Source organism: Notolabrus celidotus, chromosome 7 (genome assembly GCF_009762535.1).
Source record: "Notolabrus celidotus isolate fNotCel1 chromosome 7, fNotCel1.pri, whole genome shotgun sequence".
NCBI classification, from domain to species: domain Eukaryota; kingdom Metazoa; phylum Chordata; class Actinopteri; order Labriformes; family Labridae; genus Notolabrus; species Notolabrus celidotus.
The window spans coordinates 13,374,302-13,436,320 of record NC_048278.1 but is presented as its reverse complement, the minus strand read 5'-3'; the positions used below and the strand labels follow the sequence as shown (position 1 = coordinate 13,436,320).

The following is a 62,019-nucleotide window of genomic DNA, read 5'->3' as shown; positions in this document are numbered from 1 at the left end:
TGCAAACAGCCCTCATCCAAATAATAACTTAGCTTTATGTTTATGTAGACTTTCAAAATAAGAGCTTTTCCAAAATATACAGTATCAATGCAAAAAAGTGAATAAGATACAATACAAGACTAGAGTATCTTAAGTTGAAAACAACAACACCAAACCCCATACAGACGTGTGAGCATAAAATGACAGAAATAAATGAAAATAAACTAACAGACATAAAAATGCAGAATCAGACATACAGACTTTCAAACCATTAAACCATGCAGTGTTGTGATTCACATTACCAGCGCTAAAATTACTTATTTTCTGCAGGCTTGACTTAGAAACCCTCTTTAACTTGCTTGCTGTAGTTTTCTTCTCCTGGCTGTGTTATAATGTTATGATATTCATCAGTATCACCAGACTTTTGCACTAATTTTAGCACAAATTTTATGCAGCAGTTGTCTTCTCATACATCACCATTCACCACAGTTGTTTAGTCACAACCAAATGTCGACATGGTACTGAAGCAGAGCAGTTATGATAACTTCTTAAAGCCCTGAAAACATGTGGCTACAGCAGTTTTTGGCAGCATTTTATGCATACAGTTCCTACAAAAAATAGTGAATTCAGTTAGTTTGAACAAAAGTGTCATTGACATCCAGTCTAGTATCAGCAGTTTAACTCCAACACCTCTACACCACGAGGGGCCGAGGTCTTCTTTTCACTGTGCACGTGCATAAACTGCAGCATCACTGCCGCCCACTTGAATCATGGAGTCCCTGATGTCTCTCAGCGACCTGCAGTGCTCAACATTAACCACCAGAGTGCAGTCTGTTCCCAGACATCTACTGGAACTGCTTTCATGTCCTCTTAGGTCTCTTTAGGTCAACACTGCACTAAGGCGTGAACACATATAGTGAAAATAATGTGAATAACTGTGACAGAGACTGAGTCACACTGTTACACAACACTGTTGATTTGATATGTGTGTGTTTTTGACCACAGTTGAATAAAATAACAGATAAAATTAACAGATGGAGCGTCAGACTGTATTTACATGCCCTCATTAACAGCACACACTCTTACTTCTTTTAATGTGTGACCGAGTAAGTGAGTGTATGCTGTCTTTATGGCTCCCTTTCACGTGAGCACACTGGAACTTTGACCCTATAGATAGGTTTCCTGCTTTGCTGGCCTGTCTCATGTTTTGGTCCACTGGTCTCCCAGGCGACCAATTCCCCTGACAGGTCTGTAACCTGAGCCACCAGTCAGGTAGGGCAGGTAACCGTGACGATGTGAGGGCTTAAGGCGGCAGGTGTGTGTGCGTGGAGGCTGGGCCAACAGACAAGAAGACAGGAGGAGAGACAAAACGAGAGCAAACTTTGAACAGAGAAAATGACAAATGCTGGAAAGTTCTGACACCAATGAAAGACTGCGGGAGGTAAAAACGAGGAAGGGAAGAAAACTGGGTGAAGTAATGGAGTCTGAAGTCATGGAGGCTGAAGTAGACGAAGAGGACGGGACATTTACAAACATTTCCTTAGCAGATGACACAGGTAAGACCATAAAGGTCTCTTTTTCAGTTAGTCCCTTTCTCACCTTTACTTGTTATGGGCTCCATACAAACATCAGTTTCTTGTTACTTGCAGCTGTACAGCCAACCTGTTACTTGTTCACTTTTGTTCTATTTCATGTTTAAATGTCTATTTGTGTGTATGTGTTCAAGTTGGCACCTCTTGGCCAGGTCATGTTTGTAAATGAGAACTGGTTCTTAAACATTTTTTACCTGGTAAAATAAAGGTAAAATAAAAAATAAAATAAAAAACCTTAGTATTATTCAAACATCCTTTTTGAAACAGTTAATCTTTTCCTTTCTAACTCCCGTCATAGATTTCAGTTTTACGTCTCCAGTGTTGACTTAGAGACACTGCCAAAGACAACCTCCCTCCCCTGTAAATGTATCATGGCCTCAGGTGTAAACAGACCATTTCTCTCTTCTGCCATAACATATATATTTATATTTAATCAAACTTCTCATTTGGTTTCTGTGTTAAATAACAGTGCACATGACAGACGGTTAGAGCACTTGTTATAGGTATGTGATTGAACAAAGGGCTACAAGGAGAACAAATATAGCTTGTAAAACCAGAGTGGTTAAGTTTGTGTGTTGTGTCGTGACAGGGCTGAGGTGTGGCTCTAAAAGCTGCATTGCTTTGTTTTTGGTATTGCATTTTGACTTTCGTCAAGGCACACACAGGAATAGTCCTGTAACTGAATTTGGATTGAAGGAAAAGACCTTTAAATGCTGAGAACTTGGGCCACTGGATGACACTTTCCTTTCCCAGGATAAATCCTAAATTATGACCATATGAATGAATAGGATCAATCTGCATATGAAGCCTACGTTCAATTTAATATGTTAATACAGGCTGCAAGAACACCAAACAAACTGACACACAGTATAGGCTACTAACTTTAACATCAGCCAGAAACCTCTCAATGCAAGATGGACAGAGAGCTGCACAAAGGCAAAAACACACATAAAGGTCTGATGCAACAGCACTGGTCAGGTTTCCCTGCCAACTGCTGCTCTGAGTCTCAGTCTCTGAGAATGACTGGGCAATTCGGCATCTGTTAGCACTGCAGCAAGTTTGTTGAGTTGTGACTCCGTTATTACAGGCAGTGGTCTGTATGTACTTCCCCTGAGGCGAGCAGCCTGTCTGCTGGGCCAGCATGTCGATGTGACGGACGGTTGACAACACTGGACTGTGACTGGACGGTTCACGGCAGAGGGAAGTGACGGATCAGGAAGTGAGTCAGAAGAGATGGACGTAGGTGGCAGGATTTTTTGAAGAGTCGAATGTAGTGAGGGAAAATGAATGCAAAAAGAATCAAAATGGTAAATTGGATGATGGTGATTGTGGCAGGAGAAGAAGCGTAGAGGAGAAGAGGAGGGAGGATTACAAGGTCATAGTTAAACTTGTGCAGGAGGGCGCTGCTTGGTGCATCTGGAAAGATACAGCTGACTAAATCTATCACTAGGGAATTCAGTTGAGAAATGGTTCACTGTTAGATATTTGCAAGAATGGAGGACAATAAGTACAGGCAGTCAGCATGAATAAAATTCACTGCAAGAATGTTCAATGTTCTCTCTAAGTGAGAAGAAGCTGGTAATAAGGGTTATTATGGGAATCCCCAGGGGTCTCATGCAAACCAAGACTTGGGGGGACTTTTTTTGTGATAAAATAATCCAAATGATTTTGTTATGAGTTATTTACATAATAGGGAAATGCTCTTATGGTTAAACCAAAATACGATTTTAATACCATTACCATTATACTATTATTTCATGAAGTTTTTAAGAATATTAATCTATATCTCTACTGCTTGTTCTTACTTTTTTAAAGTAATTTACCTGGGTCCTTTCCCCATCAGTTAAATCATGTTTATTTTTTGAAACTTAGTGTTATATCACTAAAAGTAAACCACCTCTTACGTTATCAGCCTATGGGCTTTCTGCTATTTATTTAAAGAAGGAAGATACTTTCCAGTGTCTAAACCTGCAATTGTCAGGTAGAGTTTATTGTGTTGCTAACCATCCCCTGTGATATTAGGCTAGTAAGAATTGTCAGCCCTTTTACTGTCATAAGATTCACGCAGCTCTTTACTCTCCTTATGATCATACACAGGGCGCTACGTCATTTAGTGAGAACGACTTGAATAAGGGACGAATACAATCTTTAACCAGTGCATACATTTAACTCATAATATTTCATTTTAGAACCTTTTTTATTTCTATTTTTTTACAAAAACGAGTTGAAGCTTTGGAGCATCAAACACTGAAGACACAGTGCTACACTCACACCTGTCGCTTGCGTGTCTGTCATTGAGATCTGTGTCTGTGTTTACCTGCTGCACAGAGACGATCACGTGCAGTCTTTTGGATGAAACCAACTACAGAGAGAGGGGTGGATGCTTTTTTGACGTTGGATATAAGGCACAAGTAAAAGACTTGCTTTGACTTGAAATACTATTGTTGATCGGAGGATTTTATATGAAATCATTGTATTAATATTAAATGAAGGGCATTTGAAAATAAATGTAAAAAGTAAAACAAATCTGGTGAGGCACGTACCCCATTTGCTTGAATGGGCATGACGCGCCTGGGAATCCCTGAAATTGTAACAGAGGGTGATATCGAAATAAATGTAAAAAATGTAAATACAAGGGAAGTTGAACGTCTGAAAACAAGTGACAAAGCATGAAATGTCGCAGTATGTCGCTTCTGATTACATCCGATGATTAATTACAGCCTGGAAAAAATCTTTATCTGATTATATGTTACTATGAGGCCATATTCTCCATTCACGCCGCCACCAATCCATAGAATAGAATGTACTTTATTAATCCCTGAAGGGAAATCCAGGTGTCTGGCAGATACAATTATAAAAATCACATAAAACAAGTAATTCAAGTGTCTGTCAGCTCATCTCCCATTGGCTAGAGTTATGAAGCCTAATGGCTGCAGGAATGAATGATTTCCTGTATCTCTCAGTCCTGTAGCGCAGAGAGATGAGCCGTCCACTTCCGCTGTTTCTCTGGTCCACAAAGAAGTTGTCAAGTGGATGATCTGTGTAATTTAGAATGGCCTCTAGCTCCTTCTGTGTGCATCTCTCCACCACAGCCCCCAGTGAGTCCAACCTGGTTCCAATCACAGTGCCAGCTCTTTTCACTAGTTTAGGCGTTTTTTGACTGCAGGAACTTTACCCTGGAACTAGGGACTTTACTCCTGAGCTACGTGCGTTTCGACCGGAGGAACCAGGGTTTAAATTTAGTTCAGAGTAATCCCCCCTGAAAAGCCCCTGCTTGGGGGTTAGTACTTTTCAAAGGTCCTGGGACTTTCAGCTGAACGTAACGGTGTTTGTGGAGTTTACACAGTTGTTGAAACCCAGAGGGAGTTCCTGGGAATGCATACTAGTTTAGTTTTGTATTAAGATCTCAAAATATTATTCAATATCTTTTTTTCTCTCCATACCTCACTTGCCTGATTTGCACAATCTACCCGGGACTTCAGCTCGCGGTCGAAACCTAGACAACAATGGGGGCACAGGAACCTTTTAGTTCCGGGGAAAGTAGTTCTGGGGGCTAAAAGACCCTGTAACTCTTGGTCGAAATGCACCTTTAGTCGCCTCGCATCCTTGTGTGTTATACTATCCCAGCAGACTGCAGCATAAAGTAACACACTTGCTACTACAGACTAATCAAACATATGCAGGATCTTTCTGCAGATTTCTAAGGACCTGAGCCTCCTTAAGAAAAAGAGGCGACTCTGCCCCTTCTTGTAGAAGACCAAGAATAATGTAGAAGTTCATTCATTCAAGAAGAAACAAGGAAAAGCACCATGGCTCTTATGTGGAATGGGGATTATTGGGGAAATTATATAGTGGGATTGTTACATTTTTAAATGACACTGGTTAAGTGGAAAAAAAAAAAATCTCTTTATATTTTTATTACTGCCAAATCTCCTGTTCGACACAGTCCAGTGAGTGTGGGTAATGCACCTCGAAGAAGAAGAAGAAGAAGAAGAAGAAGAAGAAGAAGAAGAAGAAGAAGAAGAAGAAGAAGAAGAAGAAGAAGAAGAAGAAGAAGAAGAAGAAGAAGAAGAAGAAGAAGAAGAAGAAGAAGAAGAAGAAGAAGAAGAAGAAGAATAGCTCCCTCTGTCGGTGGTTGCGGTTGACATACAGTGACGTCATGGTGACGTTGGTGGGTGAAGCAACCAGACATCCTTTCTAACATCAGCACAGAGGCTCTGCTCTGTTTACAGTGTAACTCCGCTAAACGGAGGAGACATTTCTTGCTTTAGGTGAGTTTAAACGCACAGACACGCTTACCTAGGTAATGTAAGTTACCGATATCTGAGTGAAGCTAAATCTCAACCTGTTATTAATCTGAAGCTAAAGCTAGCTGGCAGCAGCAGTTAGCTTGCAGCCGATAGCAACAATCTGGACGATGCCCGTCAGCACTATATTACACGTATTGTCCAGAAAGCCTCTTTAAACCCAAGCAGAAGAAGAGGAATGCGTTTAGGATGATGCGGAGAGACACTTAAATTGCATTTTCTGTTGGAACTGTTCGCTTATGTTGCAGCTACGTTGGTGTAGCTAGCTAAATACGTAGCATAGTTCTCTATGTAGCTGACGTACAAGCGTGTATTATCGGACACTGCTAATGTCAGCGTTTTATGCAGATGCAGAATAGATACTTACATACTTATAGGGTTGACTCAGTGCTGATATCTAATTCTGCTAATCTAATAATACCACTGCTCTGATAGGGTGATTGTATGTGCTGGCTTGACGCACAGAGCTGCTTCACTTGCTCGTCCATTTGTCGCTTTAATGTCAAAACGTAAAATGGTGAAAACAGACGGAAACAGTAACTCAAAGATGAATTCCCAGATCTTTCGAAGTGTTTGACTCCCGAATAAGCCATTTCAAATATAGTTATTCAGACAACAGGCTGCTTTTCCTTTTCATCTTAGGGTAAAGCTGGGTGCGGTACCTGCTCCTACCAAGCTGTCCTCATCCTCAGCAGGCAGGGAGAACTAATCAGAGGTCTGTTTACGAAGAAGTGAACCCGTCACTTAAAGGCTTAACAACGCTAACTCAAAGTCATCTGGGTTTTGGAAATACAGCACAAATCAGTGATACTTCAGTCGTCTTCAGCTGACACAGGATGTTCACTTTAGGGGCTGCTTACTAAGCTACCTCAAAGCATCCATGTAATTGAAGTGATGTTGTTCTATGTCAGCAAAGTCTACCAGCATGATCGTCTTTAATGTATTGTGAGCTCCTAATGAGTGTCCCATATAAAACTCATAATGTTTTTTTTCAAAGTAACATTCTGTTATGACTGGTCTGACTACGTAATGGAGCTCATCGTGTCTCTTCCTCCTCTTCCACAGTGGACGGTGGATCTGCAGCCCTGTACACTAAACAAGAGAAGGAGCTTTTCATCATGAACTGCGACATAGTTGGTATGTCTGCTCTCATGCATCAGTGTGTAACTATGTCTGTGGGTGCACTGCAAAATAATAGTTGTGATAGTGTGTAAATAACTATGTTTGTGTCTGTTTAAGAAGACATGGAGAACCAGGTGGAGATGGAGGAGAAGACAAGGCTAATAAATCAAGTTTTGGAACTTCAACACACACTTGAAGGTAAGTTAGGGCTTGAGACACACCCCAACAGGTGCAAAGGTGTGTGGGCCTGTTCATTACTGCTAACAGGTTTTATTGATTATTATTGTTGTTAACTCCTGGGATGCTATGGTTGAGGAACTCCTCTTAAACATAGATCGACGTACAATATCTGTCCCAGAAGAGTTTGATCTTTAACATTAGGTCTAGGGATGCACCGAAAATTTTTCGGCAGATACATTTATCACCAAAACAACACGGCCAAAACAGAATGTTGTGATGATGCAAGCAAAAACCACCACCAGTACACGCTTGTCTGGATAAAGGCCCACATGTCTGCATCCGTTATTCTTTTAATTACAGCACTGAAGCATCTTCTAAGCAAAGAGGTTGAGACGGACCACAGAGTGAAAACAATGAAAAGTTCACTCTTAAGAGTCTGTCAGCACACGTTTCACTGACATCTATTCGGATTCTCTGCACTTCATCCCGACTGTACTTGATCCACATTATAAAGATCATTTCTTGGATGTGGGAATAAAGCAGCGCGTATTAGAAATGATCCAGGCCAAGATGGATGCAGAGAGCCCGCTTGCCTGGATTTTACTGAGGTTAGTACACAGTAGGGAGTTTTGGTTTCGGCTAAGAATTTTCATTTCAGTGCATCCCTAGTTAGGTCCTGTGTATTCATCTTGTCAGTCTATTGCCTCCTTATGCTGTAGCTGTGAGGATAAGTGAAATATGGCTCCTTCTACTCTTTCTTCTTCTACCACGGCTATACATCCAAGGCAGACACTTTCAGTTTAGAATTGTTACTGTTGCTGTCCAGCCAAGTATTGATGATGTGCCTAAATACTGCAAATCATTAGCAATACATTTTTCTTCCTCTTAAACAAACCAGATTGAAAACTCTCCAAGCATTCTCCTTGATTTTTCCTCAGCATTTTGCAGTCATGTATTTTACACTCTTGTGAGAGAACACCTGAAGCTTTTCTCTGTGCTTCAGTCCTTTACTAATCAACAATAACTCTACCTCTGTTATCATTTTTCTGTCTTGATCATTTACAAACACCAATAGCACAAGTAGGGGTTTGCCCAGCTGATTGCTCGTTTTTTCTAGCTTGAGTTTGGCATCTGTAGTATAAAAATAAGAATAACAATAGAGTCCTTTCTAACTAGAAATAGTGCTTGAAAAATGTTTTGCAAAGGGGCTGACATTGTGGACACTACAGAGATTATCTAGCTGGATGACATTAAATAGAAATAATGGTATGTTTACATTCACTGTGTCTCCTCTAATTACACAAAAGTCCCCTTCTTTTAACTTCAAAAAGGCAACAAGACCTCAAAATATTTGAGTTTGACGTCATTAGCAAGACAATTCAACAAGGATAAGACAGATCTTAAGTTTCTCTTTCTTAACCTTTCAGATCTGTCAGCGCGAGTCGACGCAGTAAAGGAGGAAAACCTGAAGCTTAAGTCAGAGAACCAGGTCTTGGGTCAGTACATCGAGAACCTCATGTCGGCCTCCAGCGTCTTCCAGACCACCGACACCAAGGGCAAACGGAAGTGAGGTTCCCTCTGTGACGTCCTCCGCCTGCGACTGAAAGCGGTAAATCTACCATGAAGACGAAGAGAGTGTTTAGTGTTGCCCACAGACCTGGGCACCACAGCTCCCTTATCTAAGTCAAAACTAACTATTTGATAATAACTACAAGCTGACCCTTCTACCTACCATGCAGGCTCAGAAATCAATGCATTTAATGTTAGTTTGGCCCAGGTCTGTTTTGCAGCAGCTACCCTCCACGATTAGGACGAGGTAGACATCACCCCTCAATCACTATCACAAAAACCCAACTGGTGTGTGAAGTGGTTGAGGGTCATTTGTACCTCAAGTTTCTTCTAATGGTCCATCTTAAAGTAGTTTCTGTAGAATAATCCCTCACCCTGTTTAACCTGCTTGGTTTTCTCTTTGGTGGCAAGTTGTCCCAGCCTTCTGACAGTGTTCCTGTGTCAAACTGACCTGTTAGGGCCTAAACTACCCTGGAACTATAACAAATGTTTGTACACAAACCTTAATTTCAACTGTGTTTTATGTTATTTATTTAAAAAAAAAAATTTTCTACGTCAGCTGGATCTGAGTGCTTTGGCAGGTCTGGGATGTCATCGTGTCTGTGTAGCCTGGCTGTACTCCTCCATTTAGAAAAGCTAACAGACTGAACAGTATTACTAAAAACGCTAAAGGTATTAAGATCACGTTTGCTAAAAAAAAGAAGATACATCACCGTAATGGAGATGTTTGACAGTGTTGTATGTCTCGTGAAATGTCATCAGATCAATTATCAGTAAACTGAAGAAAGTGTAAAGATACTGTAATAGAAATGCTGAAATGTGAAATAAAAGAAATAATCAGGTAGAGGTTGGCAGCAATCAAACCAGATAACATTAAAAAATTAGCTCAACCAGTATGCCTGATGAAACCACGTCAATCTGAAGAGACTGGTTCTGTTAACATACGATTATCCTGTCAAGCCTTAATGATGTTGTGCACTCTTAATTAGATAGTTTACCTCTAGTTTAAATAAACACTATTCTCAAAAAGTAAAGGAATATATTTATTTCGATTGCACATCTGGTCTTCTTTAAAGATTTCTCATTACCTGTTGCAGATAAAGTCTTCACAGCAGGCATGGATTGCTTTCAGCATCCATGATCGTTAAGAAGTGTTGTAAGTGCTGCTAGTGTAAGCAAAAGCATAGAGAAACTAAAAGCTGTGTTATTAGCACACACAAGTTTTGGTCTTAGCTAACATTAATTTGTTTTTTTAAAGTGACAATGGCACCATGTGCTATGTGACCCCCTCTCTGATTCTTCGATGACTGAATACTGAGGCCCAAACTGAACTGCAAGAGGACAAAGGGAATGTAGGGTCATAAACTCTGCGACAAACCCGGCATGCAAGACACATAAAGAAGTAAAGAGGCCTTGAGTGCTATTGATCCACTCAGCCAGGCCTGGAATCCATCACCTGATGGAGGATGGGTCTGACCGGAAACTGGGCTTGATGTTGTCTGTGTGCAGCAAAATGGGAGTGTGTCCTCTTACAATGCTGCTGCCTCAGATAAAAACAGGACTGAGGATGGAAGTACAACATGAAAAAAACAATGTGGTCTAATAAAGTTTATTTTCCCTTTAAATTGAAGATTCCTGTTCAATGTGTGTTGAAAGTAGTGAATCCTGTGTGAACATCATGTGGCTGTGGTGCTGCCAGAAAAGGAGGAACTGGATGTATTATGAGGCTACAAACTCTGTATATGCTGTAATTTATTGAGGTAATTTTAATATTTTTAACAGTTGTATAATAGTTTCATTTGTTTCTTCCTGGCATGCTGAATATGCCCCATCTACACACACCCTGGTACCAATTGTTCTGTGTGTAGACACACTTAACCTTTGCCTATAAACATTTTTGTTTTAATAAAACCCTAAAAGCACTCCTGTCTCTTAGTGTTCTGTCACCAACACTACCTGTCAGAGAACAGAAGTAGAAGTAAAAGAAGCCCCAACACGGTTGAGGCAGATGTCTGTCTTAACATGAGTCTGGTTCTGCTCGAGGTTTCTGCCTGTTAAAAGGAAGTTCTTCCTTGCCAATGTAATTTGCTAGTTGCTGCAAAGTGCTCTGCTCATGGATTAACAAGGAAAAGGAAAATAATACACATGCATAACCCCACTTTTTAAAACTCTGCACTGGTTACTTATTTCTTTTAGAACTGCTTTTAAAGTTATTTTACTTGTTTTTAAATCTCTTAACAGTTTTGCTCATCCATACATCACTGATCTCCTCTCATTTTATGTTGCACCACGATCACTGAGGTCCACGAATGCTTCCCTTTGAAAAGTTTTTATGCACCAAAACAGTGGAACTCTGCCTCTGGACATTAACACGGCAAGCTCTCTGGGTGTTTTTAAAAGTTAACTTACCTTTTTAATCTGGCTTTTAACTTGGAGTAATTTCATTTTAGCCCTGGACTGCATTATTATTTTTATGTCCATTTTTTAGCATAATTTTTTATTTTATTTTATTTTTTTCTATCTTCTTCTTTTTTAAGTTTTTATTTTTCTAGTATTTATTTTATTTTATTTTAATTGATTTTTGTTTCCAAGTCTTTCATATCACATTCCTCCATCTTGTTTTAGTCTTGTATAATTTTATCTGTTGCTGTTGTTTTCTATCTCTGTTCGTTTGTGAGCACTTTGGGCTTTGATTATATGAAAGGTGCTATACAAATAAAAATGAGTTGAGTTGAGATTAGGATGAGATAGGACTGCATCATGCCTGTGAGATAGGACTGGATCTCATCCTGTCTTGATTGTTGGGTCTGTGTTAATAACATGTATGGAGCAGCAGACCTGCTATGTTTGTAAAGTGTCTTGAGATAACATTGGTGGTGATTTCGCTCTATTTAAATAACGATTGATTGGTTGATTGATTGAAATGAGTGTTATTAAATCAGACTTTATACATTTTTTGTATTAAATAGTTTTATTTTTAATAGCAATGTACAATTTGCAAACAAATGTAAACAGGGATATCTGCCATCATCTGGCAAAATCAAGAACTACAAAAGCTTGAGACAATAATATAAAAACAAATAAATTAGCGTCAATAACTCTCCCAGGCAACAGTCCACAATCCTGAACTGTATTGATCTAGATACTTATTATTTATATAGAGAAAGCACTGCTATGTACGGGCTGAATGGTACCTGTCACCAGGTTTCATGTGCAGCTGTTTGCTAAAGAAATCTCAATGTCTCATTGACATCTGATGGCCAAGGCTTTTAAAATGACCTGTTTTAGCTGCAAGCACTTCCAATGTCAGTATTTTGATCATGAACTTTACTCCGGTAAAGCAATTCAAACAGACAGGCTCAGAATCAAAACATCAGTGGTATTTCATATTTCACTCAAAAACACTGCATTTTTAAATCTGTAACTGGCATAAAATGAAACAAAAACATTACAATAAATATGTTTATCAGTGCTAACTCTCAATTTTAAAACTGCTATAACTTAGTAAAAGACAAAGAAGTAACTGGTGCTCTTTACAAACTACCTAAAATCTAAACAGATGATCAATTTCTTTAAAGAGGTAACATTTTAAACCTAAACTGAGGTGATTCATCAGCTGAAATGTCCCGCATGATCTCAAACAGCTGTTCTTCACACCTTCCCTTCACCTTCTCCAACAAACGAAAACAACTCAGAACAAGGAAGGAACTTTGTTGAACTGTCCTTGAACATGTTCTCAAACAAAGGACATGAGAATAAAGTTGTACGTCAGAGATGTGGCCCCTAAGATGCACTGTAAACTGGTATGAACGACTAGAGGCAACAGCAGGGCAGCTGCTGCCCTCACTCTCAGAGGACACACTCTGAGATCTGTGGTGATATTTTTTCAGAGGGAAGACTGACAGCATAGAGAAGGAAAACAGGAACCGAGGTGCAGGAGGGAGGGCTTCTTAAGCAGGCATTTTGACAAGGATGGCATTGAGAGGAGAAGAGGGGTAAAAGACTAGAAGCTTAAGACAGACAGGGGAAACAGCAAAATGCACAAAATCTCAATAGAATTTATCTGATAGTTCAACAAGCAGACAAGATGAGAGAAGGGGTATGATAGGACGTGGTTTGGGTGACTGCAGACCTGCGACGGGTGTAGCCAAAGGGATGGAGAGGATTTGGATGGGGCAGCTGGGGAGACTGCAGGCTACCAGGTGGTTTTGGAGGAAATTCATGCTGCTTCACACACCAGGGGCAGCAGCAGTCGAGAGGGCCCTTTCATCCAACCTCCTCCGTACCAGGGGAGCAAGGAGACTGTAGGCGAGGGGGGGTTCACCTCTTCAGTCTTTCCGTACTCTCCTTTTTCTCACGGATTGTTTGTGGCTCTCCTCTGCTACGTCTCCTACCTCCTTCGGCTGCTTGATGGAATTATAATTTAAAAAGAAGCAAGGAAGGTTATCACATGGATGAGACATTGGGAATCAATCTAGACATATGCAAGGCTTTTTAGAAATACAGAGCAAACAATAAGTATCCCTGAAGGTAAAAGCACTGAAGCTGAAACCTGAACCCTTCTGTTGAGACTACAGGAAGCAGTCTAAATAGAAGATAGGAGGGAATGAGATTGTCTGTCTGCGCGCCACAAGGCTTACCATCACTGTGGGGATATAATGAAGAAATAAACTGATACTTCACATTTATGATGTGCTTTATACAATACAACCATACAAAAGTCAAAAGTGTAACTTTACATGCATTCTAACAGATTTGTTTGTTTTATTGATTTCAAATGTTCATGGTCTTGCTGTGTTAAAATCACCAACAATGACACACACGGATACTCTCAAAAATAAAAGTCATATATCAGTTTAAGTGTGCTTAATGCATCAGTGTATTTCAGGTTCTACATACTTTTTAAAGCAAGAACTACATTTGAAAATACTCAGACCTCTAAGATCTAAGTGTCCTCTTTGGCAACACCCCTGACCATTAGTGGTAACTGTAGGTGTTTCATGACCACATGCATCAAAACAATGTTATAATTAATGCTTTTCACTGTTTCATTTGGAAGTCAAAACATCTTCTCTTATTTTTTGTTAGTTTTTGAAATCTTTTAATATTTTTGCATTCATTTTTCATCGTTTGTTTGATCAAGTTTACTAACAATTCAGCTGAGAACATCAAAATAAAAAATAACTGGAATAATTGCCTGATAAGAATAAAAAAACTTCCTGTGATCGTCACGATGAAAAGAGACCAATCCGATCCAACCCATTGGGAAAAGTAACACAAAAAGATGGGTTGGTGTACGCTGTTTGTTATTCAGGTTAGTATCCATGTAAACACCTGATCTTATTGCTTTTCCCTGGTTGAGGCGGAATTATTCTTACTGCATGTGTCTGCCCCACAAATTGGGTTTACAATGTTAACATGTTAATGGCTCACCGCCAAATGCATCTGCTGTTGCCGTAGTCACTAAAGCTGTTGAGAGCAGGAGATATGTAGCTGTACTTGTGATTACCTCTTTATGTTGTTTGTCATAATGTCAAAACACTCATCAGATTAATGCTTTATACTCATACTACTGTCACAAGTGGAAGAATAATAAAGTGGTTTAAGATGTACAAAGAAGGAAATACATGGAATTAAAACTTGTTCCTCTGGGGGAAAATAAAAACACATTTTAACTACTGCACCATTCACATTGCTGCAAGATTGGTGTATGTTTGAAGCCCTACGATGGTGGACGCCATATTGGATTATGCTGACTCATCTCAAAGGTTTGTAAAAGGCTCCTCTCCTACAACTTACTATCCACTGATGTCAGAGTTGACTGGAAGTTTGAAGTGGAGTTGAAACTAACTTGTGGGAAGCTGCTGCAAAATGTCAAGAAACTCAACTTCTGCATGTGCCACTGTCATACGATCCAATGTTTTGTTAAGGACTTACTCTTTCAAAGCATGTTTGTCACAAATTTATCCCAACTGTACACCAAATGCGCAAATATATTTGTAACTCTCCCTTTATATCATCCAAGCAGATAGATGATTAAAACTTCACCTCTTGTTTAGTGCTTGTAAATAAATAAATGAGCTCCATTTCTAAAGCTGCTTTTTGCAACAGGTTGTAATCATGTACATTTAAATATGTACATGTGCATCTTTATCAGATCATTTTTATTTTGCTTCCAAGCAAACAGTGGAGATATAATCTCATCAAAATGATTTGAGGAAATATTACAATAAATTGCAATAAATCTGCAAAATGTTGTTATGCCTGCATAATGACAATAAAGAAACTTGAATCTTGAAATCTTGACTATCAATAATAAAAATTACTAATGAGACCAACCTCTTCCTCTAATGTCCTCTCAGGAGCTTTGCTTTCCTCTTCTCCGTTCTCCACCTCTTGTTCCTCAGCATCCACCTCTAGATTGTCACCTCCTGCATCGGCTTCCTCTTCTTCTTCCTCTTCTTCTTCTTCTTCTTCCTCCTCCTCCTCCTCCTCCTCATCTTCATCTTCCTCCTCCTCATCTTCTTCTTCCTCGACTTCTTCTGTTGCTTTCAAAGTAGGGAGAAGGAAAGTGAAGGTGATCAGTAAAGAAACATGACTGAAACAATGCAGCAGTACAATAGTCAAATAGCAGCGTGTGTGTGATGTCCAGCTTGACGATCTAACCTGCAGCTGCTGCTCCCTCTGTTGCCTCGCCTGCTTTGTCTTCCTCGTTTGCAGCAACCTCCTCTTGTTCTTCATCTTCCTCTTCCTCTTCTTCTACTCTAGCACGGGGTGGATCCATTTTCTTGTACATGAATTCATCTTCTGATTTCTGGGACACAAAAAGGACAATCATCAGCTTCAGATAGCTTTCTGGTGTGCTTCTCTGGGATCATACAGTAAATGAGCCTTTAAGGTGCACATTACCTTTGGCCAGCAGAAGAGCACACCCAATCCTACAGGCAGGCCAACTGTCAGAATGTAGATCACCCAGAGCCATGGTCGCTCCTCTGCTGCCAACATCAGCTGGGCAAAAATCCCAGGCTGTAAGAAAAAAAGGATTACAAGTTATGAGCAACTGTGTGTTCACATCCCCCTGGCAAACACAGACATGTATGTGGTTAGTAGTACGTTTACAGCGACAACAATGTTTCTGTTGTGAAGCATAAAGCGTCACACTGACCTCGTTAGCGCTAGCCACCAGTTTCTTCAGCCCCCAGCTGTCAGAGGCCCAGCGGTCGGCCACCTCCTTGTCAGATGTGATAATAAAGTTGTCAAAGTAGATATCAGAGGTCATTGACCACAGCTCCAAGCCAAGAGCCTTGAATGGTGTCATCCTGAACGGCTGCAGGTCCTCAAAGTAATCCGGGTTATTGATCTTACCAGGCTTCCAGACTCCCTTGAGAGAAACAATCAGAAGAAGAGTTCATCATGTGGGTTTACACAGAGAAAAGGGTCAGAGGTGCTGAATGTGATACATAGTGTTAAGTGTCATTTGGCCGAGTGCTCTTGTGTGTGCTCTTTTCAGGTTGTGCTTCAATATTGTTTTCCAGAGAACCAACAACATTTAATTCGTACATCCTCCAATCCAAGTCTGAGGACACTGCCTCCAGTGGTTCCTGAGATACCCTGAGTGGGACTTGAATAATCGCCAAAAAGGGTTTGTCAGGAGAAATATTCACAAATAACCTGACCCCTTGAGTAATAAAGACCAGCACTTATTTGCACGTCATTTCTCTCTGAAAGACATAAATTAAGAATTGTGACATCAGTACTTTTAGAGGGGGATTAGAGTAGTTGACTTTTGACCAATAAATCTTAATTTAACCCTATTTAGCCCTAACAGGGCTGCACAATTAACCAAATACTAATTTTAGCCTTCTGACAATCAAATAAACATGATTGTCAGAGATATGATGCTTGCTTTGTCTGCAGCTTTTAAAAATAAGAACTCCTTAAACTGACAGTCACTCTCCCATGAGCGGATCGAGAGGTTGTGGCTCACAGACTGCCGGCTTGGCTATTCTCAGGGGTCCCCTTACAGACAGGATTTCGGATCCTAAACATTGATCATGTTTAATATTTACAGTTTCAAATCTAGGTGGCCCTGGTAGATTCTTTAACAGATTGCCATGTAGTGTGTACCCTAATTAAAATGAACAACTAAATGTGGTTTATAATCATGATCTCAATATCAGATAAAATAACCGTGCAGGGACAAATCCTTGGGTACAACATTGAAGGTCAACTTGAACACTTAAAGCCTTCATCCAAGGAGGTATAAGAAAAAAACAAATAAATAAAAAAACTGGGACAGTAAGCAGAAGAGTAGTCGGATTCAGTTAGCAGTGTGTTGTGTCTGACCCATGCGGTAAAGTTAAGCACCTTCAGCCTCATAGCACCTGGCTTCGTTAAAATAACAGTTACCTGATAGTTAGAATTGTCCACCAGAGGGGCTTTCCACTTGCCCTTGTACTGAGGGTTGTTGATCATAGGACGCTTCCACTCTCCACACCCGGGAGCCGTTTCACAGGCTTGGTTAGGAATCTGTGGGGCTTCCCACTCACCATCCATCTCTTCATCCCTGCACACAGAGAAGAGATTTAAAGGCCTAGTAGTTTTTTTTCTTTAAAAATACTGTACAATAACTCAAAGGCTGGTTGTCTGTTTGTTTTGGAGTTAAATGTGTTCATTTACCAGTCCTCTGGTTTCTCAGCATTAGGGTCGGGGACAAACTCTGGTTCGTCATCCAGCCAGCCCTCCGGCTTCAGTGCGTCAGGGTCGTCAATCTTTGCTGGAGCTTCTTCATCCCTGAGGCACAAACACACAAACACAAGTCCATGTTTGTTTTTTGTTATTATTAATAAGGTCACTGAGGCCCTAACATTTAAACATGTCCAATCTGCAAACAAATCTGCACTGTCCACTAGGATGGGGGATGTAGTCACCAGTCATCTGGCTTGACTGCCTCAGGGTCTGGAATCTTTGCCCTCTCGTCCCAGTCATCTGGCTTGGAGTCACTGGGATCATCTATTTCTTTTGGAGGGTTGACTGGAGGCACCACGTCATGCAGCATGCTGCCGCGGCTCACACTGGACTGGTCGATGAACATCTCATAGCTGTTGTCTGGGTTGAGAACTGACAACAACAAACATGATAGATGTCCATGTGAGCAAAAAGAGAAATCCACTCTTCAGAAAAAGCACAGGAATGTATGTAGAGAAATGTAGTATAGAGTTCTTAGGCTTCAGTATGGTACGTGAGGCATTTTAGACACTTCAAAGCTAATACATATTCTTTCCAGACCCAGAGTATAGAGGTGAGTCTTTTTGTCAGTGTAGAACTTCTTGAGGTCTACGTCAGCCCTCTTTGCATGCTTCTCCTCCAGGTCTTTGTTCAGGGGGTTCTGATGGCGGAAGATGAAGTGCAGCTTGTAATCCTCGCCGCACTTGTCCGGTCCAAACATGATGGTATATGGTGTACGGTCGTGGAATTGCTCCTTCAATGCATAGAAAATTAGAGTTTAAGTTGAATGGTAAATATGCTTTGTTTTTAAGTTTAAATCCAAATTGTTCTCACTTAATGTGCAGGACACAAATACAATGTTACTGTGCATGTCTAAACTATAGACATAAGGTAGAATAAAAACAAGAATACCAACCAGAGTGAGATCATCAGTGTCTGAAAGGAGTTTGATATATGCTCCACCACAGTCGATTCCCTCCTGGAAATTCACCTCATACCTGGAACCAGAGCAACAGCACATGTCGTGTGCTTAGTTTACATGAAAAGAACAACGGCTCTTGGGTGACTTGATTATTTATATAGTCAACACAAAAATGCCAATTTTCAAAAGGCAGTGCTAATTCATACCAGGCGACGCTACCAACATGAATTTGAGTTATTTCAGTGAGTGATCACAAACTTGAACAAGAAACTTGAATGAAACCATGTCATACAAGTCCATCAACTTAGAGCAGTCCTGAGATTGCATCACAAAAAGTCCATCAGACCTCTATGAGAAGTTCTTCTTTTAAAATCAGACATGAGTGAGCATGATTTATTTTCATTATGATATGGTAATCCAAGCATCCTTTCAATTAAAGAACTGAATCTGATTATTGAGAGATGATAAATACTGCTGACTGAGCCAGATTGGAGCAATCATGTGACTTGCTCCAGGAGTCGAATGAATAGCTTTGACTAAACCCAGGTAGTCATTTGCTATTTGAAAATCCTGGCATCACCGTGAATCTGATCTGACCAAGCTCAATGATGAGGTCATAAAAGGATCACTGGTGTGTGTGTGTATGAGTGTAGGTCTGTACTCACTGCAGGACCAAAGGATCATCCTCAAAGACGAAGGGTTTGTTCAACATGGTCGAAATTGCATGGTGTTTTGCTCGGGACTTCAGAACAAGGCCGAGGTCTCCTGGAACTTTGTTTTCCTTCAGCTGTTCCACAGCCCACTTCCCTTCAGAGGAAAGGAGTGGAAAAGAAATTTAACAGTTATTTTCATTCATATTAATGACTCTTAATGCAATTGGTTATGAGATTATTTGTCTATAACAGCTTCACTTTTAGGGTGTTGGGTTACACAGTCTCTGCTTGAGACACCATTAGTTTATTCAACAGAATATAAACACTGTTTCAGAGTCCCGAGCTGAGACATCCATCCATCCATCCATCCATCCAGTGGGTAGAGTAGGTCGTTTATCAATCAGAAGGTTGGCTGTTCGATCCCAGCTCCTGCAGTCACATGCTGAAGTGTCCTTGGGTAAGACACTGAACCCCAAATTGCTCCCACTGTTGTTCAGTGGTGTGTGAATGTGTATGAATGAGATTAGCTGAGACTGATGGTCCCTACCATATAGCAGTATCAGCAGTATCTACCATCAGTGAGCGAATGGGTGAATGTGACAAGTAATGTAAAAGCACTTTGAGTGGTCAAAAAGACTAAAAAAGCGCTATATAAGTACAAATCCATTTACCATTTACCGCTTAACCAGGGTGGGGTTGCAGAGGTAGCAGTCAAAGCAAATTCTATCAGGCATCCCCCTCCCTTGCAACGTTGTCCAGCTCCTCCAGACCAGGTGGGATAGTCACTGCAGAAAGCTCTGGGTCTACCCCGGGCCTCCTCCTAGTTGGATGTACCCAGTACAACTCCAAAGGGAGGCTTCAAGGAGGCATTCTTATCAAATGCGCAAACCCCCTCAACTGTGCATTCCTGTCAATTGTTGTAAGCTGCTGTAACAAAAGAATGTCCCCCAATGGGGATCAATAGAAGTATAATATCTTATCTTATCTGACTACTTTTTGGCTCTACTGCAAGCTCTCTCCAGATGTCCAGGCTCCTGACCTTCCTCCAAAGGTCGAGCCAGCCGACCTTTGAGGAAACTAATTCAGGGTGACCTTATTCTTTCGGTCAGAAGCCACAGCTCATGACCTAAGGTGAGGGTTGGAACGTAGATCGACTGGTAAATCGAAAGCTTTGCCTTCCAGCTCAACTCACCATGACGAATATTTACAATTTAAGACCCACAGCTGTAAATTGTCTTATTTGCTCTGAAAGGAGGTGGAAATATGGATACCTCATCGTACTTAATACAATGACCTATTCATTTAATTTTAATATTTTTTGCTATTTTTGGCACTTGAACGCATCATCTTTTTTATATTCCTTAGCCTTTTTTAACATTAATGATATTTTTTAACTTCTTTTTTATTCCTTAGCTTTGATTGTTTTAACATATATTTAATTGCAATAAGTGTATCTTTACAGCCTAGTCCACATTTGTTTTTCTATACACACCATGTTGTGTCATTTTCTCTCTCTTTTTGAGCTGCTTTGTAAATCCCTTTGAACTGCACTTGATTTGTATGACAGGTGCTATACAACAGAAGCTTAACTGATTGTGATAGAATGGAATAAAAAAACATACCATCATATTTGGCAACCTCATCATCTGCATCTCCCTTAACCGTCTTTGAAAGCTGCCATCTGTGGAGATCAGAATCACAGGACTCTTTAGCTTTACAAAGAAACAATGAACACACTAACATTGAAGAACCAGTGATGTGTAAGGTTCCCTGGTCACTCAGTACCAGCAAAGGCTCATGTGTCCCAGCATGCATTAAACATTCATGCTGTAACACACTGTTTTTAGCTGAGCTTGGTGGCATGTAGTTAGTCTATACCTGTCCAATGATCCATCATCAAACGTCTCTGCCATGTAGACTTCTCCAGTTGGAACAGGGGTCTTGTATGTTACCTAGGGTACAAAAACAGAGTTACAAGCTGATACAGTCTACCTGACATTTTCCTAATTGTTTGTTTGCTTGCATCCCCCACCAGCTGCTACAAAGTGACAGACACTCTTTCTGGGGTTCATGTCAACAAAGTGAAAATACCAAGTGGCAAACGCCGGTCTCAAAATATGAAGCACATGTGGAAGTGTTATAAACTGCAGCTCATCGAGCATCCGCTTGAGGCTGGCGGCAGAAACACTGGAAACCACATACACACCAATTCAAAAAAGACGATCTTTGCAGCATTAATAAACATTTTCACAGCCTGGTTCAAAAAATGGTTTAGGTCCAAGTAGCTAATTTCTCTATTGGCCCACACTGCATGGGGGTGAATTTTTTTCTAACGGGACAGTTCAGAAGATATTAAGATTATGAGTTTTTGCCCATTTAAGGACATGACTGACTTGACTGACAGGCGGGAACACTAAAGCTGTTCGCTAGGAGGCTCAAAGCCCGCCTCTTTACCTCACACTAGTTCGACAGCAGTTTGGTTGAGCTCAGCATTTCCAATAAGGCTTCCGCCGACGGTTGGCTTCAAAAAAGCAGTCAGGAACAGACGACTAACGTCACAGATACTATGTCCATTATTTATACAGTCTATAATAAAAACATGCTTTTACAAATACTCATACACCATTTACCACACCCCAACCCCAAAATCTATTACTAACACCACTAAACAGAACACGTACAAACAATGATTTAAAATCAATTCCACATGCAACCATTTCTTGACCTTTGGGTTTAAGCCACTCGTTGAATTACAGAAGTTAATAAATTTGAACAGAATATATTGGCTCTCTGCAATGGCTGTGCCCATGTAAAGGTGTGTGGTGTCTATCAGGGAAAAGCTGCAACTGAAAAAAAGACCACTGAATATTAAATAGAGGGAGTACATAAACATAAACCCAATAATGTGGAACTCTGTAAATTCAAATGGCTGATCGCAGTAGGACAACTGCAAATATGGAACAACCTGAGACCAATAAATCCAAGAAGAAGAAACAAACAGCATCCTATGGTTCCCTTTGTACCCATTTATAAATCATAGACTGTATAAAATATGGGCGTAGTATCTGTGACATCACCCATCTGTTTCTGAAGCGCTGTTTTGAGGCCAATCGTTGGTGGCAGCCATATTGCTGCTGTCGAGCGATTGTGACGTTAAGAGGCGGGCTTTGAGCCTTGTAACCAACAACAACAGTTTTCCCACCTGTCAATCAAGTCAGCTGTGCCTCTCATTGGAAGACTCGTAATCTCAATATCTTCGAAATTGCCAGGTTAGAAAAAAATTCATCCCTCCATACAGTGTGTGCCGATTGAGAAATGAGCTATCCAGACTACACTCGTTTTTTGTACCAGGCTGTAAACATGTTTATTTCTGCTGTAAAGATCGTCTTTTTTGAATGGGTGTGTATGGGGTTTCTGGTATTTCCAGATCCAGCTTCAAGCAGCTTCCGAATTGGACTCATAATTTAGGCCGGAGGTTGACGCTTGATTTGAATGTTATATTTTGGATAGTCAAAATGTCTTGTGTCAGCAGTCTCAACAGATTAATTTTCTGAGTAACAGATATGTGTGGCCTCATTGACCTGTGACTGACCTGGAAGGAGACATTTCCATCTGTTCCATCATTCTCTTTCAGAATGTCCTCGCTGTCTGTCGTGTCAAAGTTGTCATCATCCATCACTGTGGCCTCTTCTTCTTCTTCTTCTTCCTCTTCCCCCATCAGAACATCTAACTCCTCCTCGTCCAAGCCTATATCGTCATCAACATCAAAGAGATCGGTCTCCAACTGACTCTCCTGGGCAGCCAAAGCTGCCAGAGCCAGAGAGAACAGGAGCAGCAGCCTCATCCAGCCCCGGTCCAACTTCATCTCTATAGGGTACAAACAGAGAGAGAGAGAGAGTGTGTGGTGACAGCAGAAGGGGCAAAAGAGGGTTAAATAAGGGTGTCAGAGATGAGTGTGGTGTGAGGAGGGTGTGGTGTGGGAGAGTGGGGGAGGAGGGGAGAGGCAGGTGGGCATGAGGTAAATGTTATTTGTGGAGAGCAGCTGGATGTTTGCGTGGGGGTCATTCATATAAATAGCAAACACAAGTGCATAAAAAGATGGAGGAATGAGAGCGTGAGAGAGGAATATCAAGAGAGATTGAGGTCACATCATTGCACAGTGCTTACTAATGTGTTCTCATATCACAACCTTCTCACATAGTTTTCACACGGCTCCTTTAAGTCTGCCCCTCCTTTGCTGTTATGCATTCTAACCAGCTATATAACAAAGACAGACTTCCTCTACGCCAATACCAGAAGTATCTGTGAAATGAACCTGTAACATGCAACTATCTGTTGTATTAGCAGTCATTTCTTTGATACCCCTTCCAGTCCTAATTTAAAGTGACAAAGCTTTCCAATACAATCCTTCGCTGAGCTCTCATCTTCCCTTCAAACCTTGAAAAGGCTCAGCTGCACAATGGTACAATCCAGAGATATATTACACCAAACAACAGCTTTATTGACATTCTATTGATTGAGCCACACCTGCTCACTTCAGTTGTGAGTAGCAACATTAGGAAAGCATCACAGCAGAGAGCCCAGTGGCACACTTTCCCTAATTCCAAATTAACTTTACCTCCCACACTGCTGCTGTTCTATTTCCTAAGGTGAGAGCACAGAGGGATCAGAAACATTCTGATCAGCATAAGGGAGAGGGAAGCACTGTTAGAGGCTATCTTACCTTGAAGCATCAATATGTTACTTGGTTATTTTCATGTCAGATGTAAATGCAAACAAAGCAACTCTTTGGAATAATTATTGGGCACAGCTCAATAAATTGATAGTGATAACGTAGTTAAAAATGTGTAGGCCTAAATGTTAAATAAATCAAAAGATGGTTGCTGTAGCTAAAAAAAAGATTATCTCTGAAAAAAAGGAAGATTATAAAATGTTAAACAAAACCAGCACAGTATCTGGTGCTTCCCACTGCAAATTCGAAACACTATTTTTGTACACAAGTGTTGGGGTAACGTCCCTCACCAGCCACAGAGCACACAACCTCCTCGGCTTCATATCAATGTGACACACCAGCTTGTGAACGAGTGGAACAAAAATCTGTTGTTAAAAATTCACTGTACGGGACTGTGGAGCTGACATGGCTGCTATAACCCAAACTCTCATAAATGAATGGTCCTGGCTGCAGCACCTGCTCCGCTAGCTAACAAGCCGGTGTTCCGCTTTGTAGAGTGACCATGTCAACCGGCGACTTTCAGCCGGACGCATCCGTAGTTGTTGTAGTAAAAACAGCAATTAAAAACGCATAACTATAGTATATACTTTAGCATTTTCTTAAAAAAACAAAGTAGCAGGCATTCGCGACAACTATTTTGTATCAACAGCCGTTGTAACAACCACAACCAATGACGCATTCGGCTAACAGTCGCCAGATAGCAGGGTCGCTCGTTGAACCACAACACTGCTAGCTGTACAGCGCGCTAATCATTAACGGCAAACCTTAGCATAACAAAAGATGAACTCGCACACCAATGTTCTTTTTCTAGGAGCATACAAATGAAACGCGATCTGGCATTAAGTTCACAGTCGTCAGAATATCATTTCAAACCAAACTGTGGTCAAAAATATTTGTATGGACCACAGAAATAAATGGATAACAGGGGTTAGCTTGCTAAATTAGCAGTGATGTCGCACAGGCAGGGATGGGGGAATGAATGAGCGCAGGCATACAAACCTTGTGCCTTCTTGTAATTGCAGAAAAAAATGTCTTCCACTGAAACTGCTTCTCGGCCTTGAAACAAATAAAACGTGGAAGTATCTTTTCAGTTTGGCCCACTGAGTGTAGAAAACAAGGCCAAACGGGGACGGTAGGGAGTCCTCGACGTTGGTCTGAAGACGCTTGAGCGTTGATGATGACAGCTTGGCTAGCTTGGATAACGGTTCTGCGCGGTTCATGAGCGCGAGCGAGTCCATGCTAGAGATGTGACGTTCGCGAACGAGTCGGTCTTTTGAACGGCTCTTTTAAGCAAACGATGAGAACCGATTCGCAGCTGCGAGCCGTTCATTTGGGAGCCGTTTTTATATGCAGATTGCCCACGCTGCCGTCCACGAGTCTTTTGTACACACTTCTTGTCGACACTTTTTTATTGTTTACATTGTTTTGATGTGGATTCGAGTCAAGGAGCTGAGCTCCTGTTTGTAAAGTCGTTCGGGTGTAGAAATACCAGGTGGGGTAGTACAATTTAGCATTCAAATTTTTAAAATGTCCCAATTTTTGTTGTATATATATTTTTTATATACATATATATTTATTCTTATTTATTATTTTTAAATTTTTTTCTGTATTGTTAAAAGTTCTTGTGTGGAAAATTTTACAGTCAGTTGTTTTGCATGGAAGTTATCTGTAGCCTGCGTAGTTTTTATAGTGCCACTAAGTTTTTCAGGTGAGGGAAAATTTTAAATAGTGATCTTTCTGTTGAAACATGGGGATATGGCACCATCTTATCGAATGTTTACAATGCCAAATTAAATTATAATCAATATTTCAGAATAATTCCCACCAAACTCTATTGGTGGGATGTGTAAGTTTGAATCCTTCTGATCCAAATCTTATCTTATAACTGCTACCAGTGATTGTTTCCTTGATAAAAACGAGTTACCCCTGGTTGACTTCTAAAAAAACAAATAAATATAACAGTGAGCCAAAGAGCCAGTCTTTTGAACGGCTCTTTGAAAGGAACTTCTTCTCAAGATCCGGTTCCCTTCAAAGAGCCATGAATCCCATTTCTAGTCAATACTGAGCATGCGCATTTTAAATGAACTGTGTGCGTGAATGAGGCCTTCACGTACCACCGACGGTTTTAAACAGTCTATGTTGAATGTTCTATGGTTGAAACCGAAACCTATGGTTGAAACATATAACTGGATGGGAGCAGAGATGGTGCTGTGAATTATTATATGTTTTCCATTATCTCATCAATGTCCCTTTTCTTTTCCACACATCACGAAACAACTGGTATCTACAACAACAGCAGAATAGAACTCAAAATGCTCATTTAGCTTCAAGACGCTTCCTTTACTTCTAGTCGTCCGATTTTCGTGCTTTTTTATTACATTAGAAATACACGGAGGTGTAACAGGAGCATGGAATATTAAACAATATTTGCAGAAATAGATTTAAAAATCGGCATACTGAAAACGGACCATAAAACTTTCCATCACTTGACCTTTTTTTTTTCATGAGCCCCAGAGGACTGTAAAAATACAGCCCTTTGACAACTGACAAAGCTAAGTTATTTGTTCTGTCAACAATTTAACGTGTTATATGCGGTTATATGCTTTCATACGCCATAGCTCTGGATCTCTACTACAGTTTTTTACTGTCAACATTTATTTACGAGTTAATAATGAGACCCTAAATGCATCAAAAAACTTGCTGTTGAGCAGACTTTCAAAGTAAAAGCCTACCTTTAGTACTGAATAAAAAAAGAGCCGGCAGCACATTACATGCACTGATATCGAGAGTGATATACTTCCGGTTTCTCAATAATAGCTTTTTCAGTCATTAGCCATCAAACCTGGCAAAATAAAGACAAGCTCCCAGCTCCTCACCATTCAATTGGGTACGTCACAAGTACTTCCGGGGCACAGATCAGAAAACATCGATGGTGACCGCATGTTTGTTGAAGCTGTGGAAACGCAGTTGAATATTAATATTTAAATACAATAATAGCCACTAAAACACCTGCAGAATGAAGGACACTCCACTGTCTAACTGTGAGCGGGATTTCCTGCTTAAAGCCATCGAGGAGAAAAAGGTGAGCAGATTTTTCAACAGTGTCCACATTGTGTTGTTGCAGAAAATAATGTGAGTTAGTTTTGGCATTTGAGCAGAACGGCTTTTAATCACTGGGACATGGACAGTTGGTAACCCATCCATTCACACATTTGGACTTCATGCTTATTGATTTAGAGGCTCAAATGTCTTCACGAGACGTTGTTTTGGACTTTTTGGTACATACCAATGTGGTCCCAAAAAAGTACAGCTTTTTTATGTGTCATCTGTCCTTTCTTTGCAGCGCCTGGATGGACGACAGACTTATGACTACAGAAAGATGAAGATCACATTTGGGACAGACTATGGGTGCTGTTTTGTAGATCTGGGGAAAACCAGGTGAATACATTGTCAGATATTTAAAGTATGTGCTTTTTATCAAGTGACCCTAATGGTGTTTAATCTTCCTCATAAATACTGCTCTTAACGTGACTTCACAGTTTGAAATGCAAGATTATTTTTTTGTTCTTTCCCAAATATGACTCAGCATTAATTTGGCATTTCTAAAATGTTCTGGATTTTATGAAACATTCTAAAATTAAGTTCTATCAGACAAACAATTGTCTCTTTTGTCCATGAGGTTGGAGACCCTTAGGGGTGGAGAGCCTCTGATATCAAGCAGTGATGAAGTTGTGCATAATCTCTGCCATCAGTCCAACCAAAATTTAACACTAATATTTATTTATTAGAAGTTGAATACTATATTTTTTCTGACCATGAAATCTATATATGTTGTGCTTCGCAGGGTCATGGCACAGGTGTCGTGTGAGCTGGTTACTCCTAAAGACAGCCGACCAAATGAGGGAATCATGTTCTTCAACATTGAGCTGTCACCTATGGCCTCACCAGCCTTTGAACAGGGCAGGTGAGGACAAGTAATCTGACAGATTATACATGTATTGCATATTCTCTATACGGTACACTTCATCGTCACCATGGGGAAATTTGTCTTGGATTCAAGTGCTGCACACGCTCAACTGTTCTACAGATTTACCAATAAATAAAAACACAAAAAACAACAATCCACAAAACACATAATAAAGGAGACAGCAAACAACTTATATTTTTTGCACAAGATCTGCGCGGAAAAATAATAAGGGATACATGATAAGGAAATATAAAAAACATGGCATAAGATAATACAGCTTCAAGAAATATTTAACATTTGAATTGAGCTGGACACAAAACAGTTGTCATGGCTGTTCAGTTTACATTTGGGGATTCGTCTGCTTAATGGGAAGGAGCTCGTACTCTGAGTGAAGGATGTACAATGGGTCAGAGGACACTCTGCACCTGCTTAAGGACAGACTGCTCATGCATTGAACAAACTAAAGAAGCAAGCTTAAATTTTAACTGTGCAGAGGCTGCATTACCACACTGATATCCCATACCTAATTACAATCTCCAACACAGCCTGATCAAAGAAAAGCATGGTCTTGTGATCCAAATTGTCAGCTGATCTTTCCAACTATTTGTATACTGAGATACCTGTGGGAGCAAACCTTATTGATTTAGCAAGCCTGGTTCAGTTTATCCCTGCTTCTAAAGTGAACACAGGGTTTAGTACAACATTAGAACAAGCCTGTTTTTTATATAGTAAAGGGAGATATAAGAGAGGGGGACTGTTTGACACATATTGCATTTAGTCAAACAATGTGCAGAAACTTAAACTTATCTGTGGGCTTTTCCTTTATCTCCAGACAGTCTGAGCTGTCAGTGAAGCTGAACCGACAGCTGGAGAGATGCTTGAGAAACTCAAAGTGCATAGATACAGAGTCCCTGTGTGTGGTGTCTGGAGAAAAGGTAAAACACACACAAACACTAATAAGTAAAAAAAAAGAGAGAATTTTTTCCCATTGTGGTGGTGATAATGTGTGTCTTCGTGCAGGTGTGGCAGATCAGAGTAGATGTTCACATGCTAAATCATGATGGGAACCTGATGGATGCTGCCAGCATTGCTGCCATCACTGCCTTGTGTCACTTCAGACGCCCTGATGTGGGCATCCAGGGGGATGAAGTCACAGTGGTGAGTCAGCAGCAGACAGACACAGGTGGTGTCTCTGCTTCACTGAGTCTACTGGGAGACGTCCAATGCTCCAAACACAACACTCCTGTCATACAAATACATGAATGCAACTAACAGAGGATATACTGAAGGAGTCTGCTGCTTTTCATGGTTTTAAGTTTGTATTTCCTTCTGTGCCCCCTCAGTACAGTCCAGAGGAGAGAGACCCTATTCCTTTGAGTATTTACCACATGCCCATCAGTGTCAGCTTCGCATTCTTTCAACAAGGGTAAGGCAACAATGCTGTATTACAACATGGGATCCTTTGTATTTGATTGGCGATCTGTCAATTTAATTTACTCATTATCACAGAGGATGAAGGTTTGGCTGCTGTTGAACTGTAGTGTCTTATACAAAGAAGCACTGATATATTTGAGTGCTGTTAAAATGTTGCAAACAGTATAAGACAACACAGTTAAACAGCAAGCCAAACTGCAGCTTTCAGACTGATGATGTAGACATGGACAGACATCTTTTAAACTTAAAATCATTCTAAAATTCAAAATCATATTGAGGCAAAGTTAGTTTCGCCTTGTGTTTGAGAACTAATGGTCCCTTTACACACAGTATGAAACTACAACCCGATTCCAAATGTGTATGAGAACAGATGTTGAATAAAGAAGTTAACTATTTAATGAAAAATATGTACTTATTTTAAATCTGATACCAGCAACATGTTTCAAAAAAGTTGGGACAATGACCACAAAACACTAAAGATATTGTACAATGGTTCACCACTCAGAGAGACTGGGTGAGCAAATAGTTCCACAGTTTAAGAATAATGTTCTTCAGTATAAAATTGCAACATAATATCATTAAAAGAGTCAGATAATCTCAAGGAATCTCTGTACAAAAGGGATGAAACCAAAAAACAATACTGCATGGCTGTGATCCTCCCGCCCAAAGGCAGCACTGCATTAAAACAGACATGACTCTGTAGTGGAAGTCACTGCATGGGCTCAAGTTTACTTCCAAAAACTGTTGTCTGTAAATACAGTTTGTCACTGCTTTCATAAATGCTGGTTGAGAAAATCCCAGAATTGTATGCATAAAGGAAACACCTACTTTTCTACTATTAGTGTTTAAAGGGCAGGAGATTGAAAAATGCGAAACATCAATAAAAATGTGCCAATTTTGGTTGCATGTGATTTATTTAATGTAAAAAAAATGATACACATTATGAACTTCTCAAGGAAATTCATTCTTGAGTGTCAGTCTTGGAGTTCTGCTTGTTAGTCTGAGTTGGATTCTTACAAATGTAATGTAATATATCATATCCATACAGATGGAGAAGTATTTAGGTCAGTGTTGGAGTTTAGGTATCTGAATGGGCGTAGAGAATGAATACATTGTATTTGAAAATCTCTTCCTGGATGAATATTGTCTTTACTTCATACCTTTCTATTTTTTCTCCTATATGCCATTTTCTTTTCTGCAGAACGTATCTGCTGGTGGATCCCTGTGAGCGGGAGGAGCGGGTGATGGATGGCTTGCTGATGATTGCAATGAACAAACACAGAGAGATCTGCTCCATCCAGTCCAGTGGGGGCATCATGCTGCTGAAAGAGCAGGTGAAGTTTTGCAGCATTTAGAGTAACTATACAAAAAATGATATAACTGACCTGTAAAATTTGATGTAGAAGACACATTTTTAAAACCTTGTCGTCTAAAAAGTTGCATCAACACTCTCAACTAAACTCATTTTTATTTATCTAGCACCTTTCATCGGTCAAGCATGCAGCCCAAAGTGCTTCACAAAAGAACAGAGAGACAGAAAACAACAGTGATGGGTGTAAGTGGAAAGGAAAGGGATACAAAATACTTAAAAATATAACCATGACAATCAATAAAATAAAATAAAATCAGAAAAGTAACAGAAAAATAAAATAAAATCATTATAATAAAACCAGTAAAATTAAATCAGATAAATAATAGAAAAATAAATATGAAAATAAAATCAAATATAATTAGATAGAATAAAGTAAATACAAACAATGTTAAAACAATAGTAATGTTAAAAATGCAGACCAGGGCTAAAAGAAAATTACTCCAAGTTAAAAGCCAGATTAAAAAGGTGAGTCTTTAAAAACATCCAGAGAGCTCGCCGTTTTAATGTCCAGAGGAAGAGAGTTCCTCTGTTTTGGTGCATAAAAACACTTGCTCAACTTTTATACCAGTGTGTTATACAGAGATATTCTGTTGTATTAGGATATTTTATCCAGAAGATGGCACTCTTGGGAGTAAGCAGATGTTTTGCAGCACAAAGCATGCTGGATTCATAGCGAGGTGGACCAGTGTGGCTGCATCACTTTTTAACAGCTTTTCTCCCTCATACATCACCATACATTTCAATAAACTGGTGGAATGTTATTTAGTTAATACACCTTTGAAGTGATGCTTTGATTGAAAAACTTTTCAATTTCAAACAACAAGCAACCTGAGAGTCTCTGTGAATTGGTTGCAGGTCTGTGCCTCACAGCTATCAGTGCTACCACAACTGAGCTCAACCATCCTACTTTGGTAGCTAGCAGGATGGTAAAAGCAGATGGTATTAAAAAGAGCTGCACAGAAACTGTACAATACTAAACACAATGGAAATCTTCATGAAGGGAACAAACCAAAGTTAGGAATGTGTAGTTATCCTGAAATAAATTAGAATGACAGAATCCCTAAAGGATTGTTACTATTTGTCTTTTGTGTGCTTGTCGTTGAAGGTTATGAGATGCAGTAAAATAGCAAGTGTCAAAGTGTCTGAAATCACAGAACTCATCAGCAAAGCCCTGGAGAATGACAAAAAAGCACGGTAAGCAGTAACAGCACATCGCACTTTAAAATAAGAGAGGTCATATTTAGATGAAAATTTTAGAATAAACACATTAATGCTTGAATTTCAATTTTCCAGGAAAGCAGGTGAAAGGTGTGGATTTGCGGAGTCGATGCCCCAGGAGAGAATCACAGCGCTGAAAATGGATGAGACTCCAGTGGAGATGACTGATGTGTCGGATAGAGCCAATGACATCGTTCAGAAATCTGAGGGCCCGCCTCAGACGTATCCTTTAAAAACTGTTATTGACCACAGCATCTACCAGAATAATATGATGCCTCAAACAGATTTCTCTGTTTTTTTCCCTATCACTTTTTGAGAAACACTTCTAAAAATCCCAGTAGTGAAGCTGCACATAAACTCTATAGGAACTGGCTGTTACTCAGTTGAAAACATGTAATAGCTGATATAGCCAAAGTATTCAGATCATTGAACACGACAGGAGACTCAGGAACTGAGCTCTTCTTGTCCTAATTTTCAGTTTCCAATTAGCACTCTTAAAGCCTTTTTATTCCCCGAAGCTTACTGATGTTATGCATCAAATGGAAAAATCTGCTGCTGGTTCTAAGGTTTGAACACAAAGTTTAACAATTAAAGCTGGGGTTGGTAATCAGATTTAGATACACTTTTTGTTATACTGGTTAAAATGATCTTTATGTCCTGATGGCAATCAATACATAATGTGTTCCTAAAAAATAGTGAAAAAAAGCTGCTATCTTCAGCCGGAGTAAACCTGGGAAAACACCAACCAATCACCGTTTTTGGGTCCCAAAATTTTAAGCCAATCAAATGCCATCCTGCCGTTCTGCCCGCGTCCTGCGCGTACATTTCCCCTTCATGCACTCCCTGTCCCCTGCCTCTGCTTCCCCTGACTGTATTTACTGCCCCTCTCGCTTGACCTCGGGCCTGTCCCCTCTGACCCGATGAGGTGATTTGCTCAGGACTGTAGTCCGGATCAGAGTCTAAAAAGCTCTCACCACGGGGGCTCTGACAAGCAAAATAATTAATGACATTTAGTAAGTCCTACAGAAATGTATATGTACTGTAGCGTCCGTCCGGACACTGTAGGGATGACGAGCCGATTCGTGAACACGTTGAGCTTTAATAACCGGTCACTATTGTCCGTGATCACGCCAACCAACAAAACAACAATCAATGTTTGAATGAATGAAAAACTTATCCTGTCCTCTCTCCCGCTCTCACACTCTACACCTCTCCTGGTGCCTTCACTGACTGTCAACACTGTAGGAATTAAGAACATGTACACTGAACACGTTTAACAAACAGTAGAGCTGTTACAGTAATACATGTGTTATAACTTTTCTCCTGATATCGTGTCACCAGTACAACTGGATAATGCTAACATGACAGTTGTGAGTACTAACAGCAGCCATGTTTGTTTGTGTTTTTAACTTTGACTATGATAATGTTTTGGTGAGGACCAGTTTTGAATCACTCATGATCATATGGTCATGAATCAGCGGCGCTCGTGCATGTGAGCGGGGGCGTCGTTTCGGAGGAGCTCCGAGGGGAAGGGGGGGAGGGGTTAGACGGAGTCCTGAAGACATGCTACATTCAAATTCATGCTAGTTTTCCGAGACTACCAACCCTAGCTTTAAATATAGCTGAAATGCATACAGTGTATGTGCATGCTTTGTCAGGAACAACAGTTTTTTCTGCATTTATTGCACAAACTATTTTGGTACAGCAAAAATGAAATAACAAAAACAGGTTAAAGGTACAGTGTGTAAAAATGGAGATATGAAGGGATGTCCAGCAGTCAGATTCTAGATAGAAACACTCCCTCTCTCATCCCTCATGTTGGTAAAGCTCCTGGAGCAATGGTGCCCTCTAATGGCTGGTTTATACTTCTGCGTTGACCCTACACAGCAGAGGCTGACGCGGACATGAGCACCACATACTTGTGCGGCGATGTGTCCATGATGCGCAGCAATACTCCACCGAAACACTTGAAAGCAGTGTGGTCTCTCTAATAGTCCAGTCGCCTGTTTCCAGGCCTGCTCCGATCTCTGTTTACATTTCCACATTGATTCAGAGCGTGTTATGTTAATCAACAGCTGATACATGTTGCTGTTTATCATACAGACATGATTACATGAAGATTAGAGAGGAGGAGATGAAATACGCGGCTGAGGAGGGGAGATCCCGGAAGTGCTGTAAATGCGGGAAATAAAATGCCGCCGAGCGGACCAATCACTGGGCTTGCGGTCCGCGTCGATTCAACGCATAGTTACATTTTGGAGGAGGTGCACATCAGCTACGTGCGTAGGCCTTTGAGTAGGTATGCCTCCGGTGTAGGCTACGCCGTTGATTCGACGCAGAAGTATAAGTCAGCCTTTAGGACAAGAAGCCACTGTGATGCACTAGAAGTATTATCCTCCATTCGTCAAGTTTTTACCACCAAAAACTTCAACATCAATTTAAAATAATTTGTGCACAACAGCCTCTCTCTTCAGCTTCGTCTTCTAACCAGTGAAGCTTCTGCCTACATATAACATGTGCTACAGAAACAGGGCAGAGCATGATTGCGGCCTCTGTGGGGGGACCTGCTTTTATTGTATGAAAGACTCAATTGAAGTAAACAAAAACAAAATGCTTTTTATACATGCTTGTGAATATGATATTCAATCTTTGCCAAATCTATTCTTCTAAATGTTGATTTATACTTCATACTGTACCTTTTAACACAGCCTTGCAAACAATTTAACAATGAAGCCCATCAATACCAAGAAAACCTAGTAGGGGAACAAAACCTAGGCTTGATCTGTGAAGTGTCTGTTTGGCCTCACCTGGCACTGAATTGATCAATTCAGCCAACATTATTAATTTGGTGTTAAAGTGAATCAGTTCATCCTGACGTTTTACAAGTAGACGGACTGTTCAGCTTATATCATGACCTGTGTTCTACGTTGGAAGAATTCTGACAGATGTTGGAGAGTAAACTATTCAGTGTTGATCACAGGGACATTTGCATTTAATACACATTTAATAATCTTTTACATTTTAAAGAACTGTGCATGTCATTCATCAAAATGTTAAATGATAAAGAAAAAATAATTTGAAAGGGATTTCACATATTGTTCTAACACCAAAATGAGCACAAGCAACAGAGAACATCTCTATTCATCAACATTTTAGCTCCTGTGACTCCTTTACTGTACAAACCAGTGTGCCTTCCCCAGTGGTGCCTGTTCCAGGAGTTGGTCAGGTAGGGCAGGGGCTCCAGAACACCTGGGGACTACAGGAGGATGAGGAAGATGAAGAGGAGGAGAATGATAACAGTGGTGAAGAGCAGGAAGATGAAGTGATGCCGATGAAAGAGGCTAAGCACGAAGACCTGGAGAGCAGAGGAGGTAAGTTATATTGACATTAAACGAGGATCAACACTAGGGGTGACCCCGACTAAGGATTTGCTTAGTCCAATCTGATTCATCAGATTTTGCCCATAGTCGACGAATAGTCGAATGTTTGTTGTTTTTCCTTATTGACCCAAAGTCTGCATGATGGTGACCGCATGACAATATTACGCATAACCATTTACAATTTACAAATCTATATTGCACGCAAAAACAACAAGGTGATGGAGAGAAAACTCAAATAAGGCCACTATCCGTTAAACATCGAACAACACGCCATTATAGAATAAGAAATCAGGAGATATTTAAACAGTGTTTGTACAGCAGAGAGCAGCACTTCGGAGGGTAGTTTGTCCAACTTAAAGCTAAACATTTGTATAATGTTCAAAATCAAACCTGAACCAGCTAAAGGGTTTTTAAATCTCTTAACGGTACCTTTTAAAACAGTCTTTCATCACGTCTTTGTCCGCTTGAGTCTTTTCAAATTGTACGCGAGGAAAACCATCGTGTTTACGGGCATAAGTGCGCTCCTCGCTTTGTTGACTGTAAATCCTGTCTTTGAGAATATCCTCTCTGATGTCTTGGAGGTGGATGGGATGCTATGGATTGTTTTTGAGGCTTCGGACAGCTTTGGGTATCCGTCCTCGTTCTTTTGGCCCCGTACAGTTTTTGCGTGGTCCGGTCATCCTTGATCTCACAGCCCTCTTCATAAAGCTGCTCCTCATCTTCATTACTATTTTTAGGATCCACATAAGTTTTATTTCTTGACATTTTGAGCTGCCATGAACGTTGAAAGACTTAAAGGCCAGCTGAGGTACGTCTGCTCCACAGGTTCGCGCTAAATGGTCCTAATTACCAGGGGAGATTTAATTACCACTTTAAGGAGATTTAACAATTCAAAAGCTGTTCTCAGAATTACATTAAATAAGTCTATATTTAACTCAAAATAGGCTAAATGAGACACTGTTTTTATGGGAAACAGGAAAATAATGAAAAATTAGACATTGAGCACCCCCATGGTTTGAATGGAATGATCCACATTTCATATGCAAATGTTCAACTATTTGGGGTCACCCCTAATCAACACACAGAAGTTGTTCACAGGGAATGGAATGATCTTTAAATGTTATTGACTGTACGTGAGATGTTTGATCAGTGAATGTTATGTGATTTAAATTTCATGCAAAGTGGTGATTTCTTTTAGATGTGGTTGAGATATCTGACAGTGAAGAGGAAGAAGTCGTCATACTCAATCCAGAAATTCCAGAAAAAGCTTCAAAGTAGGTTCCCTGTTGTTTTAAGTGTAAGAGAATATAATGTTGAGACACACAGAAGGGATCATATCGTTTAAAATTACATCTCTTTTCTTGTTCACAGAAATACAGGATCTAGTTCCCACCAGAAGGAGGCAGCAGCGTCAAAGAAAAGACCAAAAAAAAAATGAAATTAGGATCAAAGAATTTCTCAACCACCAAAATGTGTGATGTAGACCTTTACAGAGGAGTTCATAATGTTGTACATTTGTGTAAGAAGTTTGGTCTAGCCTGCTAATTACTAAACAAAAAATGTATTAAGCTACATTTTAAAAAATATTGAAATTTTTATTTTTTTTTGTATGACATGTTTTGGTTAAAATAAATTACCTTAAAAAAAATGTACAAGTGCAGGGGGAGATTGTCTGTATAAATGTCATGGTGCAGAATTTGAAACTTGAATGGCATAGATGGTATTTGTAACTATTAATTTATCTATGCTATACTTTCCCTCCCTTGCGTTTGCGCTTGGCATATATTTGATCTTATTTTGATGGTATTTTTGGAGGGCTGTCGAGGAAAAGACAGGTTCCACCGAGATTTGAACTCGGATCGCTGGATTCAGAGTCCAGAGTGCTAACCATTACACCATGGAACCCATACTACCAATTTTCATGAATTTTCAATTAATAAACTTCACTCTGACCTCCGGGCCATTCTGTGGCTGTGGTTTGTCTGTCCCAGGTGAATATCTTGAGTTTTTCTAACCAGAAATATAACCTGGGAAGAAAAAGAGAACTGTGTGGTCATATTTACCCGGTGTGAGAGATTTAAGCCGAACTTGCCAAGAGTTCAAGTATTTCCCCGTTTCTTTGATGTCAACCGTACCAAAATATATAGAGTTTAATATTATTTACACCATTCCAGCGACAACACGAGAACACAGTGTAAAACGATACAGTGGCCCGTACGGGGATCGAACCCGCGACCTTGGCGTTATTAGCACCACGCTCTAACCAACTGAGCTAACCGGCCATACCAACGCTCGCGTAAAATACGTTTTAAGAATCAGGATGTAGCCACAACAGCAATACAGACATTTCAAGGAGAGCAAATAACAGCATAAATAAATGTAGTATTAGACTCACCTGAATGATTCTAAAGTCTGTTCTTACAAGGCTACAGTTTGTAATTATCTTAAACTAGCACACTTCCATCTTCAAACCCATCTACATTACCTGTCGTTAGCTTTCACCGTGACAAATGCCAGCCTCCATGCGGTCCACAAATATCCGTCTCACAAATTATGACTAATCTGTGGATTTACGAGGACTGCAAAATATGACAAGAAAATATTGTTTTTAAATTTAAAAAAATGCTGAATTTATTGTCAACCCATAAAAGGACATAATGAAGTTATTTGATAAGATAGCACAGTTATCACCTATAGCCCATCAAAATAAATCAAAGATGTCTTTTTTTTTTCAAAAGCAATGTAATTCTATCATGGCTGGATATGTTACTATCTTTATTATTGACTGTATTTGTGACTTTAAAGGGAATGCTTTAATAGAAAAGACAAATTACAGTGAAGAGGGACTGAATGATAAAATAAAAAAAGTCCACCCATGTGCCCCATGGAATTCTCCATCGAGCACATTTTGTATGACTGTGATTGCATAACTTGTATGGCACATCGTTTAAAAAACATAAATTATCCCATGAAAATGACAAATGGCAATAGAGCATGATATTGGCTTAGATTGGTTTCAACAGGCAGCATGAAGAGGCACTTTATGATTTATTGCCTCGTCTCTCGTGTCCTTAAAATCCCTGTTTCCGTATGATGTGGCACGTCAATCAACATTCATCCGGCAAATGGAAAAAACCCAAAGTTCTTTACACAAACTGCAAGTAGATCCCCTCTGTGTCCACAAGGAGCACAGAGAAATTAGTATCATTTTTGGTGTGGCTGAGTTATATTGAAAAGACAAGGACATTTTCCTTCTTGTTACCAGATCTCTTTACCTTGACAGAGTGGTTGCCATAACTGTTTCAAATAACCAGCAATATAAGTCGTTCTCACTTGATTTCCCCCCCTCTGATTTTTACAGCCTCTGGTTGTACAGTTTTTTATCTCCGGGGGGGATACGTCCCCCCCCCTCCTCTGGTAATATTAAATGCATTTCCTACCGCCAGCAGATGGTGCCAACCATAGACTGTAGGTGCCAACCGACAAGTGAACAAATATAAATATAAACAATATAGTTTAGGCTACGTTTGAAGTTTACTAGCAACGCAATGCGAGAAGTCTACTGACATGAAACGGCAACAAAGCATTTCCTAATTTTTTTCAGCAAATATTGAACTGAAAAAGTCAAGGACAGATAATGCAAAGGATAACGACATCCAGCTGCCAGCATCTCCGGAGATTCCACAGGTGGAAGATGCTCACCTATGCCTCTGCCCTCCTCTCCCTACTGCTAAAGCTTGGTAGGAGGTTGCGTCGAGCCAGCCCGCTTTGATAGATGGAGAGAGGAACGCGTATTGATCCAGCTTGCGTTAACGGGAGGATGGCTAAAACTGCGAAAAAGTTGAATGACAAAATTAGTGTAACGCCAACTTGTTTAAGTATCTCTCTGGAACTGTTGAACTTCAACAGCGTTAACTAGAAGCTTAATTTAATCACACTTCAGGGCTGTGGGGAAGAAAGAGCATGGGACAACTTCTGCAGTGCGTCGTGATGCCTTTAATGACCCTTCATCAACGTAGGACAACAGCACATCGAACACATGTGACCCCTTTACTTCAACTCAAAACCATATCACCCTGAGCAACCTTAAAGAAGCAGTGCAATATATTAAATATACGTCTTTTGAACTTCACTAAAGAACCCAATGATACAAATAAAATTAGAATGAAATAAGGACTTTTTGGTGAGAAATCTCATCTTACACTGGCATGGCACTTGTTAAAATAGTTTAGGGTTGGATGTTCTAAAGTTGTTAATTAATTCTACATGTTATAATTAATGTTAGATACTTTAAGTTCATTATTCTAAGATTTAATAAGATGAATAATATCATATGAATATAATTTATGTTCAGACATCTAATTTTGTAATTTTGTGATAACTGATTACGTGTGTGAATACATTAACTAATTAAAATACATAATGGCTAAATTTTAATGTATTGGAGAGAGGTTGTTTCAGAAAAAGGAATATTTGTTATTTTTTTTCGCAAGCTTAACAGAATTCATGAATTTTTTTTGGAGATATCCCCCCCTCTGTTTTTTTCACAAATCGCACCCTGTCTAGCAGTATATACTGTAGTTCAGAACCCAAGAAACTGGTCTCTTTGGTTCTTAAACATTAACACAGTGTTGTTAAAAAAAAGAGATGGCGCAACACAATGGTCAACATAACCCTGTCTCAACTTCTTGGAAATGTGTTGCTTGTGACAATTTAAAGTGAGGATATATTTTTTCATGAAACAATCAAAAACTGTTCTTATTCAAATTTTACACAGCATCCAAACTTATTTTGGAATTGGGGCTGTTATACAATACCACACATTACCCCAATTCTCCTTAGTGGTGATGCAGAAGACTTGGATTGTTTTTCAATTGTCTTTATTTTCTGAAGGGGATTTTGTTTGCCTGACTGACTCTGAATTGTAATCGGTCTCTGTGTCTCCGAGGGAAAAAGGTTTCAAATGTCTGTCTTTCAACCTGAGTCCACTGCCTGGATTTTGGATTGATGGTTCTTGAGTCTTTGTTGTTGCTGAGCTTTTTGCCAGAATAGACATCAGAGTTTAGACTCTCATTGATGGCGCACCAATCCTGTCATTCCCCTCAAGGTACACTTTCCTTCTGCCCATCTTTCACTGAAAAAGCTCCTCTTGTTCTCCTCAGACTCAGACTGTATAAGGCCTTTCAAGGTGAAAAATCTGGGACCCATTTCACACCAGGACAGGCAGGGCTACAAAGTTCCTTCCAGGACAAGGAATAAGACAATAAGCAACATATTGCAAACACACATTGTCCAATCCATCTGCCTCACATTTATATTGAAACTGTGAAAATAATGGCCCTCTTTATGCATTTGGAAACCAACCAAGAACAGAAACAACCCTACACACAGTTTAGATCAATCAGAATTCATTTTGTTTTGAATATCCCCTCAAATCTTGCTGATCCTCACATCAATGACATCATAGTTGATTGTAGCCTGGAGCACACATTTTAAAATGATAGGATAACACAGGAAATTGTCTATCATAATCATCTGTTTATGCGTGTTTGATTCATCTTTGTTGTTGGGGAAAAGACTCTGGAATAGATTTTTATACGCTTTGGGCAACATTTTTCCAGTAGACAATGCGGCAATTTGGGATTTGAAGTATCTTTTGGTCTTGTTCACAAGTGAGGATAAAATTGACCATGAGATGGACGGACAGGTTGGGGATGCATCAGCAGTAATGGGCTGTTGCGTTATGCATTTTTGCGGATCATTGTGGTGAAGATGGGAGCAGTGCGGGCAAACTTTGGATTTACCAGTCAATTGACATTCTGAACTGCACCCTTGGTTATGACCTTGGCTAATAACCAAAAGAATGAGATTGCAGATACAAGCAACTAAAATGGGTTCCCTCTAGATGGGCTTAGAGATAGAATAAGGAGCTCAGACACCTGTTGCTTTGCCGGCTTTTTCCACTCCCTGGTGAGTGGAAAAAATGGATGGATGGATCAATATATCAAAGCTTGACTTCAACAAAGACAAGGTCAAAGCTAAAGAACCCACATTGAACATATTGATGTAGTCATCAAGAGATTGAAGAGATTTATAAGGCATCCATGGAGGAAACTACGCTAAAGCAGCAGAAGAAAGAGGGATGTAGACCACCCTGTTAGCACAAAGACGCACAGACTGAGAATGTAATTGTCTTAATAAGGCCTGCAATAAAACGATGAATGATGTGGGTTTATTTCAAAGCTGACAGCTTAGTTTAATTCTGTGTTCTCAGATTATTGTTGAATACTGGGCTGTTAAACACAAGTACAGCCACACTGACCCAAATTCTGTTTAAATCAAAAGTCTCCCTATCAGATGATGGTGCTTATGAGTCACATCGAGGGCACATGCAAATAAAACAAGTGCTCTTTTTGTCTGGCTGCAATCCACTTATTTTGTCAGATCGCAGAGAGTGATATAAAAAAAGCCAACCAGTTACAGGTGACAGTGTTGTAGTTGTGTCAACAAACTTTGAGTCAAAGCCACATCTTGAGTCCTCAGTTTTCAAATCAGAGTCACCATAGAAGATAGAGTCCCTGTTATTAATATTATTGTTTATTACAAGGAGGACTGCTGTTTAACTTCAAAGTATTCACTTATTAACAAGTTTGTTTGTCTCTGTCTTCTACTAGATGGTCTATCAAACATGTTGCACTGCTCTTGCTCACGTTTGCTGTCTTTGAAGTCTTTGCAAGCGAAACACATAATGTGTCACTTCTTCTGGCATCCAGGCAGGAACTTTTATGGGACAAGATGGCACATAAAGTGCATGCAGGTGAAAACTCGTGCCAGTGTTGTAACTGAATTAATTATCACAAAAGAATTCACTGAAGCAATACAACACTCTTTGGCCATGAATGAGTCTCAATCCTCCCATCCATCCCCAAAGTGCTACAACACTGAAGATGGTGGTGCAAAAAAAATGCCAACAGCTCAGCAGCCCTGACTATGTGGTGATTAAAAACACGTAGTTGTTCTCTGAGGGCACCAGCCATCTTGACTCTGCAAACACAAGAAATTAAATCAAATTTCAAGACCATTTAAATATGGCAAAGGTTGTATTCATAGACTAGAGCCTATACTGGAACCAATAGGTCATAGGTGAACAGACTAGAACAGAGGTCTTATTGGTCTACACTTTTTGGTGTTAAGACAACTATACATACGGGAAGTGGAAATCTGATAGATCAAGAGTGATAAAAGCAGTCAAACAAAATGTTCAGTGTTTGAAAACAGAAGTTACGAATACAAAAGATAATTCCACATGCACACATTTTTAATCATTCACAATAACAAGGTGTTCTTACTTCACAGTCTTGTCTCTTGTCTCAAGGCATACTATCTTGCAGCTTCATGATTAGCTTTCAGATTCCTACATTAACCATTATTATTCACGAACTAAATGCCATGTAATGCATCACTGCAACAGGCGAATTTAACAACTGAAACACTGGGTGAACTTTTTAACATGAAAGTACATCAATAATTTGTAAATGTCTCGCACTTACTTATGTAAGTGTTTGATCAACATTTTAATTTTTTTTTTGACAAACACACCAGACACAGGAAGAGACATAAGTATGTTGAACAAACACAAGCGTGGGTGATTTTCTTGTCCTGGCTGGAATGACTCTTATCAGACCAGTGTATCATCAACAAACATCTCAACTAGGACAAGAAGAGGTGTGTCATCATGTGCTTAAATATGTACGTGCCAGTGTACATACAGTAAATCTGTAGCTGTGTGTATAGATGAGTATATAGATAAGTGGTCATAGTTCTATACAGTTAAAGAAAGTTCTCTTAAAAGCAGCTCTCACATTTGCTTACAGGCTGTTTGATTACCAGTCACAGGACAAGTGAAATCTTTTGGTAGATACACCTCCAATTAAAAAGTGAGTCATCTCAAAAGATCAGAAAAGTGTTCTCAGAAATCTAAAAGTGAATATCAGAATTTCTGCAAATCCACTTGCCAACCAGATTACAAGTGCATGAATCAGCATTGTGTCATCCTTTTCTCACCATGTCTGTATGTGTTTACGTGAAATGAGCTGGAGCTTTGTCTTGAGCACATTCCAGCCCTTCCCCTTAGCTCAGAACTTGTTATAATGCTTCAGGAAAAACCATTTAGTGAGCCACATGCCCGTGCTCAGACACACCACTGCTTTGTTGCTTCAGATTTTGTGGGAACCATATCAGGCAAACTTGGAGGTGCCTTTGTTGGCATATCTATCCCCTCTTAACAGATACACATGACTTATTGCTATGAAATACTGCCAAATTTGTGCCAATTAAGTAGTGTGTGACTGTGTAATCCTGCATCTAAATCCTGCTCTTCTCTAAGACTTCAGGACTCAATCAAAGGATTGTTCTACTTTTCATTCTTTCCATTTTTTTTTGTCTTCTCCATCTGGCTGGCTGATAAGGTACAGCGTGTGCTGCTGCATTCTCTCAACACAGACACACAGGCACTTGTACACAAACACGTGCAGCCTGGTAGTGAGTGGAAAAGTACTGGGCCAAACAGACATCAACTGCACACAAACACACCTCAAAGCTGCCATCAGTAGTCACACACAAAGAATTGGTTGCCAACTCAGGGTGAAGACACCTGTGTGAGACTTAGTTTATCATTTAACCCCTTAATCTAGAATCAGTACAGATGGTGCAGCTATAAAGCCATTATAGTGTTTCATATGAGTCAATATCATGTTAACCATACTATGTATAACTTGAGTAAACATAAAAAGCATATATTATCTTTCTAAATAGTAGGGTATTTTTTTCCACACTATTTACTTTTTTCGGTGTGAAATTTTTGCAGATTGCTGCTTCTGCATTTACAGGGCAGGATCAGCAAAGAGGTAGGAGGTAGCTCTTAGTCCATAGGGGTCATCAAGATCAACATAAAGAGTTCCTCAAAGTTGTTTAAAGCTGAGATTCAAGGTGAAGGTCAATGTAGCTCATCCTTCATTTAAGCCTTTGGAGGATCGGCTTGAATGAAAATAGATTTTAAACCTCAATTATGAAAGCACAGTTTGCTGCTTTCACCATTTCTAAAGGCGTCAGAGACAAGATTGGGACAGACATTTGTCTGTCTCTGTACCAACAGCAACACGTCAGGGTATTCTGGGTGTCTGCAAACACAAACTTTTTAAAACAGGTTCCAGAGTGGAATATTTTGAACACGGCATCCCTTCTGTTGCTGTGTAAACTGACAATACTTTGATCCCATGAAAACGGTGGCATCACAGCCCCCTTTTTTTTTAATATTCCCAGTCAAATAGCCATACACGAGTAGGAGGACAATAACAACTGTGTTTTGTACTGCTGACTTCACTGAGTTTAACACTAATGGTTGTCATTGAGCATGAGTTTGTCTTCCTGCTTGTATGTACTCACTGTTCTATTGGGACAAGCCTTTATGCAAAAGCACATGGTGTTCTTCAGCGATATATCATTACAAAGTTTTACTACCAACTAATGGCCTTCAATGGATTTCATTGGTTTTAATTATTTTCAACATTTTATATTAATTCTGAAGACATCAAACATAAAGAACACATATGGAATTATTTAATTAACAAGAAAGTGTTGAACAAACAAAAATATCTTTTATATTTTAGATTATTTTGCCTTGATGACAGCTTTGCACACTCTTGACATTCTCCCTAACAGCTTCTTGAGGAAGTCTCTTGAAATGGTTTCTAATTAACATGAGCCTTGTTTAGAGTTGATTTGTTGAATGACATCCCTTCTTAATGTGTTTGAGACCATCAGTTGTGTTGTTCTGAGGTAGGGTTAGTATACAATGTACAACCCTATTTGACTGCTGTTGTAATCCATATTATGAAAAAAACCCCACATTATTTCATAGTTGTGATTTCTTCAGTATCAATCTACAATGTTGAAAATAATTTATATAAATAAAAACCATTGAATGAGACCGTTTGCCAAAACTTTTGACTGGTACATACAGCACTTAATTCATATAGTTACTAGACAGTTTTGGATTTTGGTTCTCAGTAGCTTTTCTCAAAGTGTGCATGGTAAAGGCCTGTTTTTTAAGGGTTCATCCACTGGTTTCTCTTATGTTTTAGCCTCTTTTGCTCTAAAGGGCTGCAACAAAAGCTAAGTATGATGTGTTCATGCAGGATAGAGAGCAATGTTTTTCTTAGTGTTTTATGCAAGATATATTAATTTGAGTTCTTACCTTGCATTTTCTCAGCTACATAGTACATAGTCATATACAAATGCAGACATCATGGAACTGAGATGCACAAAATGTAACCAGATGAATTGAAACCAAAGCTGGACAGATATTTGAATAACACAAACTTTTGACGAAAAACATGGCACAACCTATCCTATGAAAACCGGCTGTGTTTGAGTGAATATGTTGACATGAAAAATAAGTGGTATAGATAATTGACAATTATAGGAAGAGCTGTTTTGAGACAATTTGTAAAAGGATTGTTTTCCTTATTAAGGGGAATTGGTAGCAGTGTGTTTCTTCACTTCTCTGGGACGAGAGCCATGGCTGGCCCTTACTTTAAGACTTGGATCTCAGTGCTCAAATAACCAGGGTGGGTGACGTTTTAGACCAGCTGTGAAATACTAGCTAACAGGGAATCATGGGAACCATTGGATTGGGATACAAAACCAATGAAAGGAAAGTTTTATCAGAATAGAGTACTAGAGAAGAGAGTGTAATAAAACCAGAAAACTAGAGGCAGGAGTAGACAGGACTTTACATTTTCTCACAGCTGTCTGGATTTTACATGGGATGTGGTTTGACCTTTGCTAATAGGGAAACAAAAATAGCACAGTAAAACATTTGGTGTGACTCAACATAAAAATAGACATCAGCTGCATGAAGTGGACTCAAAAGTGCTCAAAACAGCCATCAGAGCTGTTTTTAAAAATATGTTAGCATGCTAATTTAACATTTCTACGTACAGTTAGCTGAACTAGTGAAATGTTGTAAATAAGTGTTAATTAGCAAACTAAACAAAATCTAGTAATACAACACTCAGGAACTTGAATTACATCTGCTTGATACTGAGTATTTTAACAACCTGCTAGGATACTAACCTCCTCACAACTGCCTGATAACATTAAACACACAAGATTACAAAAAAAATCTGTTTAATAGTTCTCTGTCCAGTACAGTCAACCCTCTTGTCATTGTATTATCTTTATTTGTGGAGCTTAATTTAAAGTTGAATGCAAAATCTTACCTTAGTTGCCATAAGAAAGAGAAATGAAAGTGTGAGACTCACAAGGACTCATTTACATTGGCAAAAACAATTAATTGAGGAACTACTAGAATTTACAGCAACAGTACCCTGTGCTGGATAACAAGATCTCTTCTTTCCTAATTAGAGAAGTGTGTTCATTGCATCCGCGTGTTAAAAATAGAGCAAAGAAGAAGCAAAGTGTTCTTCCTTCACTGTAACTGTAGCTTCAAGTGTTTCCTTTTTAAACAAGAAATCTCTTTTAATGTAATTCATTAGACGCTTGAAAACTGTATTTTTGTTGTGCATGGTCCTTGACCATCTCATTCACTAAGTCTGTAACACCTAGGAAATTAAGGCTTATTTTATCTAACTAAATAGATCCCCTGCCTTTTTTTCCCTATTTGTTTTTAGTTGTATGTAACCAACATTTACTTTCTTTTTAGCAGTGTTGAACAACAATGTAAGAAAAGCCAGAAAGGCATGAGATCCTTTGGTTTGAAAAACCAAGATCAAGACAGCAGAATAACAGTCCATCCAACAGAGTAACTGCCAGGATCAGCCTAACAGGCAGAGGTATAAACTTTCCAGTCTTTAACAGCATCATGTAGGCAATACACGTTGAAACCACTCAACATAGCTGGTTGCTTAGACCAATGCTCAAATGTTGTCGAAGTGTCAAAGGGTCAAAGCAGAGGTGCTAAAATGAAACTCAGTCCCCTGAGACCATTATCACTTGAGTAGTCTGTATCAATTAAACGCTATGTGGTTTATTCAGGATATGAACTTTGAGTATCATCCTCACAGCAGTCCAAAATCTGACTGATGTTATGTAAGAAACAATGCATGGTGAAAAGGTGTTCATGCAAATTAGAATCCTGACAGAGTGAGTGAGACAAAGAGGAGGGGTTTAGGTTCAAAGTTATTTTATTTTGTTTATATAGCACCTTTAAAGCATCAAGGTGCATCGCAAGAAAAGAGCTCTCTACATGGAAAAAATGATACGAGATAAAAATAGAAACACATTTAAACAGGTTACACGTATTTAAAAGCAAAGTAATACAAGTAGGTCTTCAGGTGTTTCATAAAAGCTTCAATAGAGTTTGCCTGTCTAATGACCTCTGGCAGGCTATTCCAGAGCCAAGGAGCTGCTACAGATAAAGTCCTGTCCCCCACCCTTTTCTTCCTCGACTGGGGGCACAGCCAATAGCCCTGAGAGGATCTGAGGTCTGCTACTGTTGTAGGTGTTGAGAAGTTCTGAGATATATAAGGGGCAAGACCATGGAGGGATTTATAAACAATCAGGAATTCTGAAATGGGGTCTCGTATTACGCTGAGGGGATTCTTATTTGCAGAACCACCTGCTTAATATACATTAGTCTGTCTTCCTTAGCTACTGACTGAAGCTATGAACAAGTTTACACAAAGTACAGATTTAAAAATGTGTATTTATTTAAAAGTCATTTATCTAAGTGAAGTAACAATCACCCTGTTTGCATGGTCTGTAATGCTTTCACAGCTATACATTAATATTATCCTCCTTACAGTCAAATCCCAGCATTAGCCTGTTTTGACAAAATTGTCATTGAAGGTAAGGTTAGACAAGGTGAACAGGAGTATTTCTAAATACATTTCTGCCTTCATTCAGTTCTCCCTCATCTTGGAGCTTTGCAGTTGACACACCTTTAAACAGAAATGAAGGGCACGTCACAACTTGTAACATTATTGCTAATATCACTGAGACTTATGGTTTAAGTTACTGGGGAGAGAGCAGTAACTTAGATGCACTCACTAGCTCTGCTGCTGCAGGACAGGATCTTGCTCCTCAGGAGCTACCAACCACCACTTTTTGGGGTTGTGTACATTTTTTAAGCTTACAGAGCTAGTGACAAATAAACATCGATAAAGGGGCAGCTGTGGCTCGGTGGTAGAGTTGGTTGGATCTCAAACGGAAAGTTGGTGGTAAGATCCCTGCTACCATAGTCAACACAGTAAACTTTGGAAGACACTGAACTCCAAGTTGTCTTCTGTGGCATAGCCAGTGGAGCGTGAAAGTGTATGAATGTGTTTAGTTGTTGATCATGATCCCCTCTCTGTCATCAGTGAATAATGTGAGGTGAATAGGCCAAAGTGACATTCAGTGTAAAATCACTTTGAGTAGTTGAAAAGACTAGGAAAAAAGCTCCATAGCACATGTGTATTTACCATATAAGCTGCAGAAGTACAGTAAAGATGTATCATTGTATTGAGAGAACTGCATAATTTGCATGACTTGTGTAATTGTATCTGACTCACCTTTGTGTGATCAAGAGCTGCTTCAGCATGTAGTTTACAGTACATCAGTTGGACTTGTAAACACTGTAATCCCCCGAAAAACACCTTTATTTTAAACATAAGCCATGGATAGCCTAAAGACTTAACTGTTCACATTGCTAGAGCCTCAGTGTTATTTTAGTTAGTAAAACTTTTTTGAGGCTCAATGAGAGAATAACCCTCAGGCATGTTATCTGTTAAGCTTCTATTCAGACTTAAACAACACACTAAAACAAACTTTCAAGCTCAATCTTGAAACGCCAAAAAGGACAATGTCACTTTTCTTAGCATGTTTTAATAGACTCCGTTAGAAAAAAAAATCCAAATCGACAGCTTTGAGAGTGCCCCTGGGCCTGGTTCCTTTCCCTACTTATATATCATACACAGAAAATGTCATTTCTCCTTTCAAAGTCAATGACTAGGTGTGATTGGATGACCAATGCTCAAATGAACACACATTTTTAGACTTTTGCAGACTTGGCCTGGTGGTTGAATTGCGCGCCCATGCAGCTGGCGAACCGGGTTTGATTCCAGCCTGCAACCCTTTCCCACGTCATTCCCCACTCTCTCCTGGTTTCCTACTCTATCCACTGTCCTCTCTACTATCAATAAAGGTGTAAAGCCAAAAAATTATAACTTTAATAAAAATAATGTATAAAAGATTAAAATGGATCTTTTAATGTTATTTCAATTTATAAAACAGGTTCGACTTTTTCATCCTCTCCCTTTCAATCACATGCCCCCTGCCCATTAACATCAATTTTTGCAACCTACCACCAGAGTTATCCAGTGAACCTTGACAAGGTGGACAATGAAAAACACCAGTGGGACATCAGTTGGATGTGGCTTTCTAAAATACATACAGATACACACCAATCAGCCATGACATTATGAACACCTGTGCAGTCCAAGGCCATCCAATACTACACCTCTGTCACAGATTCAACTTTGATAAAGCTTGTGCTTATTTTGTTGACATGTTGGGGATAATGCTACTTCATATTTATTGCTAAATTTTTATTCTCTGACTTCAACTCTCATCAGTGGGAGTTGCCAAAACAAATTGCTTTTAACAACTGACGTTCCTCTGTCCTGATTGTGAGCGCTCCCCCTTGTTTGGCAATTGGAGCATGAAGTGAGGGGACGTAATTTGTGTTTCTCCAACAAGCAACGGTGGAATTGAAAACAAATCATACAGTTCATTGAAGAAAGCCTCTGCTGAGTCCATATCACTCATGCACAGGTCAATTCTAGGTGACACTGCCAAAATTCAGGCTATGATGTTGGAGTTAACGCCATTCAAAGCTTTTATCCCAAAACAGGCAATGACACAAAGCTTACAGACAATGATGAACACAAGGGTAGAATCCCATAAAACAGCTTAAATCAATAAAATCCATGGTACTGGCAGCAAATCCAAATTACTAGAATAAACCAGGCTAAGGAGAAAACGCAAATCGACAAAAAAAACCCACAAGGGTCGTGAACTTGGACATTTGGCATCAGGCACAAAGACCAGCTAGCACTGACTCAGGGAAAGACAAAACTAAATACTCAGGCAATGTGAGGCTTATCAGCCACAGTTCCGAACAATCAGCAACGTTGAAAACAATTAGTGCGGACGACACCATCAAACTAATCAGAAACAAATAGGGGCAAGTTTGAAGTCTCACAAATAAGGTGGGATAGTAACACTGAATACGGCGGGAATTAATAACGCAACACTGAAATGCATACCTTCACCTGACAACATGGTTGACCTTGGATGTTAGTTTACTATTCTGAACCACCTGAAATGAATCTACAATTGGAAAGCCATACTTCATATACTTCCAGAAAACTGGAAGTCAGGATAAGGTTCTGAATTTTATCAAAAGTAGTAGGAACTAAATCTGACATGTGTATGTTTCCACAAATACAATGTAATCACTTTTAAAAGGAAGCCCTCCTGAAGCTCTTTATGCCCACCCCTCACTTGCATTTCGATGGTGCATGTTCATCTGTTTGGCTGGAGTGGCTCTTGCATTTCTACAAGATGTATTTGTCAAAAACTCAATCAACCTCATGTAGACGAGATAGAGGACAAAGCTGAAAGAAAAGAACATTAGTGCAGATAGAGCAGTCTACTTTGCCTCACTTGTGTGTTAACATAAGCAAGCAAGCTTCTGGAAAGTTGAGGGCTGATATCCGTTCAAAGATTTGCCTTTACTCCCTGCAGCGTGTTGGTGCAGATATCACCAAAGTGAGTTCTCACAAACCTGGATGTCAGGCATTGTATGCCTTGACATTGAAGAATTTAACACTGATCCTGACATACTGCACCACACTGGTCTTTTGAACAACAGTTTACTCGGACTTGGCAATATTAAATTCTCAAAAATGAATCAAAAATAAAACACAGGACCCTTTGGAACTGTTAATCTCATGGGGTTAGTAGGAAAACAGTATCTCCTCCCTCTCGGTCTCACACACCCCAGCTTAGCCGAAAAACACTGACACATGGTGCTGTAGTCCAATCTTTGAAGATCACTGTACGATTCTTCTATTGTATTTTTAACAACACTATAGCTGTGCTAGCAGCTGTGTGATTGTGTGTGTGTGTGTGTGTGCGTGTGTGTGGGTTTGTGTGAGTCTGTGTATGTGTATGTGTATGTGTGTGGGCATTTGACCAGCAGGTGATCACCCAATTTTAGGATATTCAAATATTTTAATTGTTGATTTTTTATTTTGAGTCTGATGTCTGATGTCTTTCTTTCCTTCTTAATTGTAGCATATTTTGTATTTAAGTGGTTATGTTTGCTTAAAGTCATCCATCTTTAATGCTGCTAATATTATTATATTGTTTTCAACTCTGTGAAGCATTTGAATAGCTCTCTGTATGGCTGTGCTTGTTAAATAAACTTGCCTTGACTGTATGGAGGAAGTGAAATGCCATCCATGGCAATTGATTCATCTTTCAAAGGCAACAGTGTCTTTCCACACAGTTTTTATAAACTACTTCTTATTTTCGATGTATTTATCACCTATTTTGCTATTCACTTAATTCAAAAAGCATCATATCCGTGAAGGCTTTGAGGCATGACTCAGTATGAATAAGACAGCAGAGAAACAGTCTTTGGTTTCAGCCTTTATTCTGACAGAACATCACCCCATTGGGATTTACATTAATCGATTACAAAGTAGGACCTTGCCAAGTGGCAAGAGAGAACAGCCTTCACAAAAGTTCAGTATACAAACAACACAGTTAATCAAAATCACCATGCATAATAGTATAAAACCAAATACATATTGGGGGAAAATTCAACAAAGAACTCATCACCTATTTATATTATAAAACTACCAACTTTCAGCACTTACAAAGAGAATGTCTCAATAACCCAACATGGAAAAAAAAATAACCCATCTCCTCAAAAAGTGATGAAAAAAACAGATGACATCTAAATGCTCCATTATTAAGGCGTCCCTTCCCATCCTTCATTGTATTGCTGATTTACTGACTGCTGTAAGTATTCTCACATTCAGTCGTGTCAGGCGGGTTGTTGTGCATGGCTACTTCTTTCACCATCTGCCTGCAAGATATTTTTCCTGTGACGTGTGGAACGCACACCTGCTCTGAATCACTGCCGACACTAATGAACAGTGATGTTAACGTGAAAGTGAAATATTTAATGTTCTGCATAATTAAAGGTGAACTCATTTGAATTTAACGTTGCTAACTTAAGATAAAATACACACTTGTGTTTCTCTTCTAAAACTCACAACGCATAGTGATTAACTTTGATAAAAAATACGAAGTGTAAATATACAAATCATGATTAGACTGTACAGTACAAGAGTATAATACAGGTAGAAACCAAAATCAGGCATATAAAAAGATGGAGGCATTGTGTCCTGCATGCGTCCTGTTTTCAGACACACTTTCTTCGGTGTCCAGTCTTTGGAAAACGACATTCACGCAGTATGCTTTGGATCGTTGTCAAAATAAAGATTAAAGTCTTGATACTTAAAGCAAACATTTCCAGCCCATGAGGTATTTGAACATGACTAGATTATACACCCATATTACGTTGACCAGCACAAAAGTGCTGGCAGCGGAGTGAAACCAGTTTCCAGTGATTTTAAAGGCAACAGTATGGCAGAGGAAGTTCTTCTGACTGTCAGACATTAGCAGGGATCTTTTTGTATGACAAACTATGTAGGCTCAGTATATTTACACATACACTAAAAACACAAAAAGTTCTGATAATATAATCATATTAGTAAAAAGGCATTATATTGTACTATTGTGAAGCCTTAAGGTTCATTCTTAATCTCAGTTGCAAACATTTTATCCAACTCAAAGGAAAAAAAAATGATCGGACTGTAAACTACGACCCTCCAGGAAGTAATGACAAAAACAAAAAACTTCAGTACAAAGTCAACAACAAACTGAAGGTATCATATGTAACACTGATGGACAGAGAAGAATATGAGTGATATGTTTGATGTTGTTTCTCTCTGTTTAGTTGTAAAGGACTGCTACATTCAGTTATTTAAAATATGAGTAAAACCCTGCTGAGAGGAATGGCCTTATCAAACCTGCAGGATGATGGGAGTTGAAGTTATGAAGTTCCCTCTCATTACTGCTCTTCTTGACCTTTGAACATTTGGAACAAAACTATTGAGTGTTAAATAGTCCTAAAATAGTGTTTGTGTTACCTCGGTCCAATTGTTCTGGTTAACGTTCATAAAGTCAGAATTGCTTACACACTAACCCCCCCAGCATTGCACTGCAACCTAAGTCTGATCAGTCAGGACTTAGGTCTAAAACATGTTCTTATGGACGTGACAGACCTCTCCACATATTCACAGATTCACACTAAGATTCATCTTTCCAGAAACAGATAAGCATTTTCCGGCTGTTGCAAAACAGAGACGCTTAAGCAAAGCAGTTTGGAAATCAGAAAACAGCACTGGCTGCCATTTAAGAATAAAATCACAATAGCTTTTAAACTATGATTGTATTTAAAAGTTATATTCATTAGGTTCAAAATGGATTGTCTAATACTAACTGACCAGCTACGAAAAATCACCATTGTATAGTAGCGCCTGAGGCAGCAGAAGTCCCATCACAAATCATCAGGTTAAATAACAAAATGTCTTAAAAAATAAAATGCGCCCAGGAGCATGGCAGGGCGTGTACGTGTTCTTTGGGTAGCATTCTTTGTTCTGGTGTGAAAGAGCCTAGTCATGCTGCACATAGCTGCAACCATTTACAGAGATAGAAGCTAGGTGCACTCAGAGTGCAGTACAGTGCCGTGAGTCACACCCTGGCCAAAGTGAAAAATGATTATTCAGTAAAGAATGTGGAAGATGGCTTGGTGCGTTCCTGCAGCTTTGTATAAGTCTCTCCTAACAAAGGTCATTTGTAATAATTAATTACAAACTTTTCAATGTGAGTTGTAAACTATTGTATCATCACACTGTTGGACTGACCGTTGCATTCCTTGTGCGTGTGTCTTTTTTTGCCATGATGTATTGCCACAGTGTGGTGGTCTTCAGGAACTGAATCAACATTGGTCAAAGAGGAATCTCAAGGTTGTATCTAATTTGATCAAAAGGTATGACAAATATGTTCTTTTCAATCTATATATGTTGACAAATCTGTTCATCCTATGGAGTTTCTAATGAATAAAGAGTATATGTTGTTTAATTGTGAACTGTTAACTAAAGTTGAATTAAACAACTTTAGTGTTTAAACTTATCTCCGGTTTTTGTGTGACCCGTTTCCACTTTGACATGAAAAAGGTTCACACAAACATCACAGATGTAAGTTCAGCTGATATTCTGTTCTGGGCCTAAATATTATATTACCATCTTAAACATAAAAATATTTGGGTTTTTGCTATTTATCCTATCCAAAGAGTCTAGTTTCATCTTACATTTTGAAAAAAAGATACAGAGGCAACTGATGAAGCAAGGTGCCAGAGAGCTCAGCTCAAACGCAATGTAAATATCATTGCCACAATTTCACTGTGATACTGCACAGATTCAGTATAGAATGTCCAGCCTTTCTGTTGTCCCCCCTCTGTGAACTCCTGCATAGCAGACAAACATGCCTGCTCCATCCAGTGCCCGTCCTCTCTCTCTCTCTTAGTTAGCTTTTCAGCAGCTGGTGGTGTCCAGTAGCTGCTTGGCCACGGATGGTTCTTCTTGTTCAGAGATGGTCCTCTTGTGGTCTGGGGCACTGGCTGTTGGTTTCTGCTTACGTTTGATCTTGAACACATCCAAACTCTCAGGCAGTAGACCCTTGTTGAAAATGATCGACGCCAGCCAGGAGACTATCAGGATGGATGCGAGTGAGATGACCATGATGGCAGTGCGGAAGGGGAAGTACTGGGTTAGCTTTCCCTCGTCGTCCATCCGGCAGCCTGGGAACTTGATGGCTGGTGGAAGGCCAATGAGGGGCTCGCCACTCAAGAGCCTCATAATGATTCCCATCAAGTAGCCCACGGTGGCTCCGTAGCCATTGGATACCTTGAAGAAGAGGACGCAGACCAACTGAGGGAACATGATGGTGTAGGACATATCCACGCCCACGAGCCAGAAGACCAGAACGCTGCTGTCCAGGAAAGTGAGGGCAGTGCCTGCCATACCAACCACCACCACTGAGATACGAATCACCCACTGCATCTCACGGTCTGAAGCCTGAAGGAGAGGAGAGAGACCATCAGACAGGCCGAGAGGGTTCAATTTCACTGGATACCATTAAGCCTAGTTTATATTTTTGCATTCAATCCACGCAGTACTGTCCTATGTCATCAGGAGAACTACATACTGTACTTGTGCACTGTAGTGTCTGCATCACTCTGTAATACTCCCTCCTAAACGCTAGTTGGGAGTACAATTTCTATGAAAGTCATCGCCATTTTCCGGCCCTGTTACACTCTCTGCTTCTGTGTTCACGGGAAAAAACATGACTGCAATCCAGCAGACCAATCACAGGGCTTGTAGCCTGCATTGTTTCAACACATGGCTATATTTGCTTAAGCCTGATTTATACTTCTGCAGAGCATCTTTGCCGCAGCATACACCGCAGGTTTGCGTGGCCTTGTACTTATTCAGAGCCCTCATACGTAGCCTGACGTGCACCACCGCCAGTGAAACACAGAGACAAAGGACGTAAAATTGCTAGTAAAGAAATTGCTAGTAAAGAAATTGCACGACCAACTAGTGTTTAGGCAGAGTATTGCAGGGTGATGCAGACACTCCAACGCACAAATATGTAGTGATCACAATTACACAGGGCATTACAAAGTGGTCAATGTAGAAGCATAAACCAGCTTTTACATAATGTATAAGGACCATCTTGAAGCCTTCTTGGCTCAGATATCTCCTTTCTATATCAGGACCCAGTTACAGCCCTCTACAGCTCTTTAAGAGCTCAGCAGTGAACTGGCTAATTATATGGAACATTCCTTGGGGGCGAAATAATGAAATAGATCATTGTTATATGAGCGCAAACATCATAAACATGGCTCAACAGTGGGCAAATGGTAAAGTATGTGCAGTATCCTAAAGTCAATGGCGACTTTGTTGCTGCCTCCAACTTTCGTTGTGAGAGTACAGTATAGTGATACAGTCTCTGAGCTGTAAATGTTCTGGGGCTACCCACGCAACACACAAGACTTACTTCCAACTGATTGTTACGCAAATGGAGACAGATTAAAGATCCCCAAAGAGAGATTGTAACATTGCATGCTTTTCATGAATAAGAAATGGTCAAATTTGAATGATATCATCAGGATGTTTTCAGGGCATCAGAAGATACAAAATCCCTATATTATGCAAGCTGTCTCAATATCTTATTTATTTCACATGAAAGCATATTTGCTGTATTTTTTTTTGCAACATAGCCGGTCGATATACTCAAATGTAAAGTCAACACAAAGCAAAGACTTACGGCAACAGTCAGTTTTTTTTTTAGGTCAGTTTAAGCAAAAAAACCTGCTCAGGTAGGCGGAAAAAAAGAGGTTAAAAACTAAACATCAGTGACTAAAGTTCAGAGCCAGCTGATAATAAAGCCTTGGATGAAGCTTATTCACCAGATATTTTAAACCTGTCACCTGTAGCCAAAATATACCCCAATTAAAAGTTAGCTAGCTCTGTTTTAAAGCAACTAGCATGGCTCAATACAGCAGAAGTATGAGCCTTATCTACAGCCTTGTACTTCATGTAATTCACGACTTGATGTGGAATCACAATTAAACTGTATTTATAAACTGTAAATTGTAAACTGATTTATCGCACTATCAACAGTAAGAAGGAACAAAAGAGAGCATTATCAAATGATGATGCAGTATATTTGTTTTAAATCTTTGTCTAAGATCTAAGCATTGGTTGTATTAGACTTGAATGCATAAAAAGGATGAATCAACAACACAGCTTGTCATAGAGCCAAGCCAATTAATCAAACCTTTGATCATCAGCTTTTCCGCTTCTTTATTTTCTTCTACCACTCAGTAGTTATAGTAGTGATAAAACAATGATTATGCACTGACATCTTCCTGAAATCCTCACCTGCTTTCTGATGATGTTCTTGTAGATATTTGATGAAAACAGAGAGGCAGAGGACAGAAGAGCTGAGTCCATTGAGGACATAACAGCAGCAGCCACAGCTCCAATACCAATGACAGAGATGTAGGCAGGTGTGAGGAACTGCAGGGCAATGGGGAGAATGGAACCAGCCTGGTCACGCTCATATGGGGTCGGCAATCCATAACTGGTTGAGTTCCAGTCTGGGAAGAAGGACAGATGAATATTTGGATGAAAACCAAAGGAATGTTTAACAAACCAAGGGGAGAAATAATTAAATCAAGCAAGAAACAAAATCTGATAAACAGAACTTAATTCTGTGAAACGATGAGGAAAAAAATGCATAAATTTCAACTGTTTCCCATGCAAACGCCTGAGGCATACACTGACTGAGTTAAGGTCGTTTAGAATCTTCAGGAGCTGTAAGTTAGGAGTATGTACCTGTTGACGCAGCCACAGCCCCAATCAGCACAGAGGGGATACCGAGCACCAGGCAGAAAGCCGATGAGGCAAAACAGGTCACTTGAGCCTGGGTGTAAGATGAGGCTGACAGGATTCTTTGGTAGAACGCCTGGTAGGCCAAACCGCCCAGAGCCTGGCACAAACACACAGTAGAGACATGATGACAGGGATCAGTTTGTACAGCCACACAGGGCTAGAGGAGGCAATCCTCTCATGACCCTGCTGTTGTTGTGCTTTGCTGTTTGCTCATCTAATGAAATCAGCCCATTTAATTGAACTGCTTGGTTCCATTTAATTTAATTGCTATAATGGCTGAAGTCATGTAAATACAAGATAAGCTGTGTATGAGACAACGTTTAGAGCCGTCTGTGTGTGTATATTAAGAACTCTCACACTCCACTCACCAGCAGCATGAAGTCGTCAAACCACTTGCCGGCCTCATCGAGCTCCACCGTACCGACCCAGGGAGCCTGGAAGGTCTGGTTGTAAGCTGTCACTGAGATGTCCACTGAGTGAGGGTTGGTCATCAGGAAAGGAACACACACCCACTGTATACACAAACACAAGAAAACAGCTAATCTGATCATGGGCCCAGCAGGGGAAGTTTTTAGTCTGTGACTGGAAATAAGGTATCTGAGGTTGAATTTCAAGTTTCTCAGGGGGTTTCCATACTTATTATTACAGTTTACTTTCGTATTTCTATATGGTTGAGAATAATAAGTATTTATTTGAAAAATATGACCTCACCATGAGGTTCATTAAGTAGCTTTCAGCTTTTAACCATATCACATGGTCTTTATCAGCTGATGTTGTTTAACAGAACTTTAACATCAGCATTAGTAAGAAGATAAAGCACTCACAATAATAATCTGCATTCTTTCATGCTCCTGATGAAGACCATGTGATATCACTGAAATTTCCAGAACAACTATTTGTAGGGTTAGGAATTTACTTTTCAGCTCAACTCATATTTCGGTGAAGTTCCCATGAATACACACGAGGGATTTTAGGATAGGCTTACATTCCAAGTCTTACCTTCAATGCAAACAGCATCTTTAGTACAAATTGTATTAATACATGTTCCTAGTGTAATACCTGGTTTCATGAATACAATATTAAATTACTTTTAGCAAGTAATTTGTCTTAACTGTCTCTGTCCAAGCATAAAGCACTCCACAAACAATGATTACAGTAGTAATGAGGTAAAAGCAAATTAAATACAGATCTTGACTATGATCTTTCTGTTCCATTATGTAACAAGAATGTTGGCTAACGACTCGGGGAGCTTTTTTCAATAAATCAAATCTGTGTGCAGTACTGACAACATAATGCTACAGGAAGCCAAAAGAATGTTAGCAGCTGTCATGAGAGATCATCATGCTAGCTCGCTCTAGTGTTAGCAGTTAGCTCACCTATTACAGTCGTTATACACTACTGTAGTTGGTTGGATCTTTAAATCTTTTTGCAGGCATTTATCAAGACACGGTAGACATGTCAACACTGAGCGATGGACAAGGTTAATTTCACTGTTTTAAAATAATGAGCCAATTAAACAAAACTTTAGGGATCAGTTAGCAAGGTAGTAAGCTAAAGTGTACCTCTGCTGAAACTCTTTAAGTTCTTAAAATGTAATTACTTGGCTGTCTTTTTTCACCTCTTTCTGCCAGATTCATTCAACACCTGAATACCCCAGTTCTGAATAGATACCTGTTTGTTCAGAATATGGGCTGCATTGTAAAGAGGGTACTCACTCACCAGACTGACAAAGATGAGGATGAGCTGGATGACATCTGTATATGCCACAGAGTAGAGGCCCCCAAGCAGTGTGTAGATGATGGCTACTACTGAGGAGATGATGATGGAGTAGACGTAGGACAGGTCCAGGATCACACTCATAGTACCACCTGGAACAACACAGCACAGTGATGAGCATCGCATGACAAGCACAGACAAATATTGTTTAAGCAAGTCATCTAATTTACAGCAGTTGTTTGCTAATGATACATGCAACTGCTTACTGTGATGGTTAAATTGTTTTATTAGTTTCTCAGTCTCTCTTTTTCCTTTAAATCCCTTCTCTCTCTCACACAGACACACACATATACATGCATCCACTCTTAAGTTGTAATACTAGATTTACTTAGAAGCTAGCCAATGACGTGTTTTCAAACAGTTCATATAACATACTGTAGTATTAGAAAAAACCCAAACACTTTAACTAAACTTGTAAAACCAAAATGCAGAACATAACATTTCTAGTCGTATTACTCAGTGAAAAAGTTCTACTTAAGAATGGGTTGCTTTGGTTTAAACCTTTACAAAACATCCAAGAGCTTTGAGAATGCAACAAGCCAACAAAAATTGGTAATCATAAAGTTATAACAAACAGAAGTAAAATGAAACACAGAAGAAGCAGCCTATTGATTGTGACTCCAAATAAAACTCTAACCCTCTAAGGAGAAAAATCACCCTTTTAATGCTAATAATTATTTAGAAGTTAATTTTAAATGTAGGAATAAAAAAAATAAAGAGAAGTGTCCTGAAGAAGTGAAATGGGTTTAAAAAATGGATTTGTTTTTATATGTAATTTAAACAAATGAATAAAAAAAGACATCTTGTTACTCAAACAAGGCAAGCAAAACGTCACTACCTTCACCGTCTCTTCTGCCACATTGCCAGGGTCCCCCCAGCCGCAGCCTGCAGCCACACCACAACAATGCCCTTAAACAGAGAAGTGTCAGATCGGCACCATCGATCGCCACTCACCCCCCAGCTGACCTTTCACCCATAACGACCCCCCTCCCCATGCCCACTCTATCCCATCTTAACTGTCTGTCTCCCAAACTAGCTTTGCATCATCTAGATGATGCATACTTGGCTGTAACAGTTAAAGCTTTCAACCCATGTGTTTCACAGTTTTTAAATCTGATCTGTTACCCTGTAAGCTTATTACTGGTGTATCTCTTCCAACTTCGTTATTGTGTAATCTTAAGTATTTTAACTTGATACTGAAGACAGGCAAACCCAACACTTAGGGTAACAAGATAGTAGATACTACAGTTATAAACCACCTGTTCACACTTGGCACAGCAATGCATCTTAGCTCAAAATGCAGATGGTGATACATTAGAGTTTTCATGTGATACAAACATGTTTTACCATTATGAATGGAAGTTTAATTTGCCTAACAAATTTCATGAAATCCAATATTTTATATTGTCACTCAATCTTTTCACTTTGTTGTCATGACAGGTCATATTTAACTATTTCATTTTGAAACTGTTATCATGTTTAGCTCTATGTTTATCTTTTCACTGTTTTCATAGTTGTATAATTGGTTTCTCAAGAGTTCCCACATAAACAAACTCAACCCTAAATGGTCAATGGAGATGCACTCTGGTGCCATGTGTGAACTGAAATCCATGTCAGTTCATATATCTGGAACAAGTCTCTGATCAAAACAGGGTTTTAGTTATTTTTCCTGTGACTTAGTTTATGTTAGGGACATTATGTAATCTCATCACTGTATATTAAATGATTCCTAGATGGGCTGTTTTTCAGATACAGAACTGGATCTTGTGTTTTTCCTATGCTGAGCTGTGCTGTTCCCCTCCAAGCTAAATTTAGGGAAGTGGAAGGTGGTATGAGATTTAGGGGCCTCTGGACTTAATGGGCAGCACCAGGGATGGACAGAAAGTAGGGGCTGCCCAAATACCCCATGTTGTTTTTAGATCCATGGCCCACTTTCAAAACTCGTGCATATGCGTGCATGCACACACAGACACACACATAACCTTTCTGTCCCGTCCCCCATTTTTTCCCGGAAGAAACTTGACGATGACTGTGTGCTTTTGATATGTCACAGATAACTGGCAGCACATGGGAAGTGTGTTTAAATAAGTTAAATAACTTCTGGCACCGAACCACCACATACCCCCACCCGATCAGGCTGACCATGGAGCTCAGTTTATACTCCACACACACAGATAAACAGTCTCCCAGCAACAACGCCCCTGTGGTGGGTCAAATGCTCAGCACTTTCTGGAGTGTTAAGTGTGTGTGTGTGTGTGTGTGTGTGTGTGTGTGTGTGTGTGTGTGTGTGTGTGTGTGTGTGTATCCGTGTGTGTAGGTGTGTGTGCGAGTGTGTGTGATGCCAAGCGCACATCATGGATGTATTCATAGCTGTCCCAGAAACAACGACAGGAGGTTTTCTGAGGAGTGAGGGGTCTCCTGATTC

At 39.7% G+C, this 62,019-nt stretch overlaps 4 protein-coding genes and 2 non-coding genes across 17 annotated transcripts in view; 2 read left to right on the top strand and 4 right to left on the bottom strand.

Annotated features, from left to right (window-relative positions):
• The first annotated feature begins 1,303 nt into the window (after positions 1 to 1,303).
• Positions 1,304 to 10,672, top strand: LOC117816456 (short coiled-coil protein A). Of its 8 annotated transcripts, none has more exons than XM_034688738.1 (5): positions 1,309 to 1,535; positions 6,944 to 7,015; positions 7,118 to 7,198; positions 8,608 to 8,789; positions 10,008 to 10,672. In XM_034688738.1, the coding sequence occupies exons 1-4, from the start codon at positions 1,382 to 1,384 to the stop codon at positions 8,748 to 8,750; spliced, it is 450 nt and encodes a 149-aa protein (XP_034544629.1). In that variant the 5' UTR covers positions 1,309 to 1,381; the 3' UTR covers positions 8,751 to 8,789; positions 10,008 to 10,672. The 8 variants fall into 8 exon arrangements, 7 of the variants coding, with proteins under 7 accessions (XP_034544628.1, XP_034544629.1, XP_034544630.1 ...); XM_034688741.1 differs by lacking the exon at positions 1,309 to 1,535 and adding exons at positions 5,693 to 5,842; positions 6,521 to 6,593 and having other exon boundaries at positions 8,608 to 10,672; XR_004631957.1 differs by lacking the exon at positions 1,309 to 1,535 and adding an exon at positions 5,694 to 5,842 and having other exon boundaries at positions 7,121 to 7,198.
• Positions 10,673 to 12,059: 1,387 nt separating this feature from the next.
• Positions 12,060 to 25,046, bottom strand: clgn (calmegin). Of its 4 annotated transcripts, none has more exons than XM_034688733.1 (15): positions 24,783 to 25,046; positions 22,644 to 22,918; positions 20,930 to 21,003; positions 20,674 to 20,732; positions 19,064 to 19,205; positions 18,393 to 18,474; positions 18,038 to 18,230; positions 17,680 to 17,869; positions 17,429 to 17,542; positions 17,159 to 17,315; positions 15,915 to 16,130; positions 15,659 to 15,775; positions 15,416 to 15,563; positions 15,089 to 15,297; positions 12,060 to 13,155 (listed from the first exon to the last, which is right to left on the bottom strand). In XM_034688733.1, exons 2-15 carry the CDS (start codon positions 22,914 to 22,916, stop codon positions 13,078 to 13,080), a joined length of 2,052 nt encoding a protein of 683 aa, XP_034544624.1. In that variant the 5' UTR covers positions 22,917 to 22,918; positions 24,783 to 25,046; the 3' UTR covers positions 12,060 to 13,077. The 4 variants fall into 4 exon arrangements, with proteins under 4 accessions (XP_034544624.1, XP_034544626.1, XP_034544625.1 ...); XM_034688735.1 differs by having other exon boundaries at positions 15,089 to 15,291; positions 24,783 to 25,045; XM_034688734.1 differs by having other exon boundaries at positions 12,060 to 13,152; positions 24,783 to 25,044.
• A 1,577-nt stretch (positions 25,047 to 26,623) lies between these two features.
• Positions 26,624 to 37,113, top strand: exosc9 (exosome component 9). The gene is made up of 12 exons (XM_034688858.1): positions 26,624 to 26,865; positions 27,127 to 27,221; positions 27,628 to 27,747; positions 28,583 to 28,685; positions 28,771 to 28,908; positions 29,094 to 29,176; positions 30,386 to 30,518; positions 31,662 to 31,750; positions 31,850 to 31,996; positions 34,961 to 35,145; positions 36,353 to 36,428; positions 36,526 to 37,113. Exons 1-12 carry the CDS (start codon positions 26,800 to 26,802, stop codon positions 36,590 to 36,592), a joined length of 1,302 nt encoding a protein of 433 aa, XP_034544749.1. The 5' UTR covers positions 26,624 to 26,799; the 3' UTR covers positions 36,593 to 37,113.
• On the bottom strand, positions 36,988 to 37,059 carry trnaq-cug. The gene has a single exon. It is a non-coding gene; the product is annotated as a tRNA-Gln (tRNA).
• A 249-nt stretch (positions 37,114 to 37,362) lies between the features above and the next one.
• Positions 37,363 to 37,436, bottom strand: trnai-aau. The gene has a single exon. It is a non-coding gene; the product is annotated as a tRNA-Ile (tRNA).
• Positions 37,437 to 51,853: 14,417 nt separating this feature from the next.
• LOC117816671 (high affinity choline transporter 1-like) overlaps positions 51,854 to 62,019 on the bottom strand; it is a 20,102-nt gene continuing 9,936 nt past the window's right edge. For both annotated transcript variants that reach the window (XM_034689041.1, XM_034689042.1), the window contains 5 exons: positions 59,538 to 59,686; positions 58,187 to 58,330; positions 57,762 to 57,915; positions 57,306 to 57,523; positions 51,854 to 55,433 (listed from right to left, as the gene is read on the bottom strand). In XM_034689041.1, coding sequence (XP_034544932.1) covers positions 54,891 to 55,433; positions 57,306 to 57,523; positions 57,762 to 57,915; positions 58,187 to 58,330; positions 59,538 to 59,686 — 1,208 coding nt within the window. In that variant the 3' untranslated portion in view covers positions 51,854 to 54,890. The remainder of the gene's footprint in view (positions 55,434 to 57,305; positions 57,524 to 57,761; positions 57,916 to 58,186; positions 58,331 to 59,537; positions 59,687 to 62,019) is intronic.

What these genes read in the sequence shown, in the direction of transcription:
- exosc9 (XM_034688858.1), top strand. Translation starts at nt 26,800, where the DNA reads ATGAAGGACACTCCACTGTCTAACTGTGAGCGGGATTTCCTGCTTAAA. An exon ending in GTGTGGTGTCTGGAGAAAAG is followed by an intron (nt 28,686 to 28,770) that starts GTAAAACACACA and finishes GTCTTCGTGCAG; the next exon opens with GTGTGGCAGATCAGAGTAGA. An exon ending in TTCGCATTCTTTCAACAAGG is followed by an intron (nt 29,177 to 30,385) that starts GTAAGGCAACAA and finishes TCTTTTCTGCAG; the next exon opens with AACGTATCTGCTGGTGGATC.
- clgn (XM_034688733.1), bottom strand. Translation starts at nt 22,916, where the DNA reads ATGAAGTTGGACCGGGGCTGGATGAGGCTGCTGCTCCTGTTCTCTCTG. An exon ending in GATGATGGATCATTGGACAG is followed by an intron (nt 20,733 to 20,929) that starts GTATAGACTAAC and finishes TGATCTCCACAG; the next exon opens with ATGGCAGCTTTCAAAGACGG. An exon ending in GACTCACCTCTATACTCTGG is followed by an intron (nt 17,870 to 18,037) that starts GTCTGGAAAGAA and finishes TGTTGTTGTCAG; the next exon opens with TTCTCAACCCAGACAACAGC.
- LOC117816456 (XM_034688737.1), top strand. Translation starts at nt 1,382, where the DNA reads ATGCTGGAAAGTTCTGACACCAATGAAAGACTGCGGGAGGTAAAAACG. An exon ending in CATGAACTGCGACATAGTTG is followed by an intron (nt 7,016 to 7,117) that starts GTATGTCTGCTC and finishes TGTCTGTTTAAG; the next exon opens with AAGACATGGAGAACCAGGTG. An exon ending in ACTTCAACACACACTTGAAG is followed by an intron (nt 7,199 to 8,607) that starts GTAAGTTAGGGC and finishes TTAACCTTTCAG; the next exon opens with ATCTGTCAGCGCGAGTCGAC.